General features: G+C 32.4%; 2 protein-coding genes across 2 annotated transcripts; one reads left to right on the top strand and one right to left on the bottom strand.

Moving 5' to 3' along the window:
- Positions 1–47,775: 47,775 nt before the first annotated feature.
- Positions 47,776–49,548, bottom strand: LOC128987506 (uncharacterized). Its single transcript, XM_054408386.1, has 2 exons — positions 49,434–49,548; positions 47,776–48,265 (listed from the first exon to the last, which is right to left on the bottom strand). The coding sequence occupies exons 1-2, from the start codon at positions 49,458–49,460 to the stop codon at positions 47,834–47,836; spliced, it is 459 nt and encodes a 152-aa protein (XP_054264361.1). The 5' UTR covers positions 49,461–49,548; the 3' UTR covers positions 47,776–47,833.
- Positions 49,549–52,724: 3,176 nt separating this feature from the next.
- On the top strand, positions 52,725–56,058 carry LOC128987977 (uncharacterized). Its single transcript, XM_054409137.1, has 3 exons — positions 52,725–52,831; positions 54,892–55,136; positions 55,835–56,058. Exons 1-3 carry the CDS (start codon positions 52,808–52,810, stop codon positions 56,007–56,009), a joined length of 444 nt encoding a protein of 147 aa, XP_054265112.1. The 5' UTR covers positions 52,725–52,807; the 3' UTR covers positions 56,010–56,058.
- Positions 56,059–72,089: the final 16,031 nt, after the last annotated feature.

Here is a 72,089-nt window from a genome sequence, read left to right as displayed (position 1 = left end):
GTTGATAAGCACATAATTTTAAAGGTCTGGTCAAGTGGAGTTCATTGCCGGAAACCGCGTCAAAAAAGGTTCATCCACTACAAAATGGCGGCATTTCAAAGTTCTTGCGGAATATACCTGCACAGGCCTTAGTAATGGTAAGGCTCATAGTCAAAATTAGCCGGGAAATCTGAAACCCGGTTAAATTTGTTTTGAAGATTGAATAAATCTAGTCTTTGAGCTAGTTGACTTTAAAATACAGTTTCAGCTCTCAAGATATTGTTTAATACGAGTATTTACCAATATTAAGGCATGTAAAGGTATATTCCACAAGAACTTTGAAATGCCACCATTTTGTAACGAATGGACCTTTTGAGATGTGGTTTCCGGCAATGAACTCCACTTAACTTAACCTTTAAAATGATTTGCATATCAACCTATGCTTACATTAAAGATTATGTACCTACTCCTCATGGGTCGTCCCCTGGTGGAGGTAAACACATGAAAATACTTGGAAAAGTAGTTTTTATACATGTAAGTTGATGTGAAAAGTTTGACTTTTCTAACGGATTTAGTTAAAAAGAGACTAAGCCGTTTCCAGACTTTTTTGTCACCCTGTATAAAGTGAAGAACTGCTTACACATTGGTTTCTGATGATTCGGGCTAGTGTATTCATAACATGATTGACCAACTAAACATTGACTACATAATTATGCTTACATAGTAAATAAAACGAATAATAGTCACGGGAAGTGAAAATTGATAGAAATAGTTTAAATAACCCCAATAGAGCGGCCGTTACGAAATATACATGTAAACTGAAAACGGTTTTACCTACGACCGTTTTTTAAAGTAGCCATTTCAGTCCAGTTCTTAGAATTGAAAAGTTTCACTTTACAGCTGTTTACTTTCATATCCGCATAGTTTCATTTCATATCCGCATAGTTTTCTCATATCCACACAGGTAACGGACCAATGAGGTTCAAGTATTGAGAGAAAAGAATTACAATTGTAATGCTTCGAACATCAACTAATCAGCTGATCAGCTGATCAGTTGACCAATTTAATTGTTGATCCGACTTGTTCATGTTGATACTCGCGTATTCTTAATTAAGTTGGTGGAAGTCCAAAAATAAATGAAGTATTTGCCGAATTGTACCTGATACAATATTATTTATGGTAAGAATGCTGCTAGCAATGTAATATTTAACGAAGTTTAACAAACACGTAATTACAGGAAATCAGCTGATAATACAACAAGTTGTTGCATCACTTTCAGTGGCAATGACAATACACGAAAACATAACCTCTCTAAAAAGTTATCAGTAGTGATTGTTAGTAATTAAATCCAGATTGATAGTAATTAAAAAAAACGGTCGTAGGTAAAGTAGTGTACGCAACTCGCGATAATAGTCTTTACGACACTCGTAGAAGTTTTTAAGGCACTCGCCAAGGCTCGTGCCTTAAATTTTCTACTCGTGTCGTAAAGACTCACTTAACGCAATCGTTGCGTAAACTACTATTGCTAAATCTTAGCTTTAGGCTAACTCTTTACTGATTTTATAATTCCAAAGATATAACTGTATAAGTGTGGTTTAACTAACAAGACAGTAGGGTGGTGACAGGAAACTGTATTTCGTAGCTTGTCGACCTGTCTGTTGACATCTGTTGGTATTGTTCACTAAAAGTATTCATTCCTTATCCGAATCATATAAATAATTTTGTTTCTGCCTTCAAGAAATGGTAAAAGGACACTAAGATGTAAATTACTATAATCAATACCTAAGTAACCTAATGTAATAATAAATTATGCATATGTTTGTATTTAAATTGAATTTATAGAAATTAAAAACCACATCACTCAAAAACTTACAACATTTAGCATTTTAGATAGTTTAATTGGTTTATATTAAATATTAGAATGCCACACCACTTTGCTATATTTACAAAAGTCTGTGTTTATATTATCAGATGATTACAATGTATATTGTCCTAATTCCATACCTCAGTATATCAAATGTTTGATCGATTAGGTATATATATAAACATACTAACATAAGATCCCATCGTGAAATCACCCTTTACAACAAAATGTTTAGACTGGAACTCAATCACAAAGTACCTTACCCAAGCTTTTAGAGCAATCTCATACGTTAATCACTCCATTGTTCGGAAATTTAAAATCCAACCTAACGTATCCCGAGTAATGGATATCTCACGTTTTAACGTTTAACAAGTCTCTACGGATTAGAAATTTTGATTGCATGATTCGTGGAAATAAAAGTATCGTAATACTGTACTAAAATCTAACATTTGGAAATAGAAGATATCGCAATCTTGCTTTCTCATGAGTACACATCAACACAACAAATTGTACACAATACTAATAGTATTTAATGTTTATAATCCTTAGTACACTTTATCTTTACACCGATAAAAATCACATTTCGTTATTTAATTTATTTCCAATAATTTCCTATTATTACAGCTAGAAATACAAATTCGTAAGTTCAGGACAGCAAGAAAAATGAATTAGCAAAGTTTTCGTAGAATTCAAAGATTGTTTTTAGGCTTTATTTTTATCATTAGAACATCATCAAACAAGCCATGAAGAATTTATTAGTTACGAATACTTATTTATTCAAACATATGTTAACCATTCCGTGTGATCTTATTACGCAGGGCAGCATTTTAAAGGCTTGTTTAATCCCAATAACTTTATTTATACAGCTAAATAAATTCACAAAGTTAACAATGGTGTTTCAAAGTACTCCAAAATTGGAAACCCTTATTGTTAAGTAAGACATTGTAAATTCCGCATATACTTGTAGGGTGAATACAGGTTTTTTTCATTCCATACCATGTTCTTGCGGAATATCAATTTTTTCATCATAACTGAACTACCTTAAAACTCCGTATTTTTTTGCATATTTGTCTAAAGTTGCCCATAGCACCTTCATTCATATAACATTTTGTACCTACAATTTACCATACGCAGCAAAGAAAACTTGATAATCCATTTGACATTTGTAAATCACCAGTGGTGAGAAAGAGCACAAAAGCACTCCCACTTGTATTTTCCCACGCCCCCCCCCCCCACTCATTGTCCCACCATATGTCAACATGGCTGTTTTTGACATCGTATTTCTTGACGTGTTAATCCATTTGAGTTTTGTTTTTACCAATTTTCCCTAATAGGTAAAAAGCGAAAGGAAATTTACGTAGGTAGTCAGTAGGTCTGCTGCGGCGAAAGTATTGTTTTTTTTTATAAAGTGTAAATATTACTCATTAATTTTATTCAGGGTGTTAGACGAAATTACTAATGGACAAATCATACCTAGAATGTTTAGTGAACATTAGGCTAAAAATGTGTATTAATAGTTTACATTTTACTTGAAAAATGGTTTATCGGTATACCATTATATTGTTAAAAACAGATTATTTTGAAAACATATAGCAATCTTTACGTAGCTGTGGTGAAACAGTGAAAAGTGAAGAACGTTGTCTTAAACCAATGATTTCAGTCAAGTCTTACTAGATAATGTCCACCGAACCAAATTACCATTACTTTTTTACCTTGTAGTGTGTTTTGTCAAAAAGGTACATTGGCATATTTCTAAAACAAGTGCATATACCTTTCTATATTGGTATTATAGGGGCATGTACTAACGTTGACTTATAAATTTATAGAAGTTAACAATTTTCAAATAAAAACTTTCATTTTCCAATTATTTTTTGAGAAATCATAGTTACAGCATTGAAAATAGGCATTACAACGTTTTTAGTTCTTAAGTCGATAGAAATTTACTAAAAATGGTTTCTTTAAAAAAGGAGAATTTGTAAGACTTTCAAGTATTGTTGGTTATTTTAAAGTGTGGCATAAGTGCTTGAGAACAAACTGTTGTGTATATGTTTTTTAGCACAATAACTGCCTGGTGAGTGGTGTCTAGCACTAGTAGCTGGTGTCTAGGGCAAAAGTCCAACACCACCCCTCACCCTTATGTACTACAACGTTCTCGGTGGAGGAAGACCGTATGTCCTGTGAGATAGGAATTCCAGCTCAGTAATCGCTACTCGGGCCCTTCCTTGCCCGTCACAAGTATATTTCTCCTCTCGCACACACAACGTACTAGAACAGAAATCTCAGCGTCCATTCGCAACACGGTAAGCATTCATCTGTACACAACCAAGTTCTTACAACCAATGCAGCGATTTCTTTACAACTGCTTCCCTATAAAATGATAATATTATCATATGATTCCCTAAGCTTCGAATTTCAATTTTGCCTCCGAATATTGTTATAGTTAGTATATTGTTGTATATTGTATGTTGTATATTGTTCAATTTTCAAACCGGCCTAAAACTTGCGGAATTTGCGGTACTAGTTCATGTTTCTGGGCGAGCAGCACCGGAGGGGAAGCAGGCATGACGGAAGAGGGGGGCCAAGATCCAGGGGTGGCCAAGAGTTGTAATTCCCACTCCGCCAAGGCTGATGCAGACTACCGGTACTCCATGTTCCTCCTCACGGGCCCCATCAAGCGCGCTGGGCGCTCTTAATTTACTGCATAGTAGAGAATATCTTCACACAAGTAAGGAAAAGGCAAAAATACAACGCAAACATACTACAAAATTAAGATGAAAGACGATGCAAAATTTATGCCGATGCAGCGCTAACGAAAGTCTCGGAGCCTCTGAATCGTCGGCGGTGGGAGTAATAAGAACAAAACCCACAGCCTTGTTCGGGGTCGTGGAGTGAGAAACACTGAACTAGCCTACTATAAAAAAAACACTTGAACCATTGATCATGAGTCGTGACATTCGCCCGGTGGAAATAGTCACGGCTCAACCTCCCTCCCCAAAAGAGGACACTCCTCTCCAAAAGGGACAAACAAACAAGCCTCTCCCCCACTTCCTGAAAAGAGAATGACCTGAAAGACAACTCAAGTGTCTGTGGTGGGGAACGCCAAGGGACTTCCAAACTGAGGGGAAAACTCACCCCCAGGGTTTGCTCTGGCCAGAGCTGGAAAATTTTGTGAGGGAAATTCCTTCGCAGAACACAGGGGACAGGAGAAGTGATCAGGTTCTCTGGCCCAGTGCACTTCCCACCCAGACACAAGAGGAAAGAAAATTGCCTACGGAAGAGTTCCGCGGAAGGGCTTGAGATGAGAAATGTGCGCCCTCCGGAAAACTTTTCCAGTCCGCGGATCTCCAAGCTCCGCCGTGACAGGCGTCAAAAACCTCAGGATGCGGTGGGGACCTGACCACCGATGACACAACTTTGCAGCTCTCTTGTCCACAGCCGAACTGGCTGGATGAGCTTTACAAAACACCAAATCCCCCACCTGGAAAGGGTTGTCTACTCTACCACGATTGTGCTTCCTCCGGACCAATTCCCTAGCTCTGATCAAGTTTCTCCTGGCCGCTTGCCAAGTTGCCTTGACATCAGCCGCACCAGGAGGTGGCAGAAGGTCGCCAATTCCCCACACATTCGCTAACGGGTTGTTAGGCGGATAGCCTAGAAACAGCTCGAAAGGGACCGCCTTGTGACTCTCATGGTGAGCAGTATTGAAAGCAAACTGAAGCCAAGGGAGTTCCTGATCCCAGGTGGTCTGCTTGTCAGCATGGAAAGCTATGAGAGCGGAGCGAAGATTGCGATTGAACCTTTCAGCATGAGAAGGCTGTGGATAGTAAGGGGAAGTAGTCACATGGCGGATTCCGTGCCCAAAGCACATTCTTTTGAACAGATGGGAAACAAACTGTGTTCCGTTGTCGGAAACAATGGTGGCGGGTATTCCAAAATGTTGGAAAAGGTGAGTTCGAAGTACCTGCACGGTGAGCTGTGCAGTGGCATTCCTTAAGGGGAAAAGCCAACAAAACTTGGAGAAGGCATCCACACAAACAAGTAGGAACTTATTTCCTGACTTGCTACGCGGGAGAGGCCCTACATAGTCAATGAAAACCTTCTCCAAAGGTCTTTCCGCCACCTCAGATGACAACAAACCAAACTTAGAGTTTTGAGCGGGCTTGCTCAGTGAGCACGTTTGACAAGAACGCACCCTAGCAGCAAGATCCCGATCCATACCCTTCCAGATGAACATTTCCCTAACCTTCGCAATGGTCTTGTGGATACCTAGATGCCCACCCACAGGAGACGAATGAAAATACTCAAAGACCATAGGGATTAGAAGACTAGGCAGCACAACTTTAGGTTTACCTCGCTGCCGAGCGCGACAGCAAAGGGCACCCTGGGACAGAAAATATGGGGGGTGGGCTCCCCCATTTTGAAGCTCACCAATGATCTTTGCCAGCTCAGGATCCTTCAGCTGATGGGGAATGAAATCAGAAAAGGCGAGTGGAAACTCCAAGAGCACGGCACAACCCGGTTGCTCTTGGTCAGAAGGAGGATCGTCGGGTGAATGGTACATCCTAGATAGTGTGTCCGCAATCACATTCTGAGTGCCTCGAACGTGTTGCACTTGGAACTTAAGGGACGATATTTGGACAACCCAACGACCAATTTTCCCAAGCTGGCGTGGATGTGCAAGAAGCCACGAGAGTGCCTGGTTGTCGGTTTCCAACAAAAACTCTTTGTGCTCCAAAAAGCGTCTGAATTTATTGACTCCAAACACGACAGCCAAACACTCGAGTTCATACACCGAAGAGCTTTTCTTTTCGCAGGGACTCAAAGTGCGTGAGGCGTACGCAATTGGCTGCCTAACACCATCCACCTCTTGTGACAACACAGCCGCAATTGCGACGGAGGAAGCATCTGTTTGCAAGACAAAGTTTTGATTGAAATCCGGCATCGCCAAAACAGGGGGCTGCATGATAGCCTCCTTGAGAAGATCAAAAGACGTCTGCTGCGCTTCACCCCAGACAAACTTGGCGCCCTTCTTCCGAAGCTCATTGAGAGGAGCCGCCAATTCAGCAACATTGGGTATGAAACGTCGGTAAAAACCTACCATGCCGATGAACCTAGCAATACCCTTGACATCTCTGGGAGGAGGAAACTCCCTGATAGCCTGGGTTCTAGCGGGGTCGATGCAGACGCCTCTATGAGAGATAAGATGACCAAGGAACGAAATTTCCGGCTTTGCAAAACTAACCTTGTCAGGATTCACGGTAAGGCCAGCCCTATTCAATCTACTCATGACTTCTTCAAGATGAATCAGGTGATCTTCGAAGCTCTCACTGTACACCAAGAGATCGTCGAGGTAATTGAACACAAACTTGAACTTGACATCATGAAAGATGGAATCAAGGAGTCTGGAAGCGTGCTGGGCCCATAACCCAGAGGTCCGTGGATCGCAACCACGCTCTGCTACCAGATGAACCATGCCCTCGCGCCTGCACCCAGACTAACGAAAAGGAAGCGTGATCCATGCGCAGGCCCGAGGAGCGGCTCACAAAACTTTACATAAAATGAGAACCATGGATGGAGGCTCAAGAACAACACGCCATTTGAGAGAAACGAGCTGTAATTAACCATTTAAAAAAAAATAACACAACAATAACATCAACAACAATAATTAACAATAATACATGAATTAAATACTCTCAATTAAACTTTAAAAATTTTGATACCCGTTTACCCTACTAACTTACAATTATTTCATTAATCATTTTCAAATAGGCTAAATTTCAAAAATAAATCTTACTAGCTTTTACCTTTCAAAAAACTTTAAATTAACAAATTACAACATGATATATATAATGACTCTTTTAATAAATTCATTTCATCTGGTAACTATAGAAACTTTAGGGGCCCCAAATTAGAATTCAATAGAATATTTAATAAAATTATAAAATTTAAAAAAGATCAACAAGTAGCCTAGGCTAAAGAATTTAAAATTTAAAAAGAAAAACAATTAATAAATCTCTGTGCACAAATTAACAAATAGGTAACGAAATCTCCAAGTCCAGGACGGTGGTTAGCAATAATTAATTAGGCCTAAAACTTGCGGAATTTGCGGTACTAGTTCATGTTTCTGGGCGAGCAGCACCGGAGGGGAAGCAGGCATGACGGAAGAGGGGGGCCAAGATCCAGGGGTGGCCAAGAGTTGTAATTCCCACTCCGCCAAGGCTGATGCAGACTACCGGTACTCCATGTTCCTCCTCACGGGCCCCATCAAGCGCGCTGGGCGCTCTTAATTTACTGCATAGTAGAGAATATCTTCACACAAGTAAGGAAAAGGCAAAAATACAACGCAAACATACTACAAAATTAAGATGAAAGACGATGCAAAATTTATGCCGATGCAGCGCTAACGAAAGTCTCGGAGCCTCTGAATCGTCGGCGGTGGGAGTAATAAGAACAAAACCCACAGCCTTGTTCGGGGTCGTGGAGTGAGAAACACTGAACTAGCCTACTATAAAAAAAACACTTGAACCATTGATCATGAGTCGTGACATTCGCCCGGTGGAAATAGTCACGGCTCACCAAGTTCTTACAACCAATGCAGCGATTTCTTTACAACTGCTTCCCTATAAAATGATAATATTATCATATGATTCCCTAAGCTTCGAATTTCAATTTTGCCTCCGAATATTGTTATAGTTAGTATATTGTTGTACTGTTCTGGCTCGACTGTTGCTTTCCAATGTGGAGGTATATATTGAAGTTCAAACGATGGCACCAACTTCTCCCTTCAAATGATATTCACTTATCTATGCTATGAAACTGATACCAAAACTAAAGTTATTATTGTTACAATATTAATACAATGTTATATATATTGTATAATATTATAATATTATTTAAAACTTAATTTAAATATAAAATAAAAAAATCTAAATTAAAAACATTCTTAATTGCTATCTTAGATATAATTTCTTATCAATTGCCTTTAGAGTCATAGGTTTCTTTTGTATTCCATTTTAGAATAAGAATTTAAGGGGAAATTGTTTTAGTAGTCTACCCTTAAAAAAAATCAACAGCTAAAAGCAACCTGCAATCTTACCAAACGTCAGTGACCCTAGAATCTACAGCAAGGCACCAAGTAATTTGTAACAGTCAGAAACAGAACGACAGTAGTGGACACAACAAATTTGTATTTCTAACTCAAACAATAATAGCTAAAACAAAATTGTTAGTTTCTCAAAAAAGTTTAAAAAGCTAAATTATACAGTAAAATTTAATACAACCGGGTAATACGATTTTAACTTCCTCTCTCGCCTGTGTAAGCATAAATTTTTTTAACGTCTTACGAAATAGCAAATACTTTCAAAAATGTGGAATTTAGAAGCGAAATATGTTCCTGGTAATTATTTATTAATAATAACAAACATTAACAATCTTGGCTTTAAAGAAGATTCCAACCCACCTTATTTATACCTATTTTTTTCAGCAAAGTAAGAAAATACAACTACCTATTGACTGTATATACTAGACTCTCTTTCCAAGTCTAAAATAAACTTAACCATTTTGTGAGATTTTTATTATAAAAGGCAATGTAAACATATAAACGGTAAAATTTATGAATGTGATTCATCAACATTGCTATTCTATTTCCAAACAATTTTTCAAGATTCTAAAGAAACATTTTCAGGTTGCTTTCCAAGAGCAACAGATTGCACATTAAAGTAGCCACTAGAAACCTAACTGAAACCGTGCCAACTCACTTCCTGCCATCTTCTTACATTTGTGTTCAATTTATATGATGGTTTATTTAGTATTGAATATCCCCATGATTGTGATTTTCCTCTGTATACATCACCGTCCATTTTTCCTAGGTCTATACGGGTTATTGGAATTCAACTCCTATAGTTTATAACCATATGTGTTATAACCATTAATATAGAATAGTTTAGTTTCGAGTATACTATTTAATTTGTTGAAATAAATTGTTACCTGAATAATTTAGATTTAAATACTGAGTTTTATATTGGGATCCCTAACTAAAGGTTTATATTTTTTAGTTTCAAAATTTAGTAATAAATAAGATCAAAATAAGATAGTAGTGTGTAAGTGTGAGGCTAAATAAATACAAAATAATACATTATCAGTTTAAAGTGTTTTTTTTTTTATTTATATTAGTTTAAATGGTTTTTGTACATTTTGTGTGTTGACTTATTTTAGGTAATTTGTGGCAGGCATTTATTTTACATAGGCTTTTAAACGGCAAAATGTCCGTGCAGTAAAATCAAATTAATGTCCATAAAGGAAATAAATTCAATTAACTAAATTAAAGAATATTTTTTACCTTCCTTTTATTTAATACATGAAGAAATAAAATTTATGTTCTTTTCTCTATGGAAAAAAGTGTTGTAATTAATTATCAGCATTCAGTTTACTAAAATGTTAAGTTCATACAAGTTAAAGATACTCAATCTAGTTTACGTCATATGGAGCAAATTTACTTTTATACAAAACAATATAGAACACAACAGAAATATAAGAACGGTATTGTAAAATATTGACAAGTAAACTCGAGTGTTTGTTCTTTGTATTGCGTTCTATTGAATTTTCGTTTTCCAGTGTTTGCTTTCTACTTGATAAAAATATTCTTAAGTGGTAATATGATTTTTGTGCTAAGGTATTTTTGTGTTAGGGATTTTTAAGTATTAATGATGTTTAGGTCGTCAATAAAAATCATCCATTAATTATGGATTTTCGTATAATTGGGCCATTTAAAGATATTTATTTACCTTTTCAAATTAAATATTTGTTTTCTAGATCACATAGGCTTTAAAAGTTACAGCATATCTTGCTGATAAATAGAAGTTCCCATGCATATTAATTGGCTAAGAAGTAACCCTCTTAAGACAGCTATTTTTAGCTTTTAAACTAATTGGGCACATAAACCTTTCGCTTAAAATCTGTTCGTGGAATTGAAAAGCAATAAGCCGATAACATAAAGTCTTAAAGTTAAAGAAGATCAAACCTTCACAAAAGATCATTCAACCTGGCATTAAGTTAAGCTCACATATTTAGATATTTTAAAGTACATTAACACTTAGGAATACGAATTAGAAATGTATTTAATGGTTGATAAAACAAAATAAACTAAATAATGAACAAATTCTCTTCCTTAACTATTTATGCAAGAGTTTCTTTCTACCATTTGACATTTTTACTTCTGTTTATTTGAAAATAGTGAGAACCAACTTCAAAACGGTAACATTCAAAATGTTTATTTATTTTAAAGTGGATATTAAATTCAGATTTTCAAAGACACACATTTTTAAAACGTATTTAATTTGGGATTGGTTTTTGTACTGATTGTTTGGACAAAACTGTTATTTTTTTTGAAATTTCTTCTGTAAATCTTTCAGTTAGCATGTAGTTTTAAATATATTTTATATAATATCTTTTTATTTTTTTACATGGTTCATGATATTAAACTATCTTATTCATGCTAAAAACTAGGTAGTTTATCGATGTGATTTTAAACTTCGTAAATTATTATCAGTATGAAAGTTTTTGTTATATCGGTCACTGATAGGTTTCACTCCTAATTATCAATGTCTTTTACGAGTAGTATTATAACTAATACAGTACGATCTTAAGTTAATATTTATCAAAGCATACGATATCAAAGTCAATTCCAAAATGATATCGAGTTTCACATTATTTTACCCTAAATGTGTATTTGAAAATATAAATTATACTTGGAATTTAAATAAATAAACTCTACTATTATTGATACTTAATTGAATAACGAATATATAGTGCCAATTTAAGAAACCAATATCGATTACACTGAATTCCTCTTGGTTGGATTCCAATCACCTGAACAATGAGGTGATTAAAGTTCTGAGCGTGGCTCAACTGCCTCTCGTTTAAAGAATTTAATAGAGAGCACATCGTCGGTTAGGAATTTATTTATATTTATAAGAAAGAGGAACCCTTAAATTTGAATACGATTACATAAACTGCAATCTTTCTGTTTGTATTAAGTTTTTTTTTTTTTCAAAGTTGTGTTTTTTAGCTAGAAAATAAAACATATACAGTAATAAATTATCTATAGTATCTATATGGGTGTTACTCATACTTTGGTGACTAAAATTGAATTAATGTCCTTCAATTCTTCATCTTGACAAGTAAATAAAAAACTTTTACTCCATATCTGACAGTTTTGCTCTTGAAATCCCAATGGTTCTCACCGCGTTGTAATTGTATATTTAGAGTTTGTACAAAAACCATTGTGATAGATGAATTGGAATAAATAGATTGCAATAATAGATCGTGAAAACCCCCATACAACAGTAAGAGTTACTGTATATAGCTAAAAGACCAATATTATCGATAAAGTGAATTCTAAATATATTTGGAAGGAACAATGCCTATTAAATACAATGGAACGTAGACCGGAGGTTCGACAACTCAATTTCCGCTGCCAATGCCATTTCACATCGCTTTTACTTAAAACGGTTATTTTTGCGCATCCTGTTACCCATAAATAAGCAACGTTTCTCTTTAAATGTAAGAACTCATGTAATAACCAAACGTAGGTATGATTACAACTTACGAAGGTAATGGTTTCCATTGTCTGTGGTAATATAGTCTAGAGAAAAACAATAATAAACTTGCACCTTTTATTGATATGGTTAAAAATGCTAAGTTATACAGTTTTAAAACTAAATGAACTCATCAAAGTATTCACACTGTACTATGAAGCTATCACTTTAACATGGATCATATACAGTATAAGGAATCGAAAACATAGCGATCTTTTCTCTTATATAAGACATCATCTCTCAAGTTTCAAGTGTCATGCTACTTAGACACTTTTAACCCAACAATCTTTATCTGGAAAGTCCTTCAACCTTGTTAATTATTTTAAATAATAATTCAAGGAACATACATTCGTAAAAGGCTATTGGTCATTGGTTTCTTGACACAGCACCCATTCTGTAATATTAGATTACTATAACTAGTAGTTTTGTAAGCCTACTATTGATTTTCACTCTGAGAATGGAATAAAGTTATAAAATATTTTAATTCAAGGATCATTGCTTCGACAGGAATCAATAGTGTTATCTTTATTCCAATTATCAACAAAGAAATCGGTTTTTTCCCCACTTAACTCTTCCACTTAAACTATTTATATAAAAGGTTGAATGGAGAAAATTACAAAAAAATATGCATTTAGAGGCTACGGTAAATGCAAAAATTGTTTCAGAAAATGTAGTTAAAGTATCGGTTAATGAATAATGAATATTTAATCTTAAACTCTCACAGCTATACACATTACATTGACTATATAACCACAACCACAAGTTGTGGTTTTATAGTCAATGATGGGAGCTTTAGGGACGTGGCAAATACATTTTGTCCAAACATCCAAACATCAGATTAATTTTGATATTTACCATACTTTAAAACGACAACGCTACCAGTGTTATTTGATTGCTGCATTCAAAGAATTATTGCGTTATAACATAATCGGCTTTCATAACTGGCTAACATAACTAAAATATTCATATGTTAAGAGGGAAGGATTTATATAATTCTATCTTCTCATTTAGTCTAGCTTAAATTGGTACAAAGCCTTTAAACTTTATAGTAATAAACTTGACCTGCCATAGAGAATAGAAAAATATATATTGTTTTTAATGCTATACTAAAACGTATTTATTTATACCCATGATTATTGAAATCGACAAATATTCCGAGAGAATTAGATTTCCATAGCTATGAGTATCATCTTAATAATAAAATAAAAATTTAAATTACTGATAGAAAAACTTATATAATTTATGTTTTAATTTGCCACAAGTTAGTTACGATGAGCTTGTACATATATAAATATGTCTTTTGTATGTACTTCATCATTAAAATATCTAGAAATATGTAAAATCCGTTGATCTAAAATTAAAATATCCTTATTAATCTGATGCCAAAGTCTTTGATCAGACGATTCTTAATTAGTCTAGCTTGTAAAGCGATAATTAATTATCTTCTTAAAGGAACAAAATTTGATTTTAAATTAAGATTAGTTTACATTCTCTTCAAAGTCTGGAAAGATTATAGAGAGTAAACGTAACTCTAATTTAACTAGTCACATTAAACAGTTCCCTCTCTATCTCACTAAATAAATCCAATCAAAAATAGCTTATGATCTTTTGGATTTTTTAAAATCAAAAGTGACAATGCTGGAATATAATTTAAATTTTGAACACATTATATCTTAAGCCGGTAACACAGTACCCAAATATAAATTTTTTAAAATTTTTTTTATTATTTATTTTTCTAGAACATACTTTTCTAAACACGTAGATAATAAAAATTATGGAAGAAAAAAAATTATTTTTAAAATTCTCAGCTACTTTTATAAACTATTGCAGCCTAATTTAGCATGTCCAGGGTCCTACTACGGGTACGCGTCTAATTGGCACCGCGTCAGATTGGCACCGCGACAGATTGGCACCGCTCCTAGAGGTGCCAATCAGTCGTAACAGTACACGACAGATTGGAACCTGGAGAAAGGGGTGGTGCCAATCTGTCGTGGTGCCAAGCTGACGGCTGCCGCAGAGGTGCCAATCAGTCGTAACAGTACACGACAGATTGGAACCTCGAGAAATGAGTGGTGCCAATCTGTCGTGGTGCCAAGCTGACGGCGGCCGCAGAGGTGCCAATCAGTCGTAACAGTATACGACAGATTGGCACCGCTGCCCTCAATAGGTCCACCTTTTCGTTTTACTTACTAGTCTGATGTTTGAAAGCAAAAACGTGTCAATACTTGATGCATGTCAATTAATGCATACACATTGATAATAACATTAACTTTAACAGCACAAACCGCTTCGTAAATGGTCCATCTAATCAAAGTTACAGTTCCTCAAGGCTTTTAATATTATGCCATTAAACTCAAGTTTATAATTTGGAAAACGTCTGATACCAACTAAAGTATTTGGCACAATTGAATGGGGTAGCGGATTTCCACCCCCGGATATTTACCCCCATGAAAAAACGCCTACGTCATTTTGACGTCACGAGGGGCGGGGCTTATACATGGTCGAGAAATAGCCCGCGACTGGAAATCTACCCCCGGACATCTACCCCCGGAAATCTACCCCCCGTGGTCAGCTCTGCCGCGTATCGGCCAATATTCATTGTGTTGTATAATTGATTTTATAAATTGCTTTACCTTCTTATATCCAGTAGTAAACATGCGATATGTCGATGTCTGTTTAAACATTATCCATATTTATAATTCAATAAGTTGTAACAGTCCTTTTCAACCCGACCTACTTCACTGATTTTTACGACTGAGGTGTCTTTTAAAAGCTTAAGATCTAGCGCAGTACAAAATGGTAATTAAAAGGATATTTCGATTATAGCTTCAAAAGGTTGACCTCTAAGCCTTTGATTTATTCCTAGAAGGTGCTTCCAATGGTTGACCAACTTTTACTCTATACAGTAACAGTTTAAAAGTGAAATGTGAGGAGTACTCATCAGATCAATTTTTAAGTTAGGTTGTGAAAACATGAATGATGGTCTGCAACTGTAAACAGGAGATGAAAATTTATGAAAATAATATAATATTGCGCACTTTTCACATGGTCAAGTGTTACATCGTACTGAACCATTGTTTTTACACATATTTCTTAAAGGATAAAGTGAATAAACTGTGGTGAACTTCCGGTTTATTCAATGTAGGCCTAGTAGGAATAATTGTTTAGTAAACCAAAACTCAGTTGTAAACTGTTAAATTGAGAAAGAGGATCAATAAAAGTCAGGTGTATAATGATAAATTTTTCATATCACCTAGTAAAAAAAACAGTTTCTAAGATTTAAATGCGTACTAAGAAAGGATTTAAAAGTATTTTCTCTTAAATACCTAAAATAAGACAATTCAGTTGTAAACTGTTAAATTGAGAAAGAGGATCAATAAAAAGTCAGGTGTATAATCGTAAATTTTTCATATCACCTAGTAGTAAAAATATTTAGTTTCTAAGATTTTAGATGCGTACTAAGAAAGGATTTTAAAGTATTTTCTCTTAAAGACCTAAAATAAGACAATCATTCAAATTCAAAATAATGGCCACATTCAATTATTTAAGCGTAGCCTAACATCTTTTAATATATATATACGCCTAAATACCCCTATTGCAGCACATTTGCATATTCAGAGCATGTATAAAGTCTTATTGGAAAATCCTGCCTTAAAACAAAACTTGTCAACTTATGTCCATAAATAAGTGTTCAAAAGATTCATTCATAAGAATATTATATAGGAAGTGAATAAGCAGGTTTCCTGCCAGTAAAATGTTAAAATGAGGCATTTTAAGGTAGTATACAGAACAGAATTAGGTTAAACCCGTCGACACTGACGGTTACTTTCAAGGCTTATGCTAATTCATATAACTGCGATAAATAGATTGAAGTAATACAAATTTTGAGCATTTAGCTCTTTAGCTTTTTTGATGAGTAATAAGTGTAAAAGCAATAATGACTATTGTGTTAGTTACAAAATATGGTTGATCATTCAATGAATAAAATATTTCCCATTCCGTACGTCATAAGAGTTATTATTTTTAGTTAGTTTGAGTTTTAATTTTTAATTTAATTTTTAATTTTTGAGTTAGTTTTTTTCATTCAGAAGTTACAGCTTGTCAAAGACATGCCAATTTATCATTCAGTTAACTAATATTACTTCAATTAAATGATATTTTTTATGCATTATAGAGTGATAAATTATGATATATTTGAGATGCTGTAATTTATTACTTAATTTACCTTTTTGTAAATAAGATGCGGTTGCACGCAAGTAGGCTTGCCCTATAAAATAATTACCGGTACTTTCTTCCTGGACCAAAACTCTAAAATCAGGTAATGTATAACTCGAGGTATGGTTAAAGTGAATATGCAAATCTTCTGAAATGGGGTTATTTAGGCGTGAAATTTACGTGAATAAAAATATATAAAGCTATGGAAATTGAAAGTGGTTGCTATGATGGATTTTCTACCTCATATCAGGACTTTGAGAAAAAATACTTTTAAACACTTTCTTAGTACTATGCATCTAGATATAGGCTACATGGCATGATGTCGTGTTAGTTAAGCAGTTTGTAACTCGAGACCGGCTGGATCTTTTTAATGATTTATGATTTGTTGGATTCGTCTTTAACCCGATTAACACACGTATCTTCAGTTCAGTATTTAAATTTAGGGCTAAGCCCCACATATGTATGTTATGCGTATGAAGAAAAATATGATGGATTTTGACCATATGCATACATTATTTAAACATTTTCGTAACAGCTGATTAAACATTTGACAGGTAATGTAATTGAAAGTCATTTTCAGCTGTTTTATGTTGTCTGTGATTGTTTTTTAAAAGGCTTGTGGCCGGTTGATTTGGTTTTTTTTTACTTTTATGGGGTACAAATTTCGCCGGGTCATCTATTTTGTAATGTACAGTTCGCTCAATGTTTCTGTAAACATAACAATAAAATACGTTTTATATTAATCGTTTTTCGTGTTAACATTAACAATTCGCATGTGTTTCCTAGTAGGCCTATGCTTTATTTAAGGAATCTTGATCAACATAGTAATAACAAAAACTGGTCGAAATCAAAATAATACTGAGCAAGGCTTGGTCCTAACAGTAGGCCTACTTTACAAATATTAAGATTGAGAAACAGATGGTGTGGTGTAGTTAACTGAACTGTCATTAATAAAAAACGACCCCTAAATGCCTCAAGGGTCACAGCACTGACGCTAGTTTTTATTTATGGCCTTGTCCTATTTCAAAAGGGATCATCTTATAAAAGGTGCTTGAAAAAATATTCGAAACCCTCCCAGCGTGGAGTTTTCCGGCTTCCTCAAATTCTCTGTACGTCCGCTTGTTTGTCAATGTCAACGTTGATGTTGAAGACCAAATTGACAGTTGGAAATGCCACATAAACTTGCAGACTCAAATATAGAAATCTCCGTAATTTGAATAGCGAGGATGCCAGCAGTCCCTGGTGGAATGCCGGGCAAATGCGGACACGGAATATTGGGGACACATCATTAAAGAGGGCATAAGCGGACACTAGAAATTACTGCTACCTGACAGGGGTTGACAGGTTCCTGCAAATATTTCAAGGGCGGAACATTGCGGACACATGTATCTACAACGGGGAAAAAGGTGCAAGGGAGGGAGGATTTTATAAGCGTTACGTTTGTGCTTACAATGTTTTAAAAAATTGCTCCAAGGATTTCAAAAACTGGAACTAATAGCCTTCAACAAATGTTGTTATTTATTATGAATATTTTGTAGAGTTTTGATAATTAATTCTTTTACTTTATTAGTCCGGCCATGCTGGTTCGCGATCTCCTTTGAAAAGACTTAGATTCACACGTTTGTTCCAAATGTTGCCAAAATCGTATTATTTTTTCTTGAGTTATAGTGCTAATGGACGCAATTATACGTATTATTGTACGTTTGCAAAATTCCAAACAGAAAAATACCAGTAACACCCCTACTCTGGCATTTGTGTCCCGTGGATTGTACGTTTGCAAAATTCCAAACAGAAAAATACCAGTGAACTTTATCAATTTACTTGAAACTTATTTTTGTAACTAACGTAATGATAATATTGTTCAGTAGTACATATGATATGTTTAGTTTTGTTTTATATACAAATGTAAACTAATTTCCCTACCATTTAAATGTTTATATACATCGACCCCTAATATATTTGTAATTATACTTCTCCCTTAAGTTTAATGCATTCTTTATAAAAATACCTTTTGTTTGTATTTTAATTACTTATTGAAAGCTGGAATATAAGTTTAACATCATTCTGTTATCGAGTCCTATATGATATTATTAGTTAGAACAAGTGGATAGAGTGTTGTCCATAATAATTTGTCAATTAATCATTCATTACAAATTTTTGTCAATAAACACGCATCAAATTACAATGCAAAATTATGGATAAATATAACGCCTTTTTTAAGCTGGACAACATTAAAATTATACAAGGCTTAATGTTATAAAAGTTAATTTTATACCATATATCATAGTGTATAGGCCCATATTTGTCATCGGGTTACCTTTGTCAATTCATTGCCAAGCCGATAGGCACGTCGTACAGTTTTGACAGGCCTACAGGAATAGTATATTACACTACTAGCCCGGTAAGTGGTGTTTTACCGTGCAGGCACGACAGTTCGCGGATTTTCGTGCGAGAACAGTGAAGCATACAGGGCGAGTACGGTAACGTACGATACCTGACATGAATATGTGTTATTTGCCACCAGTGTCATTTGCCACCACTCTAGGATTTGTGTCATTTGCCACCACTTTATACCTGGCTGGGTGAGTCATCAGCCCCAACCCTAGTCCGTCGGTCATCACCCCTCTAGGCACCGGCCGATGGACCAAGGAATACCTATAATTCACACTATCACCCTCTCTTGCAACATTTTTATCGTAAAAATTCCAACACTCTCTCTATGAGTAGGGGAATACATAACGGAAACGCTCATTCCTATCTGTGGTTTTGTAGTGTTACGACATTTTAGTGCTGTTCTCACCAAGTTTTACAAAGTGTTAGTCTAATTTATTTATAAATTCGCTAAAAACGTTCATAATTATTTGCAAATCTACATGAATTAAGCTTTCCAATGACCCACTAATTAATAAATCGGTCCATTAGAACTCTAGATTTAGTTGTACAAAGATTTTTAAAGTTGAATTATACATAAGTAGATGCATATTGCACAAGAATGACATCGCGGTTAAATGAGCTTTAATACAAACTTAATCTAAAGCGGCTAAATAAAAATGTAAACTAATAACGTACTAAATAAAACCACATTCAATCAACAAATTAATTTATACCATAGACGCACTTGGTTAACATAAATGTTTTAGTTGCTTATTTTTAAGAAGTTATCAGGCAGAATTTTACACAACATAATACCGACATATGAAGGATTCTTTCCAAATAACTTCAAGATAACTTATGATAACAAAACACAGTTTTTAGGTCTGTTGTTTATCCCATAACTGTTACATGAACCTAACGTCTCAAAGGAATAATTTCAATATATTTTATGATATTTTTAGAATGTAGATGTAATTTTAAAACATTTATAATTTATTCTTTGCACTTTTTCTCCAAACTTACTCGTTTAGGAGCTATATCTTGCTGAATGTAACCAAAAGCTACTTTAATCTAAATTTTACACGCTGTAACTCCCTTACGTAGCTTTATAGAAAAAATAAACTGAAAACATTTTTGAAATTACAGTCTAAAATCGTCATACATGGTGTCCGATAAGAAATTTTTAAGTTAAATACACTTTAAAGGAAGAGAATTCATATTTTTGAATGTCATATGATAGTAGTTGAAATTCCCCATATAATGTTTTCTCTAAATCGAATAGTTTCTGAGATTGCAACTACTTTAAGTTCTTTGCCCTGTATATTCGCAGAATACTAAACACTGAAACTGCGTCTTTTCAAGTATTTTAATAGGATTTAATCTCATTGATGCGTTGTATACTGTGCCAAATGTTATTTTTGTATTATTTATCTTAGGCCATGTAAGGAATATTCAAATAGCTTAAAATACCTTAACATAGATAGGCTTATACTGTTTAACTTGCGATTATGTGATTTTGGACTCAAAATGTGCGTTTTCTTTTGCCGAACAAGATGGTAAAATTAATTTTCACTTCCAAAGTTGTAACTGGAGTTATAAACATTTATTTAATATCCAAAAAAATTATTAATTGATTAAGCTGGCGGCAAACAGCTGTTTCTGGACTAAATCCTTGCGTGGGAAGTTCGTCAAAATAGTGTAGTTTGGCGTAAAAAACTTTTAAGGCGGGGACACACTTGTCATACACTCTTCCGATCCTACTACGATCCGATTTGCGGGATTCCAGAAGGATCGGTGCGGGATCGGAGGGGGTGAACACACATGTCATACACGCTTCCGACCCATGCCCGATTTCCTCCACTGGTCGATCAACACTTGCCAGTCTGATTTGTAAACTACGTGCAGCAGAAGGTGGTAAACATGTTCAAAAACTTTGGACTTCGGAATTCAGCCATGATGGCGGTTTGTCTAGATGAAGAGGAAGAAAGTCAGACATCTCTGAAGGGCAGTGGAAAACGAAGAATTTGGGTTCATTCTGTATGGAAAGAAAGTTAGGTGGTTTACTTAAGTGCCCATCTTATATATTAAGCACATTGGGTTTTCTCTCTCGAGTTCGTTTGGCTCTTCTACCCGTCCGATTTTCATGATCGAGGTCTCAAATTGAAGGTATGCACGCACAGATTTCACATCGAGCATCGGCATATATTTATCTTAAACCATTATTCTTAATCTTAAGAATAAATGTGATTTTTAAGAAACAACCCATCCTGCATCCGACAAACGAATAGACTGCAGTGTCGGTGCGTGATCGGAGTCAAAATCGGAGTAGGATCGGAGTATGACGTGACGCGTGTCGGAGAGGTGTAAAACACCGCGTTCAAAGTTATGTACCATTCCCCTCTCCGACAGTCGTACCACAGTATGATCGGAGTCGGAATCTGAAGGGTGTATGACAAGTGTGTCCCTGCCTTTACGCCACACTACACTGGTTTAACGAACTTCCCACACAATGATTTATTCCAGATAACAACTGTTTGCTAATAAAGTAAGAAACCTCTTAGCGATGCCCCGTCTTTATTCTTTATTTAATTAACAAATATTATCAATCTCTAATGAAAATATAAGTATCAACAGCAAAGCTCTACAAAATATTCATAATCAATAACAGCATTTGTTGAATGCTATTAGTTCCAGTTTTTGAAATCCTTGGAGCAATTTTTTAAAACATTGTAAGCACAAACGTAACGCTTATAAAATCCTCCCTCCCAAGCACCTTTTTCCCCGTCGTAGATAGCCTACATGCGTCCGCAATGTTCCGCCCTTGAAATATTTGCAGAGACCTGTCAACCCCTTGTCAGGTAGCAGTAATCTCTAGTGTCCGCTTATGCCCTCTATAATGATGTGTCCCCAATATTCCGTGTCCGCATTTGCCCGGACACCCCCTGGTGGTCGCCCGTAACAAAGACACTGTTGTTTGTCAACAAGGGATTAGGATTGCCCGTCTACCTGTTGTGGGAGGAGGACGCCCCGACTTTAAAGCCAGGTTATTGAACCACGAGGGAAATAATAGCTAAGGTAAACCAGGCCAGATTTAGATTAAATGTGCCTCACACATTATGTCAGTAGTGAATTGATATACGGGACTCGTATTAAGTGTACTGTACACTGTACTGTCAATAAAGGGGTTTCAATGATTTTAATTAACTTTAATATGGAAATCATTTTTTTTTGTAAGACACTGAGTTAATATGAGTAAATATGGTATGGTACATGTTATAATGACTTTTCTAACATTAAATTTGAACATGAGGTTAGGTTTCTCCAATACAGCATATGCAGACTCACTATAATCTGAGCCCCAATTGATCAAGCCTCCGTAGATAACCGAGCTCATCGGAAAAGTATAATAACAATTAAGCTATTAAAACCGCGAAAATTAACGTGAGAAGTGAAGTTTCTTTCTTTTAGTGCAGTAGTAAGTAGCAACCAGGTAGCAGCATTATTCTTACTAACAGTTGTTCGCTCAAGCTGTTGATTATCACAAATAGTACGTTCGTCTTACCCAAATTTTTTAGTAGCAATTGTTACATATTTTACTGTGGGCCCTGACTGTGATATTTTGTATATTCCACGAAGCACGAAATGGAAGAATCCTTATTCACTAATGCCACATCTGATTCAAAGTACAATGCTTAATCAGTAAAAAAAACATTCTATAAACATGCTATCTGGTAGCAAAAGCGTAATGAAAAAATCACTCTAAAAGGGCCATTACACATTCGGCGAGTTTCTTGCAGATGTTTGGAGGTTTTTGCACTCAAGAAGTAGTTGTGATTTCTTCCATACGAAAAGGGATTTGTTTGAATTTTTACGAGCAGGAATAAACTAGTTTTGTCACCTGTTTTAACTACACAAGTTGGTTATATGATATTAAATAACATCAAAAAGATATAAGGTTTACCAACAGGGTGCAGTACTATTAATTGTTTAAATTGATGACAACAGCTAATTTTAACCATGCAGCAACAAAAAACTGTGATACAAAATGAGAACTGTCAAAGTAGGATTTTTTCCTGAGGTATGTTTAGGTTTTTAATTTAAGAAATCAATTTTGATATTTTGGGAATAAGGCGTTTTATTTTTAAGTGCGTCGTTCTTTAACTTACTGACTTCATTTTTTCCTATTTGTTAAAAAAAAAACTATTGTGTTTGTATGGTTTATTTCTCCAAAAGTAATGTTTGGGAAACGAAGTATCCAGTTAATACTTTTCGGACCTCTAAAAGATTATCTACATACGACAAATCTATGGAACATAATTATTCTCTTTGGCGTTCTCTTCCCGTTGCGAAGAACGGGTATGACTGCTAGTTAACCATAAAATAATGTTAAATACGTTTTTTTAATCGGAATTAGTTAAATAAAATCAGTACAATTGTTTGTACAATTAACAAATATGATTATAGTACAGACAGTTGCTAATTGCCGCATTAAAATATGTCTTTACTACTTTGTAAATAAAATGACGGACGTTTAAAAACCCAATTTTGTGCGATTTTTGTAAATTTTTCTCCCAATGTTCATCACATATTGATATATGAAATAACGAACATTTGTTCGAATCAAGATTATTTCTTCTAGCTGTCACTGATATGTTTACATGGAATGTTGTTTACAAACACCACAACCATTTCCGATCATGTTTTGAAAGCAAATCCAAACCAAGTGAGATTAAAAACTTGTTTTCTTACATAGCGGATTTAATTAATCGCAAGTGCAATAATGTGTACGGTAACCGCAAATGAAAAATAGAGATTCTTTGTGTATAAAATTGTTCTTGATTTTTAATAACCGGGAAAAAGACATTGAATCAGTGTTGTATATTGTATATCAAGATCAAGATTCCTTAAATAAAGCGTTGGCCTACTAGGAAAACACATGCGAATTGTTAATGTTAACACGAAAAATGATTAATATAAAACGTATTTTATTGTTATGTACAGAAACATTGAGCGAACTGTACATTACAAAATAGATGACCCGGCGAACTTTGTACCCCATAAAAGTAAAAAAAAAGCCAAATCAACCGGCCACCTTTATAAGCCTTTTAAAAAACAATCACAGACAACATAAAACAGCTGAAAATGACTTTCAATTACATTACCTGTCAAATGTTTAATCAGCTGTTTCGAAAATATTTAAATTAATGTATGCATATGGTCAAAATCCATCATATTTTTCTTCATACGCATAACATACATATGTGGGGCTTAGCCCTAAATTTAAATACTGAACTGAAGATACATGTGTTAATCGGGTTAAAGACGAATCCAACAAATCATAAATCATTAAAAAGATCCAGCCGGTCTCGAGTTACAAACTGCTTAACTAACACGACATCATGGCATGTAGCCTATATCTAGATGCATACTAAGAAAGTGTTTAAAAGTATTTTTTTCTCAAAGTCCTGATATGAGGTAGAAAATCCATCATGGCGACCACTTTCAATTTCCATAGCTTTATATATTTTAATTCACGTAAGTTCTCACTTCTAGCTGTCACTGATATGTTTACATTAAAAGTTGTATACAAATACCGCAACCATTTCCGATCAAGTTTTGTACAACAAACATCCAAAACCCCAAAGATTTGTGCGTTTATTGTCACATTTCCTCCGAATGTTTGCTAGATATATGTACCGATTATCGTTTAGAGATTACGTAATCTTTTAAATAAGAAACCTTTGTTTGTTTAAAGGTGGTTTCTTCAAACTGTCATTAATATGTTAACATTAAAATTTGCTTACAAATAATGCTATTAATGGGAAATAACTTTGAGTTTTGAAAACATAAAAAAAATTAAAACCAAGGGAGATTAATAACTTCGGTACTGCACCACATCAAATGAAAGTTTTTTTGAGCAAACCATAGTGAGTTTTTAAAGCTTTACGTTGTTAAAGTTACATTTTACATGTTTTGTGGCCTGTGTATTTATTTATTTATATATTTGCCAACGGATTAACACCTATAATACAGTGTGATTAGAGTATTTTATATAGTATTTTATATTTATATAGTTATTTTCTTAAATGTAAACGTTGGTTTTTGGTACTGCTACTTTTCCTTAGAACCGGTGGTAGCAGTAAGGAACATTTTTACGTACAAACGCATTACTATTTACAACTATAGTTATGGTTAGTGCTGCACCTTATTTCTTATTAAATTTAATTGATGTCTTACTGTATATTTTTGCGTTTTCTGTCTGGACTCCAAAATGTTAGTTTATGCTATGAAAATGATAATACATTAGTGAAAGATTTTTTTAGGAAACCATCATGAATTTTTAAAGCTTGGCGTTGTTAACGTATAAATGTTTTGTGGACTGTGTATTTATTTACTTATTTATATATTTGCCAACGGATTTACTCAAAATTTATAATATGATTAGAACTAAAAACTATTATCATAAAATTTGATGACACTATCAAAACTTTCAAATAATTATTTTATTTGTAATTTGCCTTGGTTAAAGCGTAGCAAATCCCCTAATTCAATTCTGCATTTGTGTGTGTATGTCTGTTGGTAACGCATTAATCTCCTTATTTCTCAGTGTTTTGTGGAAAAGACAAGAGCACCTTTGTTAATGAAAATTTCAACCCGAATAAAGTGTGCAGTAGTGAGGTTGAGGTAGTATTTTAAGTACTTTTAACCAGTGTGAAAAGTATCTTTCAATTACAGGCCTACCTTAGGGCTATGCCTTATAGATCCATAAAGCAATTCCTTTCATCATTAGATATAAAAAATGAACTAACACGATCGGTTGACATTTAATTGCGAAGCATTCGTTTGGCTTTGAAACTGTCAGATATTGTATTTGCGAAGGTTTATATGTATTTTATACAGTAATAGTTTTTCCAGCATATCTGGAAAAAATGCACACTAAATATGCAAACCAACTCCTGTTCTGAATATAAGGTTTCAACTTACTATAAGATTCCCGTACGTAGCACAGACAAACAGCTAGTTAAAAAAATCTTCGCTTGTCTTCAGACATGGCAGCTCAAGCACAACGTTACTAGTCCCGAAAATGAGTGTTTACTGGACGACTGTGGTCGTTCCCGTGCGAGACCAAGTCGAGTGCGGGATTACCATACGAGTCCGGTAAACACATTTTGGACAAGTGACGTACAATAGTTTACTCTTGTTATACTATTTCAGTGAGGGTCTCATCCATAAATATATTTTCTAAAGTAAAAGGTTATAAAAATATATCTATTAGCAATAGAAGAGCAGTGGTCTATATATTCTTTTGTTTTTATTAAAATTTGTACTGCCACATCAACATTTCACGATAAGCCACTGTGAATAACCAAACCTGGTGAGAACTTTCAATTTTGTGATTATCAGACCTAGACACCTGAAGAAATTTATCAAAGACACATTCTTAATTCCAATCTATCAAACTAAACATCAAATATCCAAAAGTACAATGTTTGAAAAACTTTCTACAAAGCATCAAGAATAATAAAATACACCCGCCGCAGCAAACCTGCAGACGAAGCGAATTTCAACGGATCTAAGCATTGTAGATTTTGTAAAACCTATCTTTTTGATATGCGATATAAAACCTGCACATAGGAGAAATGCATTTATTTATTAGTCTTACGTTCATTAGTTACGTCTTTAGTTCACTGGCTACGTGAGTTATTCCTGGAACCGAGGGGGGCAGACCCTCCCTGCCAAAGATAAAGGATGTGCCCAGCCAAGGTGTTTCAGTTGCCGCATGTGCCCAGTAAAGGCAAGCCCCCCAACACAACAGTCTTTGTTTGGGTTTCAAGGAACGCTAACTCTTTGTTCTCTTGCTCGCAAAACTGGACCCTCTGGTCATCGAACCGCCGCGCCGCTCCGCTTCTGCGGTGTTATGCAGCTCACGAGGCTTTGCACCCCCTGTGGCCACCCCCTGTTTTGTAGTAGGTGTTTGGTGTTTGAGGGCATTTGTCTCTCAACATTTATTCTCTATTAATGGAGATGGTACTTAAGTAAGAGTACCGATAACGTGCCCGGCATGTCATTCCATTGTGGACCGAATAATTAGGGGTTGTTATTTAAATTAAATGAATTGTTGTTTTTACATATTTTGATTTTACCCAATCTGGCTGCTTCCATAATTTATGTTATTTCAATTATACATACACTCACTCACATTTACGTACGGAAAACACTTTAATCTGTCATATTATTCGTTATTATAATATGTCGTATTATTATTATATTAAGAATCTACACGCTGAAGAAACACTCTTTTCCATTTTGAAATTCATAATCTCATATGTAATAATTTATTTATCTTAGGAAGGTGGCTAAGGGATGAATGCGTCCTAAAAATAGCCTACTATTATGGAGGGCCCACCACGAAAAGCAGTTTTTTTTTAATTAAAAAAAGTTTGCTTATTGACACTGGGGACATTGGGTCACTTATTCTTGCCCCATAAGGAAGCCAATGGGCCCCATTTTTAGGTAAATCTTCTTCTAATTAAATAACAAATACTTATCATTCTATTTTCACTCACAATTTAATAACTCTTTATAGGTGTATTTAATCTTTTAACCGTGATTGAAGGGGTATACTGTAAGACATAAGTGGGCCTACAACGTATGAAATCACTTTATAATTCAATGTAATCATTTTCGAATTAAATAATGCCAGAGAGGAGATAGGATTATCAAAAAACTAGCTGAAGCCGGCAGACGTTGTCTTGCCTTTGGCTATTTATATAATTTAAGTATCGAGTAATAAAAACCCAAACTAATTCCAGGAATATTACAAAAATGTGTACGTTATCTTATATATTAAAACGTAACAGGTTTTTTTTTATTTCACGATTCTGAATCAACCACTAGACGGATTTTCATCATTTTTGCGTTGAAAGAAAGATTTTAAAGAAGCCAATTTTGGGAACTACGGAATGTCGAAGCCACAATTTTAGTTTAGGGTTTCAGTTTTTTTTAATTAAGTTTAAAATTTTAAAAAGTCCAGCAGCCGACGCTAACATTCTACCACTCTAGGTTTTGGTATAATACAATTTGCTTAACGTAACAGCTGTAAACAATCAGCGTTTTCGACACAATTGGATGAAAATGAAATGACATACGTGGGGTTGACTTTCTATACTATGTGTAATGCTTTAATAATTGATACGTTTATTTATTCGGATAGAGGACGAGAGATAATTTAAATATACAAAGTAAAATTAAAATAATAGATGTTCTAATTTATTTTTTCAACAGTCTATAAAATCTTTAGTTTGTTTTAGTGCAATATAATTTGTTATAACTAACATATACAAATATTCTAAGAACTATGAGGTTAGTTTATTTACTCTGTGACCAAATGAGGTCTCGTCCTACAGACCCATAAGTTTGCTTCCTGTTGTATCCAAATTATTTGAAAAACTAATCCTAAGAAGATTGAACCCAATTATAGAAGACTTAAATTTGATTCCTGAGCATCAGTTTGGCTTTCGGAAAGGACACTCTACAGTTGAACAAACCCACAGACTAGTAGACATCATTAAAAATTCATTTGAAACAAAAAAGTACTGTTCTGCTGCATTTCTGGATGTACAACAGGCATTCGATAAAGTGTGGCACACTGGACTTCTGTATAAACTTAAATCATTGCTCCCCCATTCTTTTACAGTTTGTTAAAATCTTACTTAAATGGACGATTCTTCCAGATTAAATTTCAGGAAATTTTATCCGACTTGAAGCCTATTCAATCTGGAGTACCCCAAGGCAGTGTTCTTGGACCTGTTTTATATTTACTATATACCTCCGACATCCCCGTGGGCCAAAATATTACGGTTGCTACGTTTGCGGATGATACTGCATTTCTCTCCATTCACGAAAATCCTCAAGATGCTTCAAATCAATTGCAAGTTACATTAAATGATTTCGAACTGTGGCTAAAAAAATGGAGAACTAAAGTTAATGAAACAAAATCTTTACATATTACATTCACGCTGAGACAAGAAAACTGCCCTCCAGTTACTTTGAACAACATAGCGTTGACAGAAGTGGACAGCGTTAAGTATTTAGGATTCCACATGGATAAAAGATTAACCCGGAAAACACATATTTGGTGTAAAAGACAACAAATGGACTTGAAGGTTCGTAAACTCAACTGGCTTCTAGGCAAAAAATCAAAGCTTTCGTTGACCAATAAACTCACACTTTACAAAGTTATGATCAAACCTATTTGGACGTACGGGATACAGCTTTGGGGAACGGCAAGCAAATCCAACTTAGCAATTATTCTAAGATTTCAGTCAAAGGCACTGCGAAGAATAGTTGATGCTCCGTGGTTTGTCTCGAATCAAACAATCCATGAAGATTTAAAAATACCTACAGTGATTGAAGAAATAACGAGAATTAGCAAAAAATATCAAGAAAAACTCGAAACCCACCAGATCAATTTAGCCGTTAACTTGCTGGATAATAGTGAATTTCCCAACAGACTAAAAATTGTGAAAGTTCTTGAACTCCCATACCGATTTGCATAGTTTTAGTTACATGATATGACTATTTATTTTTCCAAGATCTTTCACTGGGGAGATTCTTGGTCAAGTCATTTACTTAATACAGGGTGAATAAAAAGTCAAGACCCCCCCTTTAATATTTTCCCATTAAATATACAGAGATATCCTTTTGGTGGTTGTGCAATCTTAGCAGGAAGTTTCATTTTATGATTTTGAAATTTTTAAGTGTCCCCCCAAAAGGGGGATTTGGGGGGTAACTCAAATATTTTAAATGTAAACCCCCTTCAAGTGACACCTCTTTTTGAAGTGTTTACAAAAACTTAAAGAATGGTGAAAACTAGAGGTCGCTATCTGTTCTCTATCCAAAATGGTAGCCCGTCAAGTGTTGTAGAAAATCAATGGTAAAATTGGTTCGTAATAGTAATATTGGCTACCATTTTGGTTAGAAAAGAGATAGCGACCTCTAGTTTTCACCATTCTTTAAGTTTTTGTAAACACTTCAAAACAAAGTATCAAAAAATGGGGGTTTACCTTTAAAATTTTGGAGTGTCCCCCCAAAAGGGGGGATTTTGGGGGCAACTAAAATGTTTTCAATGTAAACCCTCATCAAGTGACACCTCATTTTGAAGAGGTTACAAAAACTTAAAGAATGGTGAAAACCAGAGTTCGCTATCTCTTCTCAATCCAAAATGGTAGCCAATATTACCATTACGAACCAATTTTACCATTGATTTTCTACAACATTTGACGGGCTACCATTTTGGATAGAGAACAGATAGCGACCTCTAGTTTTCACCATTCTTTAAGTTTTTGTAAACACTTCAAAATGAGGTGTCACTTGAAGGGGGTTTACATTTAAAATATTTGAGTTACCCCCCAAATCCCCCTTTTTGGGGGGACACTTAACAATTTCAAAATCATCAAATGAAACTTTCTGCTAAGCTTGCACGACCACCAAAAGGATATCTCTGTATATTTACTTGGATAAAATATTAGAGGGGGGGTCTTGATTTTTATTCACCCTGTATTATGCCTTTTACTAATCTGTTCACAGTTGTACTGAACAGATTGTAAAATAAAATAAAGTAAAAAAAAATTTTTGTCATTGATTATAGAAATTAAGTAAGATTCTATAACCATTGCTTTATACGAATCGAAGCTCACGAGACTTCAAAAGAAAGCTTATGAAAATTGTTTTACCACCCGAATTTTTGAGGACAGGTTGGGAAAGTAACAACGACCAGAAGTTTTAATTAATCTTGGTAGCTTTTTCTTTACAATAAACTTTGAACTGCTTAAACTAAGCTTGAATTAGGAATAGACATATTGATATAACTATATACAATTTTAATGGACTGCTCGATTCCCGTACGTAGGACGGACCAACAGCTCGTTTTAAAATAAAACTATTTATTCCCGAAACATACCAATAATTTACATAGCATGTTTTAAATTATACTTCATCCATATATTTTGTTAGAAAAACAAATCTATTTAAAAATCATAAAATTTAAAATTCCTGCCGGACCGATTTTGTTACTTAATCGTTGGAAAGCCTAATTCGTGTAGATTTGCAAATAGTTATGAAAGTGTGAAAATGTGATGAAAATAAACAATAATACATTTAAAACGCCTTTTTCCAAGTTTATATTTGTAGCCAACTTTAGACTGTCTTTATTGAGGATTTTCAGGATATACATGATAGTAATTTGTAGGAAATTTTATTCTCTATCAAGAATATCACCGTCCAATTTGGTCGATTTCCTCACCATTTAAAAGTTACTCCATTTTCAAAAACGTTAAGCAACCTCCCAATTTATAGTGGTGAGAAAATACTGAATGAAAGATGTTATTGTTAAACTTTGTACACTTAAATCGACAGTTCTACTGAACCGATTTTATTAACTAATAGGTTATTGGTAAGCCTAATTTGTGTAGATTTTCAAATAATTATGAAAGTTTGATTTTTTAAAGATTGACTAGATGAAACCCGTCAAAGTCGACAGTTACTGTTGAGGTTGCAAGCAAGATCGTTTGACTATAAATCGATGATAAATAACTCTATTTTTTGAACAATTTGTGTTGTTCGTGATTTAGCTGTGTCCTTTAGGTACGTCCAATCTTAATAATCAATAAATCAAATGGAAGCTGGTATTTCACTGAAGGTTCTTAGGTCAAAACAAATAGAATAACGTAATTTGAATTGAGTAAAAATATCACAAACTAAATTCCACATCCAAGATATAATCAAATTTATGTTTCCTGATTGAGCGATACAGTATCTTGAAGTTAACTGATTAAAACAGTGCTTTAGGTACGATTATTAAGATCGGAATCTTAATAATTAATAGCTCAAATGAAAGCTGGTATTTCACTAAAGGTTTTTAGACCAAAACATATAGGGTAATTTAGTTAGAGTTGCTGAAATACATCTTTAATTGAAGTAAAAAAAATAAAAATTTTTCGTTGGGTAATACATTAGAAAATTAATGATTATGTTTGATCACAAATATTTGTTTGCATAACTTTATTTTAAGACCAAAATTAAGAAAATGGAATAGGCAGAAGAGCCAAACGAACTTGAAAAAAAACTAATTTAACTCCCATAAGAAATGTACAGGGACACATTTTGTGCATAACTCGAAATATACGTAAATAAAAATGAATGCCGATTCTTGATTGCAAATCTGTAGTGCGTGACCTTTAGTTTGAGGCCAAAATTATGAAAATCGGTCGAGTAGAAGAGCTAACCCGACTCGGAAAAGAAACCCCAAATATTATTATAGATGGCCATAGGTGGTTTATCAGTATGCATAATCTAATCATACGAAACCTAATTAAACGGCTTATTGTTATTTGATTGATTTGTCTTTAATTAAATGTTGTCGTTAACAATTTGCATTTGTGTTTAAAGTGAATTATCATTCTAATGTTATGTGCTTAATCTGTACCAATAATATTAGTGAGTAAAGTGGTGTATGGATTTCAAAACCATTAATAATCGTGGAATAGATATGATAATTGAATAATTATTTTTCGTAGCCAAGCAAGTGTACGGTAATTTGTACAATTACTACTTTACAGAAAACGGTCTCATTAGTCAGCCCGCAATACAGCAGTGTTTTGGTAAAGTATCCTACATTTTGCAGGCGTAGTTACGAGTGAAATAGTCTCCAGTTGTCCGCCGCACCGTTTGGTTAGGTCGGCCAAACCAAACTGTGCGACTCAGAGGCAAGTGGGAGGGATTGTTGGTCTCATGCTCCGCCGGCCGCAGACCTTGCGGAAACTAGCGCGGGGGAGATTGACCGCGGTGGACCTAGGTATGACTCCGTTGACAGACTCTCTGCCTCACTCTGACCGTTCCAAAACTTAAAATATTTTTAGAATCAACTTAAAATTTGATTAATATTTCGGGAAGTCGTAACAGTTTGATACGTTTGCCCTTTGCAGTATTATTAATGGTTGACACAAGAATCTATAGAATGACTGTTGAAGTGATTGACTTTAAATTAAAGAACTACATTTTAACGTTTTATTTTATTTTTGTATATTATGATTTAGTTAAAATTAAAATTAAACGTTTAATTTATAATGTACGTTAATTAGATGGAAAGTAAATAAAAGAAACGTCTTATAACATTAAAAACATATATTTACGCTTATACTGTTACAAGACGGTAAATACACAAAACAATATGGTAAATGGTTACCACTTACCATCTTTTTTGTACATTTACCGTCTCTACTTGGATACTGCAAGTAGTTAAATCGCATTCGCGAGGAACAGGTGTAGTATTGATTGACTTTAGAGAAGAATTGGATTAATATTCCAGCTCCACTCAATATTGCACGCAGAAAACTGCGTTGTTGTATTTTTAAACCTCATTCAAGAAAGGGGTGGTGCCAATCTGTCGTGGTGACAAGCTGACGGTGGCCGCAGAGGTGCCAATCAGTCGTAACAGTACACGACAGATTGGAACCTCGAGAAAGGGGTGGTGCCAATCTGTCGCGGTGCCAAGCTGACGGCGGCCGCAGAGGTGCCAATCAGTCGTAACAGTACACGACAGGTTGGAACCTCTGGAAAAGGGTGGTGCCAATCTGTCGTGGTGCCAAGCTGACGTGGGGTGTTATTTCATGGCCTCATGTCAACGAGGTTCCAATGTGACGCCGGGTGCTAAAACACCATGGTGCCAATCTGTCGTGGTGCCAATCTGACTGCGACTCCTACTACTAATCAAGACGCAGAGGGTACGCCGTCAAATATTACATTTGTTTAAACATGTTATATTATTTAGTTTTGTAGAACACACTTTCCTAAAAACGTACATACCAAATATTATGGAAGAAAAAAAAATATTTTAAGCTATACAGCGACTTTTATCCACTCTTACTTTAGCATGCCCAAGGGTCCTACTACTACCCTTGACAGGGGGTACTTTTGTCGTTTTCCGAAAGTCAAATGGTTTTTAGTCAGGTACACTTTTCTTCCTCAATTATTATCCAATTTCAATAAAAATTGGTGTGTGTGTTCCTCATATGATAAGGAACAATAATACGAATCAGTTTCCATGACAACCAAAAACCTTTGAAATAAAAAAATATTTTATGTTACAAAATTACAAAATATTTTATACAATTTTTAAAATCATACTTACAATTAAATTTTGCTCAAAAACTTTTTTGCTTCATATTATTGTTGGTAATAATGTATTAAACTTAGTACAAAAATTTCAAGTTGATAGGTTAATATTTGTAAAAGTTATGTGTACCTAAAAACTGTCATTTTATGGGCGGGATAGGGAGTACTGTGTCACCTTAACGCAATGGACCCTGATAGCCTACTTAGGTATACAGTTTATATGTTACAGTTCTGTTTCGGTATGGATGAATCAATCTATGCTTAAGGTAGAGATGTAAATCAGTGTCATTTGTTGCTTCAGAGAGATTCTTGTCACGTAATCGATGACTGGATTCAATACCTTTTCGGTTACTGCCTGCATTAATCTTGCTGTATCAGTTGAAAAGGACTTTTGGTTTAGAATGTCAATGTATTCAATTTATTCATGCACCGTTCAAAATTATCTTGTTCGGTGTTAAGTTATGTAACTAAAAAAAAATCAAATTACTTATTCAATTAAATTTACCTTTGTCTGTAACACATTTGGTACTGTTTCTAAACATAGCACCTTCACAGAGCACGGATCATTTGCCTAAAGGTCATGGGATCAAATCCAGATCTCCAATCACCAGGTCAGATCTACCAATTACTCATTTTATCCATGTGATAATGCCTTGACCGTTTATGAGTAGCTTTAAGTGTGTGAAACAGTCCCATCATTGGATTTTAAATGAAGGAAATAAAAACAAAACTTGTATAACTTGTGATTGTAACAATATAATATGTATGATAATATTTGAGTCAAATTTCCTAAAAGTTATGATTGTTTAAGTCTTGCCCCTTCTTAATTTTCTATTCTTTATGCTTTCCACACTAATAGAATATTTTGTACGTTTTGAAAGGGAGCGTTCCAACCCCTGGCTTTGTTATTACGGTATCTAATGTTAAAATTTGTGTATATATCATAATAAATTCATTTTAATAATATTATGAAATTGTGGTTATCAGTTACACTACAGTAACATCGTAATGAGGACTTTTTTGTGAAAGAAACTAGTAGGTTTCATAATTATAATAAATAATGTTAAATTAATTGTGTAATATCAATATTGATAACCAATTATAAGCGGATTGAGGCTATCTATTATAATTAATTGGATGTTGCCCACCCGATGTCATGGATTTGATTGATTACGCTTACGACTTGCATTACACAAATCACTTTAAATCTTTGGCATCTACAAGTTCAACTTATGATTTGAATTGAAAATACATTATTGATTTTGGATTTAAATAACTGAATTATGTTGACTCTTGCGAAACTTGTTTCTTTTATTTAGCTCACCAGTGATTATTCTATATAAACTTGAACAAAACACAAATTAATAAATATCCAATTAATAAATTCCAATCTTACCTAGATGTCCAAATACTCATATTCGTTTAAGTTCAAATAATCTCTTTAAATAGAGTTGAAAAAAATGTAGGCCCCATACATGTGCTGTAAGCCTTCTACTTATTATTTATTGCTTTTAATTGCTAATGAATTAATGCTACTCTTGGTCCATAGAAATTGGTTGTTTAGCGATTATTCTGCGCTTAAAAGGTTTTAAAATCCATTTTAATTCAGCACTAAAACCCTGAGCTACTTTGAAAAGCTTTCAACTGAATCTGAAATATCAAAAGAATTAAGTGTTGAGGTAAATTCTTATCCAAATAGTTTAAACAACCATAGATCAAACAAACCCAATTTTGATGTCAGGTGAAAATATATAATCTAAAATTAAATGTTAATAAATCTTGTTGTCTAAAATTGAGATGTTCAAAACTAAGATGTTTTTGTCTGTATAGAACTACAAACCTCTAAAAAGGAAAATATTTGAAGTTTATATATATATCACTGTGAAATAAGGGATTAAGATTATTATTTATATAAAAGTACTAAATTATCGTCATACTTTCATGAAAAACTAGCATCAAATTTGTCATTGCCCAGGTAAAAATGAAGTTTACAATTATGGTGATAAATATTATTTTTTTCAATTAATTAACACATTATATTTAACTTTACTGATTAACACGATTAATATTTCAAATTAAAGCATTTATGTCTATAAGTATTTTGAAGCCAAGCCATATAAAATAGCTAAATAAAAATCATGTTAGGTATCACTGATTGCTGATGAGTCATCATTTACGTATATAAGTATTTTGAGGCTAAGTCATATAAAATAGCTTAAATAAAAATCATGTTAGGTATCACTGATTGCTGATGAGTCATGAAATAATTATAGTTATTTTTAATTCGTGATTCTGCAGCGTATTTCACGTACTTCTGATCTAATAACCAAATAACTCAACTGAAAGCTGGAATACCACTGCAGGTTCTTACACAAAAAAAAATTTAATTAATGTAATTAGAATTAGTATTTGAATGTATTACTCCTGTATGTATGTATCACTCCTCTTTTCCTTTATTGAATTAGTAATTAATGTATACATCTTAAATTGATGTGAAAATCCGAAAAATAATCAATTTTTTTTTGTTGGATAATACAGTAGGTAAATGAATGATGATGCTCTATGGCAAATCCTTACGTGTAAACCTTAATTTTAAGACGAAAATTATGAAAATCGGTCGTGTAAAAGAGCCTCGAACCAATTCGGAAAAGAAAAACCAATATTTGTTTATTTAAAGAATGATAATATTGTTTATAAGTATGAAGCTCCTTCAAAATAAACTCTCTTACTAGTGGAAATTTGATTAGTTTGTTTATGACTTTATCTGCAGGTTGATACAACTCGATTGTATTTTATTGTGTAGAAAGGCTTCTAATGACAACACGTGTATTTCACATTACTGGAGCATTTGACAGGTTTATTCGTCTGACGACGACAAATCCACAACAATATGCGTCTAGATGGGAAATTTATTTGAAAGCTAATAACATTTTACAATTCATACTTATATTTGAGATACTATTAATGTCAGCTTTGTTAAAACATGTTTGACTTAAGCTGCAACCTTTTTTGTAAACTTATAATACTGTTATTTTGTAATGTAATATTTAAGTTCAATTTCTTCAATTATGAATAACTTTTGGGAGTAATTATTCAATTTTAAATATTGACATCAAGTATAATCTAAAGTATACTTCTTTTGGCATGGATATAATAAATAAAACTTTTAATGAGAATAATTTTACGATTATTAAATACTCAAAGTTCGAAGAGTATATTATTGGTTTTCAAAAAGAATATTATTAGGCGAAGGAGATGATGGCAAAATAAAAAGTTAAAGTAAATACTATGTTCAAAATATGATCAAATAATTTACACCCCCAGCACTACACGTCTTATAAGAGCTATTTATACAATTATTTAAACGAAATTTAGCCGTTGGTGAAAGTAAATCTAGTCAAAACCTTTGTACCCAGACGTTGCAATACGCTTTTAGACATATTATTTCTATCGTTTTTCAAAAGATAAAATAAGAATGCGCCTAAACATGTAGCGTCAAGGATTAAGAGACGTGTCATATAAATTCTTCATGTGAGTCCAGTCAACCAGTCAGCTGACATTTTAATATGACGTCACTGCGACAATCACACGTTATGGACGAGTGCTGCATTCAGCGCAGATAACGGGGTTTGTAATGCATTACAAGTTCACACTCTGTCACAAACTATATTAAAGCTAATTAAAGATATGATAAGGGTAATTATATTCCCTGATATAATTGTGCTAAAATTAGGATTATTCTGAAAGTTTTGAATTAATAACGGAATACAATTGATTATTATGTAAAAGTAAAATGAATATGAAATTCATATTTCATAAGCTCTAAAAGCCCATAAAGTGTCATAGATTGTAAAACATATCATATTCGAAACATTAACTTCATAACAGTGTGAATAATGTGATTATAAGCAAAGTAAGAATCATGCAGTGTTTTCTTGAAAAGTTTAGGATATAACTTTTCTTTGAATACCAGTAATATGTCAATAGTCTTATATACAACAAGATTACCGTGTTATATGTTAAAACCTACATCCTTTAATGCCTAAGGGTTTGTCGTGTAAACATTAATATTTCTGCGATTGTTAGAAATGCCAATGGCAATACCTCTTCCTTAGATACTATTTTTCAATTTTAATAATCTCAATTTTAATTGAGAGTATATTATTTAATTGTATTAATTTACCATTAAGTGGTTTATTTCAATCCAGAAAGGGTATTTTTTAGCCTAAAAATAGTAATAGAATTAGGATGGTTATTCTGTTCAGAACTGAATGCCTTTTGAGAACAAAGCATGCAGATTTCAACAGACAGGTCCACAAACTACGAAACACAATTTCCTGTCACCTTCCTGTTGTTCTCTGTTGTTTGTACAATGTTCCTTATACAAGTCTTAAATATTGGAACATCTGGAACTAAGTTGATTTCGAAATACCACAGGAATTTAATGCTTCAATATCTTCTACTAATTTGTTAAAAAAATTTACGGAGTCGGATTAACATAACTACACATTATGGTTGTAGTATAAATTTAAATATTACCATACAATCCTTGAAATGAAAATGTTAACGTAAGTAGAAATCAAGAGTTATTCATTTTATTTAACTAGTTGCAATATTACTGATCACGCTACATAACTTTCTTGTTATAAACGTATTTACATTTTTATTTTTTTATTATAATTTTAGTTATAGTTCTTTTACAATAGATTAGTAGATAAATTAGTTAAAGTGATGGCTTACTACGGACTGGTTTTTCCTTTTCTTTCATATGCAGTTGCAGTTTGGGGACATAAGTGTATAAATTCTAAAAGAGTTTTTAAACTACAAAAGAAAGCCATCAGAACAGATTTTAAGAAGCGTAATCTTCCTGTAAAACACTTTTTGTTAACTATAAATTCTAACTTTTCCGTCGATCTATATCTTAAACTCTCATGTATTAGTTAAGAAAAATATCGACCTTTTCCAAAATCTGTCTCATCCTATCTCCTACGGTTTGAGCTATGGGTTGGGATTTAGACATTCCAAAACACAAAACAGCTTTTTTTGAAGATCATTTGTTTTGAAATGGCATTCAACTGTTCAATGCACTGCCCACTCCCCTGAACATGGAAAATAGTGTATACAAATTTGGCAAAGGGGTTAAGAGTATTCTTTTGTCACGCTTTTGTTACAGTGTTGAAGAATTTTTAAGAAAACAATGATCTTTAGTTTTTAGATTTTATCCATAAAAAAATATTGTTTTGATTTGTTTAAGAGAAATTTTTTTCACGCTATTATGCAGTTTGTAACAACTGCCAAAAATAAAGATATTTAAGTTTAAGTTTTACTGGCAGCTAAAGAAACATGTAGTTTCTCTAAAAATATCCATCATTTTATGACAACTGAATCTAACAAATTGGACAGCAATAAATTTAGGTTAAGAAAAAAAACATTTAATGACTAATTGTCTAACTTTACACGTTCGAGGACAATGTCTTTATCAAAGAGTGTCGTTTGTTGCTAATCTAAATCCGATAGCTCTCGTTTCACCTCATCAATTCCCAACTGATACAAAACATCAATGTGTCACTTATCGGTAGTACATTAGAATATGGTGATCGAATAATGGGAAAAATAGACACTGGTAGTGACAACAAAATAGAATTCTATGCAGATTGGTTTAATTAATTTTATATTATAAGATAACTATTTAAATCCCTAATTTAGAGGCTCTAAATAAAATGTTGGGGGTTAAAAAAAATACGTAAGAATATTATCGATACTTCAAAGTTAATATTGATTTTGTATGTGTTGTTTTGTCCACCGTTTTTTGTTGAATTGCATATATATCATGTCAAAATAAGTTTATTTAACCAAATGATCCAATAATGTTTTCGACGTCATAAAACATACATTTTTATTTACCAAGCATCAGTAAAGTGTGGTTTCTTTCACAGTTTGTTTTATAATAACAGTTGTAAAATATTCTAGAATCTCTCTAATTTAAAATTTATACACAACACAACTCCTGAACTGACAGAACAATTAAGTAATTAAATATTCCACCTTCTAGATTAAAGATTATTCTAATTTCTAGAATGCAAACTGGTTTTAAAGGTGTAGAGACTTATAAAAACTAGAAATGCATCGGTATAAATTGAGATTTAAGATGCATATAACCGTATTAAATTACATTCTTATAATTTTATGTTGAAGTAATCATTCATTTTTGTAAATAACATATTATTGTTCAGTTGTAGTACGTGCTAAGTTCTCTTACAATAAGCTATGTTAATTAAAACCACGAAAGGTGTCAAAATATGCATTTTTTAACAGGGCTATATCGTTACTGATTCGGTTAAAAAGCCAACTATTGTAAAAATTTATTTATTCAATTGTATAGATGAAACAGTAAACATATGATTGATCTATGACCTATCGGGTTGTCCAGAAATAGTACCTATGCTACTAACACATCCCATTTTCTCTCGGAAATAAAACAAATCAATGTTCAGAGGTGATTGTTTTGTCATGAGGTTATTGGGCTGGATGTAATCTCGCAGCTTTATTCTCATATCTGAATAAAACAGAAGACCACTTTTCTCAAAGTATTTTCATCTGTTTTTTTATAGTTTATAGTGCTTTTAAGCAATGTTGCCTGGTTAGGTGGGGTAGGTACTCCTAAAAATATTTACGTATCAAGTGATTATACCTTGAATAGCTTTCAACTGAAATGCTATGTATTTTTAATTAAGGTAAAATTAAAAAAGTAGGATAAAAACAATTTATAACCACTCCTACTTTTTCATCTCTAAATGCTTTGTCGCGACAACATGCTAAATATGTGTTACATATGTTATATACAAAAAATATTTCAACCAGTTTGGAGATAAATATTTGATAAGTCAGATGTTTATAAATAGTATTCAACCCCCCCCCCCCCCCAACCAACTAATATAACTGCAAATCATAAATTCTGAGCAGAAGATTTTCACTCGGGTCACGTTTTGAGAATTTGTCACAATTAGTTTCATAGTTCTCACATACAATACATGGCGCTTCACCTGCTAAATTGAGTCTTTCCTTGAAATTCCATACAGGTCATATTAGATAAATTCTATTAATAATATACAGGGTGATCAACTCAAGGAGGCCACCATTGGTATAACGGAAACTGTTAAAGTTGGCCACTATTTTTGAAAATGGCAGCTGAATTTCGAAGAACTAAATTCATATTTTTAACTGCCACAAAAAATAGCGGAATGACCTTCATTTAAAATTTTTTATTATTCTTACAGTTTTTTATATCCCAATGGTGGCCTCCTTGAGTTAATCACCTTGCTATATTAAGTAGATTATGAATTAAACATATACACCTTTCCTTTACATAAATATTCATTTTAAAGCATAAATATGAAATAGGAAATAGAAGAAATGAAAAATAAATTCTTATAAATTCGCAAACAATTTATAGACTTAATTTTATACAAAGGTTTATACAAATCTTACCATAAAACTGACTAGGCCTATAAGGAATGTTTTTTGATTAAATACAATAATCACATTAGTCTATAATTTCAATTGCAAATAAACATACCTAAAGGTATATTAAACAGAAAAGAAGGGTAGATAAGAATTTCAAAGCTACATAAAATGTATTTTCGCATACAACGATTTTTGGAAAAACTTTTTTTCAACGTTATGGCACAACCACCTGACTTAAGATGGGTTTCAATACTTATTTTTGGATTTCCTACAAGTTAAAACCACTGCATTGGAGTCTCGAAAACCTCGTTGGAGGAGCTTCTGATAGATTCTCCCGAGATTTAATCTGTAACCGATAAGTCTCCCAACTCATCAATTTCTCGTCAATCCTGACAAGAAAAAAAATTTTACTCTACAAAATATTTACCGAATTATTAAACGTCAAAGTTATTTCATAATCAATTAGTTTTATGTTGGAAAGGTATTATATATGTTTAAACATGCTATTTATTTTCTTTCGCGGAGTAATATTGTAATATTTTACTATTACAAATTGTTTGATGAGCAGGATTATAACCTGATTAATTGTTAAAATTGTTATAGGCTTTGAGTGCTTCAAAAAATATTAAAATTTATGTATTTTTGTTACAATTAGTTATATGTTTTCAATTAATTGTAGCCGAAATCTATCGATATTCTAGTTTGGAAAAATAATCTACTAAAGATATTTTTGAAAATAATTAATAGCACAAAGACTTGCACATAAAATTGTTCAAAATTGTCAAGAGATGTACATGTCTAAGCAAAATACATTACAAAAAGCATTACAATGAATTTGTACAATATTATAATTTAAGCGGGACTACTTTAATAATAAAGTTGGCTACAGTATTAAATATTTTAAAATAAAGTCACTAACCAAGTATTAAGTAAATTTGGGTTCCTATCTTTAAGTTTTTTTTTACCATTTGTAAAATGTAAAGTAACAAACATACTGCTCAATAATAAATATCAGCCATTTTGAGATAGAAATTTCAGAACAATTGAATCTGAGCGTCTCGAAATTCTCAGGCCGGAAACACAACAATTGTAGTTGAGAACGAGCTTGATTGTTTGTTATTGGACGTGAACCTGAGATTTTCTGGAGTTTAGATTTTCTTGGAGTTAAGGTTTGTTACCAAAAATAGTATTTTTTCAGTGTTTAAAAAAAATTTATTATGGGTTTAGCTACATGTTTTCTAAACTTATAGTATTTTTGTTTTCATAAAGTTTAGGAGATAAATTACATGTGTTAAACTTATTTGGAATATTTTAATTTTAAAATTATGAATATTTTTTTAAAAGCTCAATTTGATGAGCAAAAGGTTTTCCATTATTGATTAAATAAACATTGCTATTGCAAAGTTTGAACACTATTGTGTTCAAAGTAATTAATCCAAAGTAATTTTACAAGGTTTTAAATTTCAAGCATTAAAAAGTGGCAACCAAAAAGACATCGAGAGTTTAAAACATGTTAAAAATTAACAAACTATTTCCATTTAAGTCACGGAAATTTATGATTTTTTAAATTTTTTTCCTGATTTTTGTGACTAAGCACATAAGGTAAATTAATTTTAAGATTTAGAATACTATGATAGTGTATTTAAGTGAAAATATGATATGATGAAAACTTGATTTAAATAACATTGGTACATCTATTAATAAGATCATCTACTTAGGTTTTAATTTATAAGTGTAAATTACTTTTAACCAAGATAAAGTAAATAAGGACGCAAACTAATTACGTGGCACTCTGCCGCGTCTTCAATTTGATGATAATTTATCTTAATTTTTTTCCAAGAAACTTCATTAATTTTTCCAACGTTATTTTGAACAAAATTTATAAAAAATACTAATTTGGGCAAACTATTTAATAGAATTTTTCTCCTCTTCATATTATACCACTTGTTTACACCAACAATAAATACAGTGTTTAATATACAAGTTCGAGTAATTACTGAACAACCAATGGTTGGATTTTAATAGTCCTAAAGGTAATTTGTTAATTGCCAAACTTCTTAACTAATTTTGATGTTGGTCCATTATGATTTTTGAGTAAGGATTAGATCGCTAGTGATAAGGGTGAAATGGAAATCTCATCTGTTGCTATACAGGTATTCTCGTCACGTACTGTATGACTGGATGTAATACCTCTCCGGATTTTCAGATGCAGCCTATATTCTCCAAAATGGCGCTGAGCTGTAATCTGTAGGTATAAATTGGGCAAGGTATATAATAAAGCCTTTTGGAACAAGAGTATCTCTAGAATAAGGTGGAAGCTAATTCGCATGGATTAAATTTCCAAAGCTATTTTTTAAAGGGAAATATACATACTTTACATGTTTACTGTGTCACTATATCTCAATATAACGAAGTCTATGTCTTAATTAATTTGATTATTATTTTTTTTTTCATCCAATGGCATGTAGAAAATCACGGTTTGCATTAACACAATATTGTATTGTTTCTAATATACTGAGATAAATAAAGTGGTATTTTATAAAGGACATATTAGCAGGAAACAAAGACACGAAATATGTTTAAATATGTTATGTTGTTATATGTAATGTTAAACGAATATAAACGATTTATTCAGCTTTGAAGAGTATTTAGAACCGTAAAGCACTGAAACAATGAATACGTTGCGAAACGTTAGTTTTGAAAACATACATTGTGGGACTAGAGTATTGTTTCCCTCCACAATCTGAATTACCTAGAATTGAACCCATCTCAGCTGTAGTGTATGTCTGCATTTTTTAGCTGTAAAGTTTGTCAGCTGATTTCCCGAAGAAAGTAGTCCCGATTAACAAATATAATATACCATATTGTTATTTATTTAATACATAAATAACAATATGGTAATTTGTAAAATAATTTGTAAAATAATAAATAATAAATAAATAATTTGTAAAATAACTTTATGTAATTTAAGCTTAGTGATTACAAGCTGGTCTAATCTACGTTAACAAATTACAAAAAAGTACCAAACGCTCGGTGGAATATTAACAAATTTAAATGATTGAATAAATCACTGTTTTAATTTATTTGATTTACAGACACGTTCAGGAGTTGATGTGTACAGTAGTTACATTAAAATACAGTTAAAATAAAATAAATTATTCAAGCTTAAGCTATATTATGAGAGGCTGTTTGAATGGGTAAAAGGTATTTGATTTTACATATGCTGAATAAAAGTAGTTGCATTCAGTGAAATCAAATATTCAACATAATCAAAAGACATTATCACATTATATGCTTTGGTTCAAGGTTTGTTTTTAATCAGCTGTTATATTTATTTCTTTAGTTTAAAATTTGACTTAGCCTACCGCCTTTCTCTATGCGTTTGTTTTCAAATTTAACTATGGATGTAGTTTGCGTTAATAGTTTTGTTATATTCCATTGTAAACGTATTCCTTTTTGGCCACCATTAAAAAATTTAAATGCGCAATGCTTTGGGTCATTTACATGTGGGAAGGGTAACAACTGGTCCTATACATTAGCAAAAGAAGATGAAAATTCTTTTTGGAACTAGTTTATAAGGATACAAAATTTAAAAATTTTTCTTTTTTTTAAATATTTAGCTTAAGAATTCAACCTAAGAACACACTTTGAGAATATAGGCCTAGTGCAACTTATAATACTTGAACTCTCATAAACGAAACTGGGCCTAGCTATATGTATTTATATTCTGAGTTAGTTTTATATTTAATTGCAATTCTATAAATGATCACGTATTCTTCAGTTTCATCTTCATCCAATTGAAACGGAGATTCAATATAACAATAAAAGTTAAGCTAAATGAGCGACTTAGCTTAGCAACTTATTTAAAACTGAGACAGAATTATGAAGAAATGACTTTATAATTGGGTTCTCATCAGATCTTAGTTAACAAGGTGTCTGCAAATACCTTATTCCATTATTTTGTTGACAAATGACTTAAACTACTCTTTATGCATCTTACTAACTCCTGGAGCTTCAATTATTTTCCCGGGACTTCTATATCCTTCTTTTGACGAAATAAGAACACATCTGCATTTACTTAACATGTAGATTTGCATAATAAATATATTGTAAAAACTGAATTACGATAGAACCAATTCGGTCTTGATTATAGCTCATAAATAAAACTACGAAACCATATTTATAAATGTAGGAATCAGTGTTTGCAAACCTACTAAAAGTTTCAAATCTATAGAGATCGATTTTATGAACTAAAGATTATCGGATTTGGAATTACAGAACCAATAACAATCATCCCAATAGCTTTAGAGCTTAATGTTGATCAAGTTGCCAACAATTGACACAACGGTTCTACCTTTTGAATCCATTCGATCGATCACTTTAAAATAGTTGTTAAAAATCACTAATAAATTTAATATAAACTTAATAAACCTTTTACTTACTGGTCTCTTTAGGTTTACGTAACTAAATAATATCAATTTTTTTAGGAGTATATATTATTACAACTCAGTCCTACTCACTTGATCTTAACAGAAAATAATTTCAGGTTGAAAACCCCGTTTGTAAGATAAGACTAATTACGGTTGGATAAGGTTAAATCACCGATTCGGAAGCTTTTGAATATTTGAAAAATATTCGTCTCGAAGGACACAACATTTTCTTAAACTCAAAACCATACCAGATAGTTGTAAAATAATAATACCAAGTTTCCACAATAAATCTGATTGACACGCCTGGTTCATTACCCTCACAGGTGTTTGACATATTTACGTGAAATATTGATTTCAAGTAAATTGGTTTTTGCTGGTTCAGATGTCATATTTGTCTTCTTAAAGGTTTCTTGACACCGACATATAGCCTGACATTTATTTGACACTGTGAAGTATAGAGGTACTTTATCACTTTCGTTAATATTGTTAAACATAAAAAGTGTCTTTTAAGGTATGACTAAATGAGTTTCACCCTAATTGTTTGCAACTTTTCGATTTTTTCCTTACAATAAATCCTCACCTTGTTTAAAATTATACGTGTGTTTGCCTGAAGTGTATATATTAACAGTTCATTATTATTGTTATTCCACAATTGACATTTAGTTTAATGTAAACCTTAAACTTGCATAAATAGTTGTTAACAATAATTTATCAATTATCGATTGTACAATGTAAAAGAAATTATTTTATATCAATTTAACAGAAAGTAGGAAAAAAGGTGTAAGTTATGATTAAACTTCATCATAATATTTGAAAATATTACAAATTATTACAATTAAAAATCTGTATACAACTTTTATTTTCTATTTGTGAAGGTTAGTTGAGCAAACAGTAAATAAACCACAAAAGTATTTAACTCGTTTACATATTTTGATGTATAATAAATTTAGACAATGTTCATCTGACCACTATGTAGTAAATAACAGGTTTAGTCCCCAGGAACGCATCAGCCCTTCTACTATTAAGCTTTAATTAAAACCAATTGAATACGTAAAAATAAATATTTAACTTTATCCTATAATTAGGTAAAGTCTTAAGTTTCCAAACCTTTGGAATCAATAAATTAGTTTATATACTACTGAAACCAAATAAAATGTATATAATCTTTGTTAGCTATTAAATAGGTTGTTTATAAGCATGAACAGCATTGTTTTAATCATTAGTTTTCTTTTAAAACTCGATATGATTTCATTTATCTGTGGATTTAGGATGATTAAACTGTATTTTGTGCCTTATTTGTGTGGGCTCATAAGGTATGTGGTTTATTAGTCCTTGAGCAGTTTAAAATTGTAATTTACTTCTTTAAATTCATAAATGTTTATAAGTAGCATATGACATATTGTCCCTTTTATCACAGACAAAAATAATTAAATATAGACACAGCCGTGCAGTGGTTACCATGGTTACTATAGGTTCTGGCGCACACCGCTTGGAGCGCCGTGTATAGTTACGTAGCGCGTAGGCCACCCTACATGGCACTCCCAGCGGTATGCGCCAGAACCCATGGTAACCGCAGCACAGCACATATTTCCTTCTTTTTGTCGATGCTATTATTTAACTTTTTGAATGTTTCTGCCTGTCCGCTAGAATAAGTTGTCATATACCAATTGAAATCCTCAAAAACACTCGTACAATATTTTATTTCAAACTTCATACACATCCGCTATTCCAAATTCAAACTATTTGTAAAACAACGGCACAACAGGTCTAGGTTTAGCGGAATTCAGCAATGTCAGAGAGTTACCAGTCATACATCTAAAGTTTTGCCGCCAGATAGAGTTGATCCTGGACACATATAATCCGGTTTGTACCTTCACTTCGGCCACCTCGTCGTTTTTACCGTGGATCTTGAATGTTTTGCCCATGTTGTACGCAATCAATAGTGGTACAATGTTGCGGTTTACAGTGATCAGCCCTCTGCATCTTGCCTGCGGGGTGAGTTGCTTGTTTCTATACTTCAAATCTCCTGCATCGATTCGGTCTATGAGCATTCTCAAGTCAACAGGGTGGTCTTCATACTTGGTGTTTTCGTCGATGCGAGTTTTTCTGTCCCATTTTTGGTTGTTTTTTTCTTTGGGTGTCTCATCTCCTGCCACGATTACGAGAGGAATCTGAAAACGTAATTATTATTTGACTATAATTGTAATGTAGTACTTCGATAAAAAAAAATATTAGTAAATTGGACATCACCGTTCCTTATTAGTTTTTGCATGTAGTAAGTCTATGTTATATTATATTTACGACATAAAATATCCTAGCATTGGATTCATGGCTAATTTTTTTACACAGCATAACGTCGATGACGTGAAGATTAAATGGTCCAAACGCTTATTCTGCGCGTAATGGGATGAGTGAACGTGAGCGCAATGGGCGGCCCGCACTTACCGGTGTCACTGGTAAACACAATGTTATTTCTATAGGCAAATCCACCAAATGTTAACAAAAATCATAACTTCTTGTCCATTAAGTAATCGATATTGGACAAATTTTTGGTGGATTTTCATCAATTATCGATTGGTGGTAAATCCATTGTCCATGAACAAAACGTCTTTTCTAAATTCATCTCTTTTAAATTATACACAATAGTTTAACCGATCAACGTACGTTTGTTTTTAGAAATATTTCTTTTTTATCAGAAATGTTTCCTTATTTGTTAATATCACAAGGAGTGTGGTAAAATTTAATTTTTATTAATGCTAATTATAGCTATTTAGTGTTAAAAATGCTTGAGCTATAATATTTATATATTTTATTTACTAGAAAAATGTTGCTTCCAAATTTATTCAAGATGAGCGATTGTTTTCTGTATAGTAATTAAAAAAGTAAAAAGTAAAAATACTGTATTTCCTAAATGGACAATCTTACACCATACAAATTTCATTACATGATAAAAATATACTTACGTAGTTGCCGTAAGGTGTCAAATATAGTTATTTCATGTTGTAAATTTGTTTAGCTTATGACAGCTCAAAATAATGACACGTCATAACGTGTGAGCAAATATTTAACTAACATCACCTGATGATAAGCACTTCAAACTTTACGAATCCTATGTATGATGGGCTGACAAAAGCTTGTAATATCTACAGCATGATAAATATTTTTGACACCATCTGGCAAAACAAAACTAGATTTTTAATTGAGTACAATTAATAATATTCTGTACTCACAATAAGATTTTTTTATGTAATTCTTTCTTTAACACATAAAACTAATGAACTAATTCTTATTATGAATTAAGGCATAATTTAAACATAAATAAAAATGAAATAAACTCACCCAGAAAAACAACAAAAGTGCCAACATGGCTGGAATCCGATTGAGCTACAGTGGTTAAAACATAGAAAAGTACCACTTGTAATATAGCTAATTGTAGCAATTAAACACATGCACTAGGAATGTGGCATTGAACCATCTTTGTTCATGTTTACATAGCTATTTGGTATTGAAAAAGCTTAGAATTTAATATTTGCTGGTCTACAAAATATCAGCTAGTCAGCAGTATCGATTTGGAAGTAATAAAAATATTCAAATCGTATAAAAATAATTTACCAAAACAATTATGAGTTCAAACAATCTAATTTATACATTTAAAAATAAATTTATATACTAGCTTAAAGCATTAGTTTAACATAATCTGGTATATGAATATAATACTGTAGTAGATTGATAATATTTTTTTTTAAATAGCATTTTGAGCATTTTTGACGTATAATACGTATAATAATTAGGATCTTCATGTGTTCTGATTTAAGTTACCATCTTTAAATAATTTTATCTATTTTAAAAGCCTCATTTTATCCCTTTTGCAGAGAATAGTTATACTTAACAAGATTGGAAGATATTTTAATGTTTTGGCCAAATCTATCATGACAAATTTGAAATTGCAATTGTTGAATAAAAATGTTAAATTAATAAAAAAATACTAGTTGAAACAAAATGAACTGGAAAAAATATGAGCATTTAAGCGTGTTTAAGTCTATTGGCTTATTTAACTTTAACCAGGATTTCTGACATTATTTTTAACCTTGTAAGTAGCCTTGTTACTGTCCTTATCATGGACAGATCTGCATACAAATACACTCAGTCATATCCAGCATTCGACCTTATCTTTTTCAACAGCCACCAAAATATACATTTCTCCTACGGGGAGCATAACAATCTGTCAATTCCCCAAGTCATCACAGATGATGATTGAGAAGAAGCAGAGATACCTTCGAATTTTAAGCCCCCGTTGAATATAGTTACCTAAATCCAACATAAAAATGCATATTGTGACATCTCCAAGATGTCGTAGACGTTAAAGTTTAGAGCCAAGATTTGAAAATTGCATTGTGATAGATGTGTTAATTTTGCCTTTGATGTCTCTTTTCCTCTTATAGAGCAGTTAGTATTATCTGGTTTTCGCAAAGGTCACAGTACAGAAACAGCACTTCTTCGAGTTACAGATGACATTAGACTCTCAATGGAACGTCGACAGGGTACGATTCTTACCTTATTTGATTTTTCTAAAGCATTCGATTGTGTAAATCACAGACTATTATTGCAAAAATTAAGGGCCATAGGATTTTCTGATAGTGTTCTTAAATGGTTAAGATCATATCTGTCAGATAGGCGGCAGTGTGTTCAGGTTGATGACTTGAGATCAGACTGGGAGATAGTTACATGTGGTGTGCCTCAAGGGTCAATCCTTGGGCCTTTACTTTTTGTACTGTACATCAATGACATTGGCACAACTCTCACTCACTGTAAATACCACATGTACGCTGACGACCTACAAATTTACTCTCACTTCAACGCCGATGACATTAACTATTGTGTTTCAAACATTAACGAAGACATTGGACGAATCATTGAATGGACCGATAAACATGGACTTAAAATCAATCATAACAAAACAAAACCCATCATAATCTGCCATCAACGACTGCAAGGCTCAATTGACTTTCATGCTACAAATCCAATCACTGTTAACGGTACTGAACTACCATACTGTGACAAAGTGAAAAACTTGGGACTGACTCTCAACACTACACTCACTTGGGGAGATGCAGTGATTGATATTCGTAAAAAGGTGTTCTCATCAATACATTCATTAAAGAGATTGCAAACTTTCTTGCCATTGCACATAAAGCTCCACCTTGTCAAATCACTCGTATTTCCCCACTTCACTTACTGCAACTCTGTGATCAATGACATGACTGTAAGTCTTGCTGGTGTGCTGCAACGCTCGCAAAATTATTGCTTGCGATTTGCATTTGATTTAAGACGCTTTGAACACATTACACCTTTCTACATTGAATCAAAAATATTAAAGTTGAACGATCAGAGGCTACTTAAAATCACCATGTTAGCATTCTCAATTTAAAAAAATAGATTGCCAAAATATTTTGAAGGGGACTTTAGCTTTGTAGCCGAAGGTAGCTTGAGGAGTTCACGCACTGCATCTTTCACGTTACGCATACCTCATCATAGGAGTACAGCATATGACAGGGCCTTTGTTGTAACTGCCTGCCGTCTTTGGAACAACTTACCTTACCTTTATCCATCAAAATGCTTGATAGTCGTCCTCGGTTCGTGGCGGCACTGAAAAAAATGTACTTTGAGCGTATGGCCTCGGCTGGTGCGTCCTAGGACTGTTTTGGCACTTGCGTAATTGCTGACTGAGTGTGTGAGACTTTTTTGTTGTTGTTAGGCATTTTGTTTTCGTTTTATCAAAAAAGTATTGTTTTTGTGTAAATAATGTGTTAAATTGTATTTTCTATTTTCTATTTATAATTATGTATGCAGGTTAAGTGTAAGAAAGGGCCATGTGGCCCTAACTTTGCCTGTTGAAATAAAGGATTTTCATTTCATTTCATTTCATTTAGTATTTTGAATTGGAGTTATAACAGTTTTCTGTTCAGAAGCAACGTAATTAAGAAAATAAGATTACAGTGGCATAGTTAAAATTTGAAAAGCGAGATTCAACAACCTCTAGAAAAATTTACTCATCGTTTTAAGCATACGGAGTGGCCTTGCTTCAGAATTACAGTTAGTAGCCAATGCTTATTATGACTGGTACGATGGCGTCGTCCTGTAATCCAACTACTAGGAGATGACGAATTGTGGATATTTATAGGCATGCACTGTGGATGCGATACTCCCTGGTGTGAATTACCTTCCATACTAGTGAATACTACAACTATCCGCAGTACTGTTCTGATAGACAAATTTGATAACTACAAGACAAAAATAAGGTTCGGATTCCACTATAAACTGTAGGTACCTTAGTTACCATGTGCTATATTATCATATACTAATCTCCATGCCATATCAAAGTAAAGTATAAAGTGTTGAATATATTGAACGTTCACATACTCTGTCGAAATTTTGTTTCACATACAACCAAATATATTTTGCAACAAAACTTTTGTCAGAGTTATATAACACTGACAAAAAGTCAATTTTTGTTTTGCCACAAAATACTTGTTTCAATCTAATCACTGGCTAATAATAAAAACTTATAGGTGAAAAGGAGAAACAATGTGTATGATATGATATATCATATGGAAACAGGTTAAAAAGTTCACGAATCAACTCGATACCATCTAATTGAGCATACACAGCTGGCAGAAATCGTCATAATTATTCTTTCAGTTGGTTTGGCCACCATGAAACGAGCATTGGGTGCTACAGTGAGTATTGTATTATTTACAACTATAAAAAAATTCGAATACTTTAAACTGGAAATTGTGCTTGCAAATATTTGGATTTCTTCAAAATAATTACTTTGGTTTATAATTTAAAATTGCTTCGTATACAGGGTGTCACAAAAATCGGTAATGGGCTGTACAGAACCAGATACTAAATACAAAAATATGATGAAAATCTAGAATAACATTTTACCAGAATTACTTCGTTAACCAGATATTCGCCATTTTGTATTTCTCACATAAACAAACAAGTTTATCTTTGAATTTTTCCAACAGATATTTATAAAGATTTGTATGTGGGCTAAGGTAGGTCTGACCCACGTAAGAAAAACATTGATCCTGGTCCAAAACGAAATTTATAAATGGCGGTAATTTTAATTTGTCATAAAATCAGCCATTTTATATAGTATTTTTTATTAATTAAAAAAAAACCTAAAGTTTCTGCCATTTTCAAATTTGGTATTGAATTCAGATAATTTTGTTCTCTCATGGGTCTATTCTAACTTAACCTACTTACAAAGTCGCATAAAGATTTATTTGAAAATGAATCTAATATAAACATGTTTATTTGACACAAAATGGTGGATATCTGGTTAACGAGGCGATTTTGGTAAAATGTTATTCTAGATTTGTATCTTATTTTTGTACGTAGAATTCAGTTCTGTAAAGCACGTTGTGGTTTTTCGTGACATCCTGTACAAAACTTATATTCCTATGGACTTAAATATTCGTACTCGGCTTTGCATTATTCAAAGTACAATATTAGCTATAATTATTTTAAAATAGCAACTCTCAGAAATTCCTCAGCAAATAGAACATAATTTCATGCTTTTTATTTTTCAAAGTCTTTTTTTTGCCATGGGCTCCGTAGCAATTGACAATTTCAAAACACTAAAGAGATATTTAAAAATGTCCTTAATTAGCGTTCGTACACTTGTAACTGGTCGCTTGACAAAGTGGGCTTCCTTGCACTGATAATTGCAAACTGCGGCTTTAAATTACTTTTTCCGCACTCATATTTTTGCCGCACTCCAGTATTCCAACCAAACAACGCGAAACAGTGTGCTTGTTTATACACGTAAGACGAGTACGCTTGAAAATAAGTTAGTTGTTGGAAACACTTAAAGATACTACGGCTATGATCAGCTAGTGCAGTGTTTTCCATTTCGTTCAACGCTTGGATTTAACCTAACCTAAAAATCTATTGTTTAAAAGACTAAATTATTTCAATTTTTTTTTTAATTATGTTTTTGTTCGTTTGATATTCATATTCTTTATAGTAACTGTAGGAAAAATAGTTGTAACGCGAGTGCAAAGTGCCACATCGCACTCTATATGCACTAATGACTATTGTAAACAAAAACAAGTGGGCTATTGGAGAACTGATTGAATAAATGTAAGGAAAGGGAAATCATATATTTTTCCTTTGATAAAAATTAGAGCTTATGAAACATATTACTATCTTTGATGTCAGGTGTTATCGAAAGCAGCTACTTTCCGTACGGAGTGATGGAAATAATGTTCCATAACCATTATAATACATTAAATACTGTTTATAAACCAATGATATTGCACTGTGGTAGGCCTATTTTGAGCAAAAAGACCGACTTTATCCCAGTCTTGGTGTTCTGTACACTGAGGCGCGTTTTATCTTCTTAATAGATTAAACACCTTATCCAAGGTTCCTGCCTCTGATATCATACACATTAGATAATCTTATCTTTTTTTAAGAGGTTGGTGGCCTCTTTTAACCTTGCATTTGCCCGTCCACATAGACTAACTGCCCTTGCGTGGAACGTATCCAGCAAAGCAAGAAGTGAGCCGGTACAGTACAAAGGTGAACTGTTAAAGTACTGATAAAATGTTTTCACTGCCTTGGGCCCGAAGTCCGTGACGCTACCGACTGAGTCACCGACTCACCATAAGCACATTACCATTACCATTTTACATGAAAACCTTGTTATTACGGTATTAAAATCTCCCTTACACAAATCAATTCAGCGGACTCTGCTTTAACAATCTAATACATCCAACCTTTTCAGGTCCTCTTCTTCTCAGTCATCGTAGTTGTCCAAAGCCAGGATGCCACATACAAAACTTTGCGACCGATCACTGACAACACCCTTTACCAATATCTCTACCAAAACATGCAGGGTTACGCTGACAAAATCTTCGCTGCGGAGGCTAAGCTTAGTGCTCTGAAGGGAAAGGGGAGCTTCAATAGAATGACACTTTGCGGCCTCAGATACGAAATCGACTCTAATGTGCTCCTATTCATGCTGAAAAGGTTTGGTTTTTTTCTGCATGTAGAATTTCTTAATGTATCTTCTGAGTATTTTGTTTTTGTTTTAAAATTATCTCTATTAACACTTTAAATATGTACTGTATTCAAACAATTGAGAGTATTAAGTACAAAGACAATAATTATATACTTAGTAATGGTACTTGTATTAGTCATTAGGTTGATACGGCTCCACTTCTGTCTTATTTTGGAACCCAAAAGCCATTGTAGTTAACCCAAGTCAAGGAAACACTCTAGAGACGATCCTTGATTTTATCTCTTTACAGTACTTCAGCAAGTCACATGGTAAAACATTGATATTATTTTATTCGTCCTCACAATTGGGCTCTAAGCTATTTTTAATAAGGTGGGAAAAAATCACGGGGTGGTTAAATATTTAAAAAAAGTAATTAAGATAGAGCTTGAAAACTTGGTACATAATTTCTGGGCAGTAAATAATTTTAACTAACATATTATTCAGTGGTGCGCTACCTTCTAGGAGTTAGAAGAAAATCTTAAATGGGAAACCCAACTGATCGTGTTTTCTTGCTCAAAATTGGATTTTGGATAACAAAATTAATATCTTTGATATCAGCTTTCATCGAAAATAACTACTTTCTGTACAAAGTTACGACAGATGTTTGCTTAATTTCTAACCTGTGTGTGTTGTAACTGATATACCTTGAAAAACCAATTTGTTGCAGATGGTCTACGCACAAGATAATTCTAGCAGCGCCTTCTAGGAACATAGAAGTGCACATGGCCCGAAACTGGTACTTCATTTTCACGAACCGAGCAATATACATGTTTCACTGTGTCTTCACACCAAAGCGACTAGTTCAAGACACCATCACTGTAACCAAATCGAAGGTTAACTAAGGACAGCTAACTGCTAAATAAATTGTGAATTAAAGAAAGCAGGAGTAAATGGCTGGAATTTTTCATTAATAATTGAATTCCAATCTCATGTGAAAAGGTCTGACTTTTGTTTTAAATATTTTATTTTATCTTACAAAATAATTTAAATATTTTAGGGAATAAGCCAAGCTATTCTCTATTTTGTTCTATTACTTCTGCTCATCGCTACACCTGTAGAGTCAAGGCCTCCAGATATATCTACCTCTGCTCTGTGAATACTTCAATGTTACTTGAAAGTCCCAACTGTCCGCTCTAGTAATGCAAATTTCTGATAGCTTACATGCGGTTTTCCCCAATAAATATAAACTGAAAATTGGTTATACGCAGTGTGGCAATGAAGTGTATTTGGCACAACTTTATAGCTCGCTAATAACTTAAAACATAATTATCTTAAGGATGAGATGGATTTCTTCGCTAATTGTAAACTACAGATCATATAAAAACTGTATCATGTATGCTGTGGATTTTTTCTCTTCGAAGCTATCGTTAGTTTGTAGTGGATCCTTTCATTGCTGAAAAATATTACACCTGTCTGAGACTACCGTAACACCTCGCCAATTTACAATACAATTGATTTCCGTCGTAAATAATTTTAAATGAGAACTTAAATGTCTAGCTGCATACCAAAGTCAAAAAGAATATGATTAAACGATACCAAGTATATGGCTGTGCAAGTAGAGCTAATAACCACATCAAAAGATATTTCAAGTTGTAGTTATCATTCTTTATATTCAAATTATAGATCACTTGACGCTATTTTTTTAATGGAAATCATGTTTTGATTTCAATTAAGTTTTAGCATTTTACCACTAAGAAATCATGATTTCATTGTTTGGGTGATTGAAAGTCAGCCAATGATGGATCAGGGATAATGAAAATTGATTTATTGATTTTATATTATTCATTGATTTAACACTGGACATAGCCTGCCTACCAATATTATCTTTAATCTGTTCATGCCAAATTGTATTAATTTTTTATAGGTACAAACTATTTCTTAACGTTAACCTTTATCATCATACTACACCATAAATGTATGTTTTGTAACAGGATGATAATGTCGTTAGGATAAAATTAAAAATTGCAATGGTATCATCTGAAAAATGCTCTAGACTGACGTTTATACAGTATGATTGTGTGATGACAGTATGATTGACCTATACACTACTATTGAACTGATCAATAACTGAAGTGATTCAATCTGATGTTTAAGGCCCCAGTGGATGTGCTAAAGCAAAATGTGTTATTTATAAACGAACCGAATATAAACGAACCATAAATTGTCAAGTTAACATGATTGGTTATTTTTTTTAACACAAAAGCACACACTGCGTTAGTAATAAAAGTATGTAAAACATTAAATTGAGTTCCTAAAACAAGTGTTACTATTTTTTAGCACAGCAGTGATTGTTTTGGGTACATGAATATGAATATTTTTTCGCACTTTCATCTCATATAAGACTTCATAAATGTCTGTAAGTTGCAAGTTAAAGCTATTGACTATATTTTTTAATGTCTCATAAATAAACAAAAACCAATGCCCAATAAAACAAAAAATTAAGTGTTTTTAATAATTTTTAACTTTTGCCCAAGAAACGTCAAATATTGTAAATACATAAGTCCAGAACTAATTCATTTTAAATACCAATACATACCATATTATTTTCATTTCTTTCGCGAACCAGGATACTTTGATGAATGTAAATTTTAAAAAATAAATGGAAGTTGATTTTAATTAGAATGCTATAGGACTAATTAGTCAATCATATTAGTACGTATTAGTCGTTCAGAGTAAGCGTGTAAAGGGCTTATAAGGGAGCCATTCACGTTGATTACCATAGAGGGCTCAGACATCAGTAGGCGTTCAAGTGGAATCGGCGGTTTATATCTGATAGAAATATATTTACTTATAAATCATACTTAAAGATATATTAAATCAACAATATTTTTTACTGGAAACCGTAAAACTTTTTCACTCAACTGAAAAAATGTTATAGTATGTGCATTTCCTTGCACTACAAAATTGTTAAATTTTACTTAATATTTTATTTATTACACATTGTAAGGTATTGTTATTTTGTAACAGTATAAATCTGTTTTACTATATTCTAATTCATGATTATTAGCTAAGTATTTTCTCTAGTAAGTATTCCATCTTAAATGTTTGGAATTTTATGATTTTATCTACCTTCAACATATGTTGTTTGATTCTCTAGCACTTTGGCTTTAAGGTGAGAAGTTTTGACTATTGAAGGTTGAAACTGGGAATAATGGATTACATGACATAACTTTGGTGCAGACTTGTACACTGTGGATCAAATGGTTAATGATTGCCTTCTAATGTCCCTTCCTAGTAGATTTTCCAGTATTTGTTTCAGAATTGAACCTGGATTTACATTTCTTGTCACCGAATATTGCAATATTGTTCTCCAATATTATTGGGTACGCAATGTTATGCTTACTATTGATTTGTGAATGGGCAATATTCTATATTATATCAGAATTTATTTTAAGACTAAGTGACGAACGTACATTTTACATTGGCTTTTCACAAATCTGTGTGCTTCTGTTAGCAGAACAAACCAAATTTATTTTAATATCATCCTCTTTTCATTTTCTAAAGTCCCTTCTGAATCCAATTAAATACATTTACCAAAATTTAGGAGTGGTTATACATAATATGTCATATTTTTAATATTATTTTGTGTCAACAGTTTACCTACGATGGGACCTACGATTTCCGGTGGTAAAACTAAGAGTACTCTAATGCCTAAAACTTTTCCGGTGAACCTTTTCTTTTAGAGGTCCGTGTTAAGAATCACAATGAAGTTAGATCTAACTTCTTGGTTCTTCGTTTGGTTTGTTTCTAACAGGATTGTCTCTTTCGTAAAGTTTAAATCCTATTGTGTAAGGTAAATGACTTCTTTCTTTCAAAGCCAAAATACGTGACGAACAAAGATGAGTATTACCTTATCACATCCATCGTGCTGGGGATGCGTTCTTTATAGAGAAACTTTGGTCAAAAAACGTTTTTGGGAAGTTTTCCTCGCAGTTGTTGTATTTTAATGCATAATAATTTTTTGATTCATTAACCTGCAATGTTTTTGTGTGCCTAATTGCCCAAGGAAACGCCACTTGACTAAATAGATTACAGTTAAATATATTGCGTTACTGTAATGCTTATTTACAAAAATGTACTTAAACATTTTCTATACTTAAAATGATAAGACATGTAATTATCTTGTCTATCCTATCCAATATTGAGAAGACATAACGATTGGGATTTGTAGCAGAAGAGGTTTCAAATAATGGAAATATTTTGCAACTTAAACTATACAAGGAAATGTTTGTAAGATAACAATTTATAAACATGAAACACAGCCGTAAACATAACCTTGGAGTCCTTGGAGCCTAGACGTTCTAATTCGTAAAACATTTAGAGAACTACAAAGAAAATGTCTAATCCTTCAGTATACTAGATATTTAAATTACAATCACTCTGGCGTTTGAACTAATATTTTGAGATGGTAAATAACTCTTCAGCAGCTGTTTGAAATTAACGAAATCAACTTTGCTCTTATGGTGGGAAAATCCAAGATGGCTGTTAGCTTCCATGGACTCCCTTGGAGAACAATTCAAAACTACAAAGAACATTTCTAATCTCACAGTATACTAGACATCTAAATTATAATCACTTTGGTGATTGAAAAAATATTTTTGGACGATCATTAACTCTTCAGCAGCTGTTTGAAATTATACATTATGGTTGCTAGCCCCCAAGGACTCTTAAATGTTGCATAAGAGTGGCTTTGCTGTTGTTAACTATTGAAACCCTAAATAAAACAAATTGTAGCGAAAATCGTTGTTAATGGGTTTTGTTGAATGTCTAAACTGAACGAATTATAATTAAATTTACTTAAACTTAAAGTAAAAGAGAAAGTGATTGATCAATAGGTACTTTAACACAATTGCCATTCAAATCAAAGGGAATGTCACTGAAAAGGACTAACAGATTATGTTGGCTGGTTTAATATTGGGCCAATAAAAGGAATATTATAAATAGATGCATTTTTTGTGGTTCCATAATACTAGATCTTAAAACACCTTGTACGTTCCATGGTCAATTAGTATACATTTACATGCATTTAATCAAATACTTCAACCTTATGCTTTTAATTAACAGTCAATGAATGCCCCCTCCCACCCTAAACATATGTAACTGTTTTAAGAAAGCCTGTTTTAGTTTTCAATGGCTCCATTAAAGACGCATAATCATTTTAAATCCTCCTTATGGAGCAGTTTAACCGATATAAAAGGAAAAATCATTACCTATAAAAGGGAAAGGGTCTTTAATATTTTATTCGAAACTAATCCTTTATTAGTGTGGGTATTGTAGCTTAATACTTCTCTCGCACTTTGAGCTATTAACCAGTCGTTTAAATGAATACACATTTTTTAATCCGATACAATGTTATTATCACTTAACATGACACGTTTTATCATAAAGACAATTCTCTAAGGATTCTTTCTCATATATACAGGGTGTTCAAAAAAAGGGTGGGGACTTAATTAATCTACGTACTGATTCCTTGGGTATTACCCAAAATCGCTTCGTAAACCAGATATCCGACATTTTTTATTTGTTTATACACTTTTTATCTTTACATTTTTTCAACCGATCTTTATGAAACTTGTATATATGTTGAGGTAGAAGAGACCGATGTTAGGGGAAAAAACTACTTGATGCAACTTAAAATTTCAAAATGGCGGTCATTTTAGTTTTTTAACCTTAAACTACTCAAAAACGGTTAATTTATGAAAAAATTCTAAGATAATTTAGCATTTTTAGTATTTAAACGATACCTAGCTCAAAAAGATCGGAATAAGAAATAGCTTAAATATAACAGTTTTACAACTACAAATCATAATATTTCAACTATTTCTTATTTAATCTTTTTTGAACTTGGTATCGTTTGATAGAAAATTACAAATGCTAAAAAACATACAAATTGCTGCAAATTGTTTTGGTTGTTACAAATGCTTATGTCTTCTTGGCTTTTTTTTAAAAAGCCTTTTTTGTAATTTAAGTTCAAAAATTAAAATGGCCACCATTTTGAAATTTTAAGTTGAGTCAAGATAAAAGTGTTTCCTATCATGGGTCTCATCTACATTAGCATACCAAGTTTCATAAGGACCAGTAGAAAGAATTCAAAAATAAAAATCTTTATCTAAAAATACAAAATTTTGGATATCTGGTTGACGAAGTTATTTTAGAAAAAAAATGTTATTCTTGATTTTCTCCATCACCCATGAAATCACTACGTAAAATATGTCCCCACCTTTTTTGAACGCCCTCTATATACATTAAATGAATTCTTTAAACTTTTTATTTTATACGTGTTGAGTAAACTGTTATCGTTGGCATACTAAGTAATCTTTATCCAATTAATAAACAACTTTTTGTGGAGAGGAAAGAGAACAACATACTGCCAAACGTTTTATATGAACAAAATGAGGAATCTTCCCCACAATTTAATAACGTGTTCTTGGCGTTGAGAATCCACAAATTAAATTCCATGTTCTAGAGTCTAGACGGCATGTACACGACATGACAGATATTAAATTACCTATTAGGTAGAGAAGATGTTATTATATTACATATACTTTTCGAAACTTGCAAAGATGCTATATCACTTCATCAAAAATATGATCAGATTTAATATACAAACATTTAATACAAATACTTTTAGTTAGTTTTAGTCAAATAATAAAAAGCATACTGCCTTCCTATTTATGCAACTTTGTTCGAATGGTCTAGTATTGAAGACATACAAAATTAGATGAATTATTTGACCTATTCAAGATTATGAAAACTTAAATGAGCTTTAGTGTTGTTTGGTTAAATTTAAACTGTAATCAAACTGAAAGCAAAAATTTTAGGAGTTTATTTTCCTTGTATTTCTGTTTATTTATTACTGTTGCAATAACACGAGTTATGAGGTAGGAATTTTAGTCAGTAGTTTTATATATTTAAAATGTATAAATTACTTCTGAAATTTGTAAAATAATTTTTAAAACCCGTAAAACATTACTAAAATCTTGTATAATTTATGTTTATGACAGCTCTAAAATTTTCTTTTTATGAACTTGCGAGGTAACCAACTTTTAAATCACTCTCTATCCTATAGTGCCAAATTACAAATTAAGTGAATAACAAAACTAAATATCATATAGCCTATTTCAAAAGGCTCGGTGAAGCAATCAATAGGTTGTAGAAAGAATTCAATAAATATATAAATTTTTAATTTACAGATCTTCAAGTATACTCTAGTCCGTACCTTTTACCAAACACGCATTACTGACAGATCCGGTTCTTCCCCAGGGTATATATAGCCCAGAACTGTCAACACAGCGACACTTCTTATGTCACAATATTTGCTGTTGGCAATGTTTCACTTCAGGGACATAACACTTTTTATTTGTTGACAATGATATCCATAGAATAAAACACCAACGTAGTGACGCAAGGTAATTCATTTAAAAGTTCAAATTGTACATGTTTCTTGGAACATATTTTTGTTATATTTTTATAACGTATTTAAATTGTCTTTAACGTATTTTTCCACTCAAAATAAATTGTGTTTATTTTATTGTGTATTAAGGAATATAATCTTAAAAAATGTGAACGAAAAAGTCTGCTAACTCTTGACAATACTTGTCTAAAGTTATTCATTGACTGTTATTATTGTCTGTTAGTTGTTTAATTTTTTCCATGTATAGCATGCTTACATAACTTATTCAAGAACGATTTTGTATTTATTATTTCATTGCATTAATGTAGTGTTATTGTAAATTAGGCCCTCTCGTATTTGCTGATGATTGTAAAAATAGTGTGACAGTGTGAAATAAATTAAGAGTTTTATAACAATTCAACCATTTTATCGTCAAATAAAACATAATTAAACACAAACCCTGTACCTAACACAATCAAAGATTCACTACAAATACTTTCTCTCAAAAATACCCCTGTAAAGTTAGTTGGTAACTTTGGTACACCTTCACTGATTGGACTACAGTGTGGTAGACCAAAGCAATGCATTTAGGATACCAGATACCACGAATAGTTCGTACTCGAAATACCTCAGGATAGTTGGTTAGTAGCCTCGTCCAACATTATCAATGGATATTCTACAGTGTGTTGGATTTGAAAACTCCATTTTGAGAATAATATACTACTATTGGACTTGGAAAAATGATTCATAACGTAACAAAAATCAAAATTACATTAGATACAATTTCATCTTAAAATCTGTCAAGGCTTACAACTACCTGTCAATACGTTATTATGAGTGTATGGTACAGTAATAATGAGTCTATGGAATTAATTTATGGTATTTTAATGTTCAGCACAATAAGTAAGTAACCTAGATACTAGGCGAAATGACAACCAATATATATTATGCCTTTTTATAGTTAGATTATCATCCTTGGTATTAACCAGTGCCAATTTAATCCCAAATATACTTTATTTTTTTCAAGCTTTGAAAAGACTATGTTGATATCTTGGTAGATTTAAAGTCGGTTTCACATAGCTTTTGAAGGAAATCTAAAAGGATTACCATATTTTCATTAATTATGTATTTAAAATTTGTTCGAAAAATAGTTTGGGTTTCGGAATGTTTAAGGTAGGTACGATTAACAAATAGGAAGACTGTAACTGAACAAAATTTGATTAAATGTTTTATTATTTAGAACAAAATAAATTAAATCCAGCTAACACCCCTTTACAAACTAAATCCCTAGATACATTTTAGGAAAGGATGTTTAGCTGAGTGAAATGTGGCTTTAGCAGATGTTTTATCTTTTCCCGGGAAACTTTTACATTCGCTCGCGTTACTTTGATGAATTACTTTACTTTCATCCAACACTGTTAAACTTAGATTTTCGTTTTACTTTTGAACATTTTGGGGAACATAAATAACGTAAATCATTCCTGAGTGATTAAACCACGCATATTTTGTTTTGTATTTTATGCTTTCCATTAAGATAAAATATTCAGCACCTTATATGTGGATTAAGACTGTTACTTACTGTTATTTAGATGACATATTTTTACTGAAGATTTATTCTTAAAAACTGTTCTGGATAAGAGATTTTATTGTGTCATAGTTTAAATTTGTAACAAAACTGGCAAAAAAATGTATTCTACTCTGAGTTAATCTCCATAGTAGAGAAAACTGCTTTAGGGGTTTTATGTAAAATCTAGCAACTACTTCATAAGGAAATATGCATAGTGTGTGTTTCAACGAAAAATTATTTTACTGTAAGTTAATGTGTAGAAGAACCTGTTTTTGGTAAAACATTTGTCAATACTGCAGATCAAGTAAATTTAATATTGATACAAGTAATGCATTGCTTAATTTATTTTTATACAGCCATGTTTTACCTCTTCCGTTAATTCACTACCACTAGTGGAATGTGGTTAGGTTAGTTTAGGTTGTTAGGGTTTTCTAACTCTATACTAACCTAACCTAACCTAACCAAAGTTTGACTCACAACCAATTCTATTGCTAATAATCTATTGCTCTAAGGACTAGTAGTAGTAGTTAATAACTGGAAAAGGTCCAGCCAATTTTATAAACGCAAAAAATAAATGTCTGTAGGGAAAGTCTTTTAATATATCGAAAGTAAAACATGCAATGTCTTGCAATCAGAAGATGGTGGGAGTAAAAAGACAAACATCGTTAGCAGTCAGTCAATCAATGATTGTAAGCTGTATTCATGCAAATATTGGTCCGTTTGCCTGGTAGTAATTGAATGCAAACAGGATAGCAAGTAAGAACAAACCAGGATTCTGATAGAATAAACAATATTGGGGCTAAAACTATATTATATTGGTCCTCTAAGAGTATGAGGTAGAAACAGTCTGCAAACCTCTTCAAATTCTATATTAACTTAAATTAGTATCAGTTCAGTATGATATTGAATTTTAAGACTAATCACGTATTGGAGTTTTAAATCAATTGAAATAGAAAAATGCCAAAATATATTTCTCATTTCAAAATTCTTATTTACAGTTTTAAATCTGAACATATTAATTACTAAGTATGTGTTTGAATAGTTATAAACATTAGGAACCCTTACAAAATTGTACTATAACATCTCATATGTTTCAAAAATAGTAATCAATATTTATAAAATAGTTTAGAATGTTTTATTACAATTCGGTAATGTTTAAACATAATTGAACTGCCATAGAAAGTGTTTATATGTATATATATTGTGTTAAAACTTGAGAATCAACCTTGTGAGCTAATTACAAAAATGACTAATTCCTAAACGAATAAATTGAGCATTATAGCCTTAGTATATAATCACACGTAGTAGATTAACTATATTTCAATGTATTCATATTCATTGAGTATTTAAAAAGTATAAACAGTCATTGAGGTGTATAGAACTTTAATCGAGAGATAAAATTAATTAATTAATTACTTTTCCCAAAGAATGTTTTTTTTTCTTTTATAGGCCTGATTACTGTCATATAAATAAAAGCTATGTACATATTAAACACAAGTGTACTAAACCACCCGTGTTTCAATAATACATAAATAACTAATGCATATTTTTATTTATTGACATAATTGATTAGTTATTTTATAAATGAGGATGAACAAAAGAAATAATGTTTTACGTATCGCTACTTGGGGAAAATGTTTTATGACACCTCGTAGCAAAAACTTTACCGATTCATCATTAGAATGAACCTCATTCGTTCTTTTACTTGTATTTTCTTGTATCACATTTTGCGCCTTTTATGTACATGTCCGTATTAGAATAAAATTTCAATATTTCTTGTTTATCAGACATCAAGCTATTGTAATTTGTAAGGTTTTACAAATTTAACTAAACAAATTAAGTGACATATCAAATAAGTGATAAACTGATCCAAATCAAATTAACTCATTGATATCAGGAAGGATCAGATCCATATCAATCTTATGTTATTGATTTTTCGAATATAAGTAACATGTCCCACCACATGTACTATAATTTATAATTTATAACAGAACAACTGAACGGTCTGCAGAGGCTGTAAGTCAGTGAGGCTGAAAGCTGATATTAACACTTCCAGAAGCGGAAAATGGGTTAATTTAAATTACTTCTACGAGAGCAAGCAGTGACATACACACTAGCAAACTTTCTCATTGTTAATTCCAACATTTTCTCCTAATTTAGTACAATTCATAACGTCATTAAACAAAACAGGGGTTTAAGAAACTATCAAGTTTTCTTTACATTAACTTTATTGTACATTATAGATGCATATGGGTCTACTATTTATATTACAAGTATGAATATGATATTGTTAGGAGTTTTTCTAGATGTCCTATATCATTTTTATGTTAATACTGCTCAATGTATTTTCCTACGTACATTCGTAATAATAATAATATAAATTTACATACTTGTAAAGCTTAAGGCAAACACTTAAGTTCATGTTTTTCTACTCAACTATAACTTACCAAGGTACAATGTATTGTACAAAAACACATGTCTCACCTAAACGTTCATCATAAAAATGTATGCACCCTAATTGATATATTCTATAAGCATTCAGAACTTGCTCACTTACATACAATAATATGTTGTTGCTTCATACGATTCCTACAGATGTTGCTTTCTTATGGCAGCAATCATATATACTCTTTTTGAAAAGTAATACTTTTACTAAACATTTTTAAAATCATAAACTCTCTTTGGTTAAAATGATTTAATGATGTGAAAAAAGCTGTCATAGTACTCTCCCTAGTAGATTTTCTGAAAACTTGTTAGGTAGCTGAGTAGTTATAGTGCTCGCCTAGTAATCAAAAGGTTGCTGGATTACCCCCGAGAATAGCTTTTGATGGTTCGAAACTGGGCCCAGCTGTCCATGATCATTGTGCATTAAATACATGATCCTGACTACTAAAACAGCTGGTCTTTGTCAGCTACACAGCAAACAATATACAGAACTTCTCCCTCCATTTTATAGCCTACTCTTCCTTCACTTATATTTGGGTTGAAAAAACGCGCACCTAAGGCGTACCTAAGTCAATTATTAATAATGATAAAAATAAATAAAGGCTTGAACTTAATCAAGCTTTGTATTAATATTAACTAGTTTGGCAATGCGTAAATATGCATTAAAAGTATTTTAAATTGAATAGGTAGTTCGAAAAGTTAAAGGAATAAGTTGAGTACTAAACGGTTTTTTACACGAGCTTAAGGACTGCGAGAAAGAATTCTGAGAGAACCCTCCTTTAAAGGTTGCTTTATATCTTTCCTAGAGTTTCTTAGGTGTATCTTTATATCTGCAATATACATTGCAGCAATTACATAAGTATACATAAGTATATACATATATATACTTATATAACATAACATATAACATAAGTATATACATAAGTATATTACATAAGTATACATTGCTGCAATATACATTGCATCATCGTATTCTTCATATACAATTGTATTAATAGATTTTTTGTTTGTTCCTGAAGAAGGCTTATGCCGAAATATAGAACTTATTTAAAAAGTGTGTGATAAGTTTATTTTGGAAAATGATTTAGCCGTTTGGCAATATTATGAAGAAACAATATATTGTTGTATATTAATTTTTTATGTACTAGTATCAGTAATGCTCACAAAAACTTATTACTCGTTTCGTTCTCAACTTATATTTTCATACTGCTCTTGATACATTATTTTACCCACTTAATAATAGTATATTTCATCACTAGGCCCTAAAGTGACTCTTTTTGACCCGAGGTCAAGTTTTACGATCAAGGCGAAGCCGAGGTCTGATAAAAAGTAATCTGATAAAAGGATAAGGCATTTGCCTGGAATTATTAAGGAAATTGACAGGAAAGCAGGCTTACCTTTAAATAAGTCCATAGAAACACATAAAATATACGACACAAAAGTAGAAATGTTCGTAGTCACTGACTTTCAACCTCTGGAGAAATGGCTATCAATTTTTATTTGTCTTTATAGACTAATTTAAAGGTAACCCTGTTTTCCTGTCAATTTGGTTAATAACAGCTGTTTAGTAAGTGATTCTATCATCTATATATATAATACGCTAAGCCGATTTTTGTAAACAGAACTCCTCCCACATTTTTGGACCGATTTTGATGATTAAAATGTCAAAACAATTGCCCTGATCTGTAGTTTTGCAAAGTGTGTTTCGTTTTTTGATATCTTTATTAGTTTGGGCAGGATCTTCCATCACAGTTGGGTTTTCTTCCATAAGATTAACATGGGGGAATCTAAATGTTTAATTGGAAACTTCGTCTCCACTAATTTGAGAGGACGGCTGGGCGTAGAAACTTGGTAAAGGTTTCCAAAGAAAGGTCTTGGTCTGTAGATGAGTTATCAAAAGATAAACGAAGTAAATTAGCTGAGGGCTCTGCCTCAGAAGCCTTTAAAGATCCCTCGACAGCTTTGTTTACATTTTGGCCATATAATACTTTTTAATGAAACAGCTGTTAATTTTTAAATTGTGTTTTAAACAACGCACATTTATTGGGAGTAACTGAGTTGTCCAGAAGAAGTATTTGCAATGTTATTTTCTGATTTTAAAATTGATTTTCTTCTGTATTATGTAATATTTTGCAATGTATAACGTTTCATTACGAAATCAGAGGAAATTCCTTTTATCACAGAACTCTTACAATAATTTCTTATCGAACTATCTAATATCTGTTGTACGGGTTGTTGTCTGCCTTTTTCACCACTTTTGCCTATATTTGATCATATTATTCTACATATCATCATAGGTTCATGAGATTATTGTCATACATGTTTTCAATCATTGGAAAAATAGTCGAATGTGTAATACAATACAAAATAATACAAGTGCAGAAGGGCACGTTGTCCATTTGAGCCGTGTCCATATTATGTTAAATTAATAGTAGTTTACAGCAACTGGATAAAACTTTTTACAATATTTATGTAGAAATATGTCCACGATTTAGAAAGTCATTAAGCTATAAATCTGCAATTTACTACAGACTTTTCAGAGAGGTTGCTATAAAGTATTCATTCATCATAGTGAACACATAATATATATATGTATACAAATAAGAATTTGAACTCTTAGAGAGCCTTTTAATGTTATTAGAATAACGAAATGGGTTTTACATGTTTACTAGCGCTACTCAGCAACAAAAACCATTTAATTTTTCTCTAAAATATATATTCTTAAAGTGCACTGAGCAGCAGCCTAAAAAATACTATGTAACTTACCCATATAGTTACAAAATGCCTGAACTCGCATTGTAACATTTATAATTCGGCGTATATTTCTCCAGCAGATTATTTATCTGCAGAAGAAGTTTATTGTGCTCTTATCATGTCTAATAACATCCAAAGACAGAAACCTTGCCTAAAATGGTACCTATCTAGAGAAATTATTTGCAGTATCCTATATTACGGACCGCGGCCCACTGGGTTGTTAACATGATTGAAAATAACACATTTCGGCTTTAAAAAAGGCATAAAGAGTAAATACTATTTAAGCAGCTACTTAAAGTACATTCCACTTAACCTAACTTTCCGTAGATGAATTAGCGTAAGCCTTGAGAGTAACCGTCGATTTCGACGGGTTTCACCTAGTTTCGTATATTACGATTGTGTTACAGTACATTATACCATCGATATGTCTAGCGATTGACAATGATACTGATTTTTACTCCCTAGAGAGTAAAAATGCGACTTTAGATCCATAACGCATGCATTAAATGGCTGTTTTGCTGCAGTATGACGAACAAACTAATTCAGTTTTAGTAGCTAGTTTTATTTAGTATTTAGTAAAACTATAAAAATTATAAGTAAGCTCATGATGACTTGAAATAACTCAGATGCGTTTTTTACATCGTTGAATTGAGTTACGTAAATTATCTGGTATCCGATCGTAAAAACGGCTAAAGATTCCTGAATAGTTCCATCTGGTGCAATTGCTTGTTGATTTGCTGTTTTATGGTTTCCTGTTATTAGTATTTTATGCGTTTGACTCAGTTAAAAATATCTAACGTTGTTTTGAAGGGCATTTTTAGATTGTTAAGTCTGAACATAACTTACCAGTTATCAATTACTATCGCTTTATCAACACTTGTAAAACATATTTTTAATAAAAATATCATAAATGTCATTTGGTTGAATATTTGCTCTAACTTACCTAAACAACATAATATGGTTTCCAAAACTGTATTAATATTGAGCATGTTTCTATTCTAGGTATCAGCACTTGACAATAAAGCTTAAAATTCTATATAATGTCCCTTCAAAGTGTGAATTGAAGTGGAAAAACACGCCTTTGCTTCACAGGGATTACTACTTAATCCTTTATTGTCAAACTTTAATTGGAAATCAGTATAAGCTCTGCACTCGCTTGAGATCGTTATTGTCTTTTGATAAAAGAAAGAGAGATTTTGGAGAGTAATAAACGGTACAACGTGATATATTTACAATATCTAATTACTTATTCTTTTACTCTACTTATAGAAATAGTTGAACACAAAGGGATATATATATACTACTTGTGATTTTCAATACAAAGAGGAAAAATCAATCAATTTAGTAACTAACGCTTGGACATTAAAATACTTTATAGTGACAAAAGATTATTACTTAATAGTTTTCGTTGTTAAATTTTACTCACAGTTAGTCGCGTCACGTGAAATATTTATAAACCAACATAAATAAAATTATTATTTCATAAAAAATAAAACCAAATTTAGCAAGTTATTTTTAGTCACCAAATTCTACACGCTGTTTAGATGAAAGTAAGAATGTTTGTGTACAACAACTTAAACGTTTTTCATCCCAACTTAATGGCAAGGTAAAAAATAAACAAAAGATAAGTAGGTTATGATATAGTTTTAAGGTAATGGTTTGCATGAAATGTAACTTATACAGTTCTTTATCAGTTATCAGTTTTTTTATTGCAAACTGAAGAGGATTTTTTCAATTATTAAATGATTCAAATTATTTAATGGCGAGAACCAATATTTTTAATTATTCATTCAAGTTTATATCTCATTTAAGTATACAATTCTTCTTATAAATATGGCTGCCGAAAATTGTTTATACACACGAATAACAACGGAATCAGAAATTAAATTGTATTCAACCTGTTGGTTACCAATGTAGTATATATTTATTCAACTACAAAATGTGTCAGTGACATACAAAGAGAACTGGTCGAATTATTCGGTCGTGTTGAGTAAAGCAAATATTCCAAACCACATTCAAACGCCAACAAACGCATGTTCTTTGTCAAACGGAAATTTTTACCAATTAGCTTATAACATATCAATATTTTGTATTAAAAATAATTTTATATTTTTGATACCTTTTAAACATCTACGTCCTTTCTCAAAACGTCACAATACTGTGTTACCCTATATTACTATTACTAAAATACAAATGTAAATACATAAAGCTTTGTTTTTGTAAAATGTTTTAGTGAAATTAAATTATAATGTTGTAAATATTATCCATGAATCTAGTACTTGTATTTCCTTTATAAATACTTAAATAAAACTTTATAAATACTTATAAAGTAATATTTGTTGGTAGTATTGATGGAATGGTTTTATTTTGTTTAATATTTCTTTATTGATTATTAAATTAAAACTACTTTATGTTCTCGATGCATTTCCCATGACATTTATATAGTTTATAAGTACGTGATGAAATGTAAAAAACTATGAGTTCGCTGTTAATCGATAATATATAGCGTGTGTAAAAGCCAGGTATTAACCAAAAAGCCGTACATCATCGTGTGTAAAAGGCCAATAAAAATAAAAATTCATAATCCTTAAGATATAATGCAAACTGACTTTTATTCTTTAATATTTATTTTAAAAGTAGGTTTTTTCAAAAATTAAAAATAAACATTTAAGTGGAATTAAAAATTCAACTAAAAATATTCATCTTAGTTATCAAAAAAATATATATTGTATAATACTACAGACATCTAAAAAAGCGGATTTC

This window comes from Macrosteles quadrilineatus, unplaced genomic scaffold (assembly GCF_028750875.1).
Source record: "Macrosteles quadrilineatus isolate MER2022 unplaced genomic scaffold, UCM_ALF_1.0 Scaffold_2__2_contigs__length_208266976, whole genome shotgun sequence".
Classification (NCBI taxonomy): Eukaryota; Metazoa; Arthropoda; class Insecta; order Hemiptera; family Cicadellidae; genus Macrosteles; species Macrosteles quadrilineatus.
This window is presented reverse-complemented; position numbering and strand designations above follow the sequence as displayed.

What these genes read in the sequence shown, in the direction of transcription:
- LOC128987977 (XM_054409137.1), top strand. Translation starts at nt 52,808, where the DNA reads ATGAAACGAGCATTGGGTGCTACA. An exon ending in AACGAGCATTGGGTGCTACA is followed by an intron (nt 52,832 to 54,891) that starts GTGAGTATTGTA and finishes CAACCTTTTCAG; the next exon opens with GTCCTCTTCTTCTCAGTCAT. An exon ending in CTCCTATTCATGCTGAAAAG is followed by an intron (nt 55,137 to 55,834) that starts GTTTGGTTTTTT and finishes AATTTGTTGCAG; the next exon opens with ATGGTCTACGCACAAGATAA.
- LOC128987506 (XM_054408386.1), bottom strand. Translation starts at nt 49,460, where the DNA reads ATGTTGGCACTTTTGTTGTTTTTCTGG. An exon ending in CACTTTTGTTGTTTTTCTGG is followed by an intron (nt 48,266 to 49,433) that starts GTGAGTTTATTT and finishes TTACGTTTTCAG; the next exon opens with ATTCCTCTCGTAATCGTGGC.